The sequence below is a fragment of the Lolium perenne genome, chromosome 3 (assembly GCF_019359855.2).
Source record: "Lolium perenne isolate Kyuss_39 chromosome 3, Kyuss_2.0, whole genome shotgun sequence".
NCBI lineage: Eukaryota > Viridiplantae > Streptophyta > Magnoliopsida > Poales > Poaceae > Lolium > Lolium perenne.
The window spans coordinates 338,183,542-338,254,914 of record NC_067246.2 but is presented as its reverse complement, the minus strand read 5'-3'; the positions used below and the strand labels follow the sequence as shown (position 1 = coordinate 338,254,914).

The 71,373-nt window shown below is 46.8% G+C and overlaps 4 protein-coding genes across 4 annotated transcripts in view; 2 read left to right on the top strand and 2 right to left on the bottom strand.

Annotated features, from left to right (window-relative positions):
- The window catches only part of LOC127345956 (DEAD-box ATP-dependent RNA helicase 58, chloroplastic), a 3,216-nt gene extending 2,857 nt beyond the window's left edge, over positions 1-359 (top strand). The window contains exon 10 of the mRNA XM_051372500.2: positions 1-359. This exon is cut by the window's left edge and continues 102 nt beyond it. Within this exon, the coding sequence (XP_051228460.1) occupies positions 1-183 (183 nt within the window). The 3' untranslated portion in view covers positions 184-359.
- A 578-nt stretch (positions 360-937) lies between these two features.
- On the bottom strand, positions 938-5,486 carry LOC127345955 (transcription initiation factor IIA subunit 2-like). The gene is made up of 4 exons (XM_051372499.2): positions 5,391-5,486; positions 4,785-4,930; positions 4,641-4,691; positions 938-1,357 (listed from the first exon to the last, which is right to left on the bottom strand). The coding sequence occupies exons 2-4, from the start codon at positions 4,911-4,913 to the stop codon at positions 1,199-1,201; spliced, it is 339 nt and encodes a 112-aa protein (XP_051228459.1). The 5' UTR covers positions 4,914-4,930; positions 5,391-5,486; the 3' UTR covers positions 938-1,198.
- A 33,465-nt stretch (positions 5,487-38,951) lies between these two features.
- On the top strand, positions 38,952-39,588 carry LOC139838294 (uncharacterized). The gene is made up of 2 exons (XM_071827700.1): positions 38,952-39,053; positions 39,148-39,588. The coding sequence occupies exons 1-2, from the start codon at positions 38,952-38,954 to the stop codon at positions 39,586-39,588; spliced, it is 543 nt and encodes a 180-aa protein (XP_071683801.1).
- Positions 39,589-40,346: 758 nt separating this feature from the next.
- On the bottom strand, positions 40,347-41,431 carry LOC127345954 (glutathione S-transferase 1). The gene is made up of 3 exons (XM_051372497.2): positions 41,188-41,431; positions 41,053-41,101; positions 40,347-40,967 (listed from the first exon to the last, which is right to left on the bottom strand). The coding sequence occupies exons 1-3, from the start codon at positions 41,335-41,337 to the stop codon at positions 40,504-40,506; spliced, it is 663 nt and encodes a 220-aa protein (XP_051228457.1). The 5' UTR covers positions 41,338-41,431; the 3' UTR covers positions 40,347-40,503.
- Between the last annotated feature and the right edge of the window lie 29,942 nt (positions 41,432-71,373).

The window sequence follows — 71,373 nt, the reverse complement described above, 5'->3', positions numbered from 1 at the left end:
ACGGCGACCGACTACCTTCACCGCGCCGGAAGGACCGGGAGAGAACCGTTCTCCAAGTCGGAGTGCACCGTGACGACTCTCATAACGGAGGAGGAGCGCTTCGTGCTGCAGAGATTCCAGAACGAGCTCAAGTTCCACCCTCGACAGCTGCCCTTGGAATCCATGTTCACTTTTAGCCTGTGAGGCTCATCTGGAGACCTGATGTAAATAGTTTTCCCTCCCAGTTTTTATGTTGACTGGATCGGGCGTTCTCCGTGTACGTACTATTTAGACTTCCAGATCTACCTTGGTGAACAGGTGTATGTTTGAAACAAACACTCCTGAATCCTAGTCATTCAGACAACACTGGAAATCAGCAACAGAGGCAATATGGAGCAGAAAAACAATTTAAAGTAGCCATGAACTCAGTCTGTTTAAAGAACACTTTAGAAATGCATAAAGAGGATTCAGCTAGGGCTAGCGACCGAATCTATGGTCCAAGTGCCAGTTGCAAAGGCCGATTCTGCCAGTGATGTTGGGTGGTGCCTTTTCCACGTCCATGCTCAGGGACAGAGGGACCTGGCCGGCAGCTGTGAGAGGATCTCAAAGACGATGTCCTCCAGTGGCGGGAGAGGTTTGTTGGCCACAGCAGAGCGGCGGTGAAAATAGCCTCGTTTTGGTGCCATAGTAGTACAATACAAGTCTGGAGACTTCAAGGAGAGAGACATACATAGTAGTAGTAGTACAATACAAGTCTGGAGACTTCAATATATGATCACAATTCATTACACGATCTACGTACTGTACCTTCACAGCTTGACAACATATCCACAAATGACAACTCCTGCTGTTAATTTCAGTCATCCACAAAGTTAAAGTTGGCTTTGATCGGTTGTGCTGGAAGAAAGAACTGGGAGATAACCATTCTCCGAGTCAGAATGCAGCCTCAAGAGTCTCATTACGGAGGAGCACCCAATTCGCGTTACAAAGTTTTAACATCATGAACATGTCACATTCTACTCTTACAGTCACGTCACCAACCAGATTATGTCATCGGCACAAAAAATGTGAGATCATCAATGACAACAACTTTGAAGCCCAACAAAAGATAGCAATGAGAGGTGAAATGATTCAATAACCGGAATCCATGACTATTTGATTTGGGTGGGAGGCGCCTGGTCTAAAAGTATGGTTATAGGGCTGGACCCCTGGCAAGTAACTACTCTTGTGGAGGCACTTTAGGCTTCAGCAAATTGGAATCGCATGCCACGATCTTCAACTTGCCAATATCCTCTGAAATGTCCCCGTTCCTGAACGTCACGTCTTTCAGGTTGAAAGTCCACACGCTGTCGCAGTACCTGTAGGTGCGCAGATTGCCCTGCCAAGACAAGAGGAAGACCATCATGTAAATGCAGTCAAGTGTGGATGGAAACATGATCACAGATTTCAATGTATAATAACATCAAATATCAGCAAGAAGCATTCGGTATACCTGGCTGCTAGGTAAATGTGGTAAATACAAAACAGCTACCTCAAATGAAATAGGGAAATGAGCCCGAGATGCTACTCCTTGTAGAAGGTGATATTCTGAATGTTCATTGAAATACTAAAGAGAACTGTTTGAGTGAAGTTATTCCCATGTACAGGTAATGATTTCAGTATAAACAACGTCATACGGATGCATACCAGGTCAATAAAAAGATGAGTGTTGTTTCGTCCTGGTTTTGACTTTGGATACAGAAAAGGAGCTATTCAACTTCAGTCACTAACAGGTATGTCTTTCCACATAATATAAGTAACAATGGAACACAAAAGTATGTTGTTCTCCAGAAGTTAGCAAATTTTTCAAAGAGTAGATGTAAATGATTGCACGGAACTATCATAAGAATTTTTTTTGTAAATCATCAGTAGGTCCAAAAAAAAAAGTTAAAAACAGAACAGGAAATCCACATACTTGCATGCAAACCATGTCACGGAAAAACAGCTTACCCCTGATACTGAGCACTAAAAAGGTTTATTTGCACAGTAGTATTTCAGCATGTATTGTACACACAAGGTTTAACAAACTACTGAATCCGGAATTTGGTACTATGTGTTTACCAAGAATTCACCTAATATGCTCCTAAAGTAATATGCAGAGTAACATACTTGTAAATTATCAAGTATTCATTTCAGTACATTGTGGTAAACACAAAACAGAATTAGCTAAAACATTTTACAGAAGAAAGATGGGGCTTGAGATGCTAGTCCTGGTAGAGGGTGATGATATTCTTAAATTGGACTGAAATACTGGGGATAACTGTTTGAATGAAGCTATTGCCATATAGAAGTATTTATTTCAGTAATATACAGCATCTTCTAGATTACCAGGGCATGAAAAAATGAGTGCTGTTTCTGGAATTATTTCCTGTTTCAATGCAGAAAAGGAGCTACTCAACTTCAGTCAGTAAGGAATATGTCATTCCACGTGATATCAGTGCAACGGAAAACATAAGCGTGTTGTTCTCCAAAAGTTCGCAAAATTTCAAATAGTACCTTGGAAGTGATTGCGTGGAACTTATCATATATATAATCAACAAAAACAACCAAGCCTTTCAGTCCCAAACAAGTTGGGGTAGGCTAGAGTTGAAACCCATAAGATCTCGAAGCAAAGTCATGCTTCCTAATATTATATATCATATATATAATATTAGGAAAAAAGAATTATCCACGTAGGTCCAAATATAAGTTACAAACACGACAGTCCACGTACTTGCACGCTGATCATGTTGCGGACAGTATCTTTGATACCAAGCAATTAAATGTCAGCAAATATTTACATTTCTTTTTAAGAAAAACAAACAGATCCCCAAAGAGACATTTAACTTATCACACAATTTCATTTTTGTGTGTCTTATCTGCAGAAGGTTTAACCAACTGCCTAATTTGGCTGTTAAGCAAGTACGGAAAATTCTTCTACAAGACCAGTGTCGTGTGGTGATTTGAAGAGAACGTCATTATTTACTTCATAAGCACACAAGTACTGCGTACAAAATTTGCATCCCTACGTACAGTTACCTACAGTGTTCAGGCTTGAGATGCTAGTCCTGGAAGAGGGCGATATTCTGAATTTTCAGTGAAATATTTCAGAGAGAACTATTTGAGTAAAGCTTTTGCCAGGCAGAAGTTTTGCTTTTATTCAGTAATAAATAGCATCACCTACATATATGCCCACTCATGCAAAAAATGAGTGTTGTTTAAGGAATTATTTCCAGCTTTCAATACAGAAGAGGAGCTATTCAAGTTTACTCAGTAAAGAATCTTCACATGATATCAATACAGTAGAATGCGTTATCCATAATTATGCTGTTCTTAAAAAGAAAAAAAATAGTAGATGGAAATATTACCATTCGTCAGCAAAAAAAACATCAAATCACCACTTCATCAGTAAGTCCAAATATAAGTTAGGAAGCGGACAGCAAACGCACATACTTGCATGCAACCAGGTTACAAACAGATAGTTTATCCATGATACTAAGCAATAAAAATGTGTTCTTATGATCTTATATCACAACAGTGTTTCTGCAAGTATTCAGAAGGTTTAACCAACTGCTGAATCTGCAATAAGGTATTACCATAAGTTCACTTATTTTTGCAGAAATCTGCTTCTCAAGTAATAATGGCAAATAGTCTGTTCCATAAGTCCACAGTCGTGGGTTGTCATAGCATCAATTGAAGACACGGTACAATCAGTAGCAGTGCAGGAACTTAATTGGCATCAGAACCACTACACTGACAGGTAACTGAAAACATGTACGCAGTCGAATCTCTACAGTTAAGATGAGAAATTGAGCAACAGAAAACTAGGGAGATGAGCTGAAACATTCTGCAATAGGGAAATGAGCTTATGATGCTAGTCGTTGTAGAAGGTGATATTCTAAATCTTGACCGAAATACTAGGGAAACTGTTTGAAGCATGCAAAAAATAAATGTTGTTTCCGGAATTATTTCCTGTTTTGGATACAGCAAAAGGAGCTATTCAACGTTAGTAAGTAACAAGGAATTTGTCATTGCACATGATATCAGTACAGTGGAAAACATAAGCCTGTTGTTCTCCAAAAGTTCGCAATATTTTCAAATAGTATTCACAAATAATGGAGCGGGACTATTATATCAAGTTAAAAAAAATAATAATTATCCATGTAGGTCCAAATATAAGTTAGAAACAGGAGAGTCCACATAATTGCAAGCTGATCATGTTGCAGAGAATTAGCTTTGATACTAACCAATTAATATCAGCAAACTGTTGCATTTATAATGGAAAAAAAACAAAACAAATCCTCAAAGAGACATTAACTTAATTGTGTTTTTCCGTGTTTTGTCCGCAGAAGGTTTAACCAACCAACTAATTTGGCTACTATAAGCAAGTTCAGGTTTGTTTTTCAGAGAAGGAAATCAATCTGCTCCTAAACGGCTAATGTCCTATTGTGATCTGGAGAGAGTGACATCCCAGGTTATTTACTTCATAAGCACACAAGTACTGCATCAGTACAACTACACACAGTAGCAGGCAGGTAACAGACACGGTATATCTGCACTCTGCTAAAACATGTACCTACACTCCTACATACAGGTGATAACAAATAAGATGCATATGGTGTCGAACAGCGATGATGGCGTACCTTGAAGTGGACCGTGCTGGTGACCAGATTCTCCAGCGCCGCGCCCATGGACTAATTGAGAGCAGGAAGACCATGCACGCAAGGTCAGAACACCCGTCATCAAACAGAAGTTAGAACCTGTCTGTCTGTGAGTAAGCGTTGAACCTCGTCGAAGTGCAGGAGGACCTGGAGGGCGAGCAGGGGGTCGAGCTTGCCGCTGGAGACCATCTCGCCCAGCGCGTCCGTGAGGGCCCTGCCGATGGAGGCGCTCCGGTATATCTCCAGGGCCGCCATCCTGAGCCCCTCTTCTCCTGTGACGGTATCATCATCATCATAGTATAGTTTAGAACAGGACGCTTGGTATGTCCTCACGAAAATTTCTACCCAAGCAACACAGTTCGCCAGCATTTTCTCGAATCGCGCGACAAATTGGACAGCCCCCGCGCCGCCTCGTCGTCCCGAGACGACCGAATCCGTCATCCGCACGGCGTGAAAAAAGGAAACCCTAGGTGCTCGCCCGCCGCCGGCGCGCGCGGCCGAATCGACACGCGCAAGCGCAACCAAGACCCTCCCTGAAGCGCGAATCGAGTCGAACCCGAACCGCGGAGAGGTGGCACCTTACACGCTCGCGCGGCGCATCCCGGCCCGCCGCCGAAGCGGTGGGAGAAAAGGCTTTCCCCTGCCCGCCGCAGCAACCAAACCCACCCCCCGCCGCCGCCAAAAAATGCACACGAATCGAACCGCGGGGAGGCAGGGCAGGCAGACTCTTACCTCGCGCGAGCGCGTGCGCGCCGGCGTAGGGCTCGAGCTCGACTCCCTTGGCGGCGGACCGGTCGGACGGCGAGCGGGCGAGCGAGGCCTGGAAGGTTCGGGGAGGGGAGGGGAGAAATTCGAAATCGGGGTGGTTAAATACGGACGGGGTGGTGGAGGCTGAGCGGAGTGACGCCTCCTTGGGTTCCCATTCTGCCCCTGGACTACCCAAGTCAGCGCCTTCAATATTTATTTTAACTAAAAAAAGCTCGGGCTGTGCATCGGAAAAAAACACATTGGCAAAAGCAATTATTAACTCAGAAATAATTGCGTGAAACTATCATACAGTATACCAAATCCCTATCCCCTGCAGACATTCAGAAGAAGACAGAATTGCAGGAGGAAATGCTTGGTATCCTTGACAAGGAAGAGAGCTTCTGGAGACAGAGATCTAGAGATAATTGGTTGCTGCAGGGAGATTGCAATACAACCTACTTTCATAGAATAGCAAATGGTTGTAAGAGAAAATCTACCATCGTTTCTTTGAAAAATGGAGATTGGAGATTCTGTGATTCAAGGGGATGAAGACTTGTTACAACATGCTACAGACTTCTACAAAAATTTGTTTGGTCCAGTTGAAGACTGAGGTGTAAGACTAAGGGAAGATGTTTGGAACAGAGATGAGAAGTTGGATGACAATGACAGAGAAGCACTGGACACGAGATTTACAATGGAAGAAGTAAAAAGTGTTGTTGATCAAATGGAAAAAAATAAAGCTGCAGGTCCTGATGGAATTCCTATTGAATTCTATCAAGTGTGCTGGGAAATAATTAAGTTTGATATCATGGCTATGTTTGATGATTTATTTGATCATAAGATTGATCTGGCCAGAATCAACTATGGCATTATCACCTTGATTCCAAAAGGAGAGGAGGCAGATAGAATACTGACACGCGTACAGCACGCGACCGTTGGGAACCCCAAGTGGAAGGTGTGATGCGTACAGCAGTAAGTTTCCCTCAGTTAGAAACTAAGGTTTATCGAACCAGTAGGAGTCAAGAAGCACGTTGAAGGTTGATGGCGGCGAGATGTAGTGCGGCGCAACACCAGGGATTCCGGCGCCAACGTGGAACCTGCACAACACAAACCAAGTACTTTGCCCCAACGAAACAGTGAGGTTGTCAATCTCACCGGCTTGCTGTAACAAAGGATTAGATGTATAGTGTGGATGATGATTGTTTGCAGAAAACAGTAGAACAATTGCGATGGGTGTATTTCAGTATAAAGAATTGGACCGGGGTCCACAGTTCACTAGTGGTGTCTCTCCCATAAGATAAATAGCATGTTGGGTGAACAAATTACAGTTGGGCAATTGACAAATAGAGAGGGCATGACCATGCACATACATATTATGATGAGTATTGTGAGATTTAATTGGGCATTACGACAAAGTACATAGACCGCTATCCAGCATGCATCTATGCCTAAAAAGTCCACCTTCAGGTTACCATCCGAACCCCTTCCAGTATTAAGTTGAAAACAACAGACAATTGCATTAAGTATGGTGCGTAATGTAATCAATAACTACATCCTCGGACATAGCATCAATGTTTAATCCCTAGTGGCAACAGTACATCCATAACCTTAGAGGTTTCTGTCACTCCCCCAGATTCACGGATACATGAACCCACTATCGAGCATAAATACTCCCTCTTGGAGTTAAGAGTAAAAACTTGGCCAGAGCCTCTACTAATAACGGAGAGCATGCAAGATCATAAACAACACATAGATATAAATTGATAATCAACATAACATAGTATTCTCTATTCATCGGATCCCAACAAACACAACATATAGCATTACAGATAGATGATCTTGATCATGTTAGGCAGCTCACAAGATCCGACAATGAATCATAATGAGGAGAAGACAACCATCTAGCCACTGCTATGGACCCATAGTCCAGGGGTGAACTACTCACTCATCACTCCGGAGGCGACCATGGCGGTGTAGAGTCCTCCGGGAGATGAATCCCCTCTCCGGCAGGGTGCCGGAGGCGATCTCCTGAATCCCCCGAGATGGGATTGGCGGCGGCGGCGTCTCTGGAAGGTTTTCCGTATCGTGGCTATCAGTACTGGGGGTTTCGCGACGAAGGCTATTTGTAGGCGGAAGGGCAGGTCAGGGGGCCACACGAGGGGCCCAGGAGACATGGTGGCGCGACCAAGACCTGGGCCGCGCCGCCCTACCTCCTGGCCGCCTCGTGGCCCCACTTCGTTGACTCTTCGGTCTTCTGGAAGCTTCATGTGAAAATAGGCCCCTAGGCGTTGATTTCGTCCAATTCCGAGAATATTTCTTTATTAGGATTTCTGAAACCAAAAACAGCAGAAAACAGCAACTGGCTCTTCGGCATCTCGTTAATAGGTTAGTTCCAGAAAATGCATAAATATGACATAAAATATGCATAAAACATGTAGATATCATCAATAATGTCGCATGGAACATAAGAAATTATCGATACGTCGGAGACGTATCAGCATCCCCAAGCTTAGTTTCTGCTCGTCCCAAGCAGGTAAACGATAACAAAGATAATTTCTGGAGTGACATGCCATCATAACCTTGATCATACTATTGTAAGCATATGTAGTGAATGCAGCGATCAAAACAATGTAAATGACATGAGTAAACAACTGAATCATATAGCAAAGACTTTTCATGAATAGTACTTCAAGGCAAGCATCAATAAGTCTTGCATAAGAGTTAACTCATAAAGCAATAATTCAAAGTAGAGGTATTGAAGCAACACAAAGGAAGATTAAGTTTCAGCGGTTGCTTTCAACTTATAACATGTATATCTCATGGATATTGTCAACATAGAGTAATATAACAAGTGCAATATGCAAGTATGTAGGAATCAATGCACAGTTCACACAAGTGTTTGCTTCTTGAGGTGGATAGAGATAGGTGAACTGACTCAACGTAAAAGTTAAAGAATGGTCCTTCAAAGAGGAAAGCATCGATTGCTATATTTGTGCTAGAGCTTTGGTTTTGAAAACATATAGAGAGCATAAAAGTAAAATTTTGAGAGGTGTTTGTTGTTGTCAACGAATGGTAGTGGGCACTCTAACCCCCTTGCCAGACAAACCTTCAAAGAGCGGCTCCCATTTTATTTTTATTTTTGTGTGGCACTCCTTCCAACCTTTCTTTCACAAACCATGGCTAACCGAATCCTTCGGGTGCCTGCCAACAATCTCATACCATGAAGGAGTGCCTTTTTATTTTAGTTTTATTATGATGACACTCCTCCCCACCTTTGCTTTCTCAAGCCATGGCTAACCGAATCCTTCGGGTGCCGTCCAACAATCACATACCATGGAGGAGTGTCTATTTTTATTAATTAATTTGGGACTGGGAATCCCATTGCCAGCTCTTTTTGCAAAATTATTGGATAAGCGGATGAAGCCACTAGTCCATTGGTGAAAGTTGCCCAACAAGATTGAAAGATAAACACCACATACTTCCTCATGAGCTATAAAACATTGACACAAATCAGAGGTAATAAATTTTGAATTGTTTAAAGGTAGCACTCAAGCAATTTACTTTGGAATGACGGAGAAAAACCATGTAGTAGGTAGATATGGTGGACACAAATGGCATAGTGGTTGGCTCAAGTATTTGGATGCATGAGAAGTATTCCCTCTCGATACAAGGTTTAGGCTAGCAAGGTTTATTTGAAACAAACACAAGGATGAAGCGGTGCAGCAAAACTCACATAAAAGACATATTGTAAACATTATAAGACTCTACACCGTCTTCCTTGTTGTTCAAACTCAATACTAGAAATTATCTAGACTTTAGAGAGACCAAATATGCAAACCAAATTTTAGCAAGCTCTATGTATTTCTTCATTAATGGGTGCAAAGTATATGATGCAAGAGCTTAAACATGAGCACCAAAATTGCCAAGTATCACATTATCCAAGACATTATAGCAAATTACTACATGTATCATTTTCCAATTCCAACCATATAACAATTTAACGAAGAAGAAACTTTCGCCATGAATATTATGAGTAAAGCCTAAGGACATATTTGTCCATATGCTACAGCGGAGCGTGTCTCTCTCCCACACAAAGAATGCTAGGATCCATTTTATTCAAACAAAACAAAAAACAAAAACAAACCGACGCTCCAAGCAAAGCACATAAGATGTGACGGAATAAAAATATAGTTTCACTAGAGGAACCTGATAATGTTGTCGATGAAGAAGGGGATGCCTTGGGCATCCCCAAGCTTAGACGCTTGAGTCTTCTTGATATATGTAGGGGTGAACCACCGGGGCATCCCCAAGCTTAGAGCTTTCACTCTCCTTGATCATGTTGTATCATCTCCCTCTCTTGATCCTTGAAAACTTCCTCCACACCAAACTCAAAACAACTCATTAGATGGTTAATGCACAATCAAAATATACATGTTCAGAGGTGACATAATCATTCTTAACACTTCTGGACATTGCACAAAGCTACTGAAAGTCAATGGAATCGAAAAATCCATCGAACATATCAAAACGGGCAATGCGAAATAAAAGGCAGAATCTGTCAAAACAGAACAGTTCGTAAAGACGAATTTTATTGAGGCACCAGACTCGCTCAAATGAAAATGCTCAAATTGAATGAAAGTTGCGTACATATCTGAGGATCACTCACGTAAATTGGCATAATTTTCTGAGTTACCTACAGAGAATTTTGCCCAGATTCGTGACAGCAAAGAAATCTGTTTCTGCGCAGTAATCCAAATCTAGTATGAACCTTACTATCAACGACTTTACTTGGCACAACAAAGCACAAAACTAAGATAAGGAGAGGTTGCTACAGTAGTAAACAACTTCCAAGACACAAATATAAAACAAAGTACTGTAGTAAAAACATGGGTTGTCTCCCATAAGCGCTTTTCTTTAACACCTTTCAGCTAGGCGCGGAAAGTGTGTATCAAGTATTATCAAGAGACGAAGTGTCAACATCATAATTTGTTCTAATAATAGAATCAAAAGGTAACTTCATTCTCTTTCTAGGGAAGTGTTCCATACCTTTCTTGAGAGGAAATTGATATTTAATATTACCTTCCTTCATATCAATGATAGCACCAACAGTTCGAAGAAAAGGTCTTCCCAATATAATGGGACAAGATGCATTGCATTCAATATCCAAGACAACAAAATAAACGGGGACAAGGTTATTGTTAATGGTAATGTGAACATTATCAACTCTCCCCAAAGGTTTCTTTGTAGAATGATCAGCAAGATTAACATCCAAATAACAATTTTTCAATGGTGGCAAGTTAAGCATATTATAAATTTTCTTAGGCATAACAGAAATACTTGCACCAAGATCACATAAAGCATTACAATCAAAGTCATTGACCTTCATCTTAATTATGGGCTCCCAACCATCCTCTAGCTTCCTAGGAATAGAAGCTTCGCGTTCTAGTTTCTCTTCTCTAGCTTTTATGAGAGCATTTGTAATATGTTTTGTGAAAGCCAAGTTTATAGCACTAGCATTAGGACTCTTAGCAAGTTTTTGTAAGAACTTTATAACTTCAGAGATGTGGCAATCATCAAAATTCAAACCATTATAATCTAAAGCAATGGGATCATCATCCCCAACGTTGGAAAAAATTTCAGCAGTTTTATCACAAGCGATTTAATGAGTTTTAGCGATTTGAGCAGTTTTTCGCGCTTTGCATTTGAAGTGGAAACATTGCCAACACCAATTATTTTACCATTAATAGTAGGAGGTGCAGCAACATGTGTAGCATTAGCATTACTAGTGGTGGTAATAGTCCAAACTTTAGCTATATTATCTTCTTTTTCATTTTCTTCTCTTTCCCACCTAGCACGCAATTCGGCCATCAATCTTATATTCTCACTAATTCTAACTTGGATGGCATTTGCTGTAGTAACAATTTTATTATTATGATTCTCATGAGGCATAACTTTCGATTTCAAAAGATCAACATCAACAGCAAGACTATCGACTTTAGAAGCAAGTATATCAATTTTCCCAAGCTTTTCTTCAACAGATTTGTTAAAAGCAGTTTGTGTACTAATAAATTCTTTAAGCATGGCTTCAAGTCCAGGGGGTGTGTTCCTATTATTGTTGTAAGAATTCCCATAAGAATTACCATAGCCGTTGCCATTATTATAAGGATATGGCCTATAGTTGTTACTAGAATTGTTCCGGTAAGCATTGTTGTTGAAATTATTATTTTTAATGAAGTTTACATCAACATGTTCTTCTTGAGCAACCAATGAAGCTAACGGAACATTATTAGGATCAACATTAGTCCTATCGTTCACAAGCATAGACATAATGGCATCAATCTTATCACTCAAGGAAGAGGTTTCTTCGACAGAATTTACCTTCTTACCTTGTGGAGCTCTTTTCGTGTGCCATTCAGAGTAATTAATCATCATATTATCAAGAAGCTTTGTTGCCTCACCAAGAGTGATGGACATAAAGGTACCTCCGGCAGCTGAATCCAATAGGTTCCGCGAAGAAAAATTCAGTCCTGCATAAAAGGTTTGGATGATCATCCAAGTAGTCAGTCCATGGGTTGGGCAATTTTTAACCAAAGATTTCATTCTTTCCCATGCTTGCGCAACATGCTCAGTATCCAATTGTTTAAAATTCATTATGCTACTCCTCAAAGATATAATTTTAGTAGGGGGATAATATCTACCAATAAAAGCATCCTTGCATTTAGTCCATGAATCAATACTATTCTTAGGCAGAGATAGCAACCAATCTTTAGCTCTTGCTCTTAATGAGAAAGGAAACAATTTTAATTTTATAATGTCACCATCTACATCTTTATACTTTTGCATTTCACATAATTCAACAAAATTATTGAGTTGGGCAGCAGTATCATCAGAACTAACACCAGAAAATTGCTCTCGCATAACAAGATTCAGTAAAGCAGGTTTAATTTTAAAGAATTCTGCTGTAGTAGCAGGTGAAGCAATAGGTGTGCATAAGAAATCATTATTATTTGTGGTTGTGAAGTCACACAACTTAGTATTTTCAGGAGTAGCAACAGTAAATAAAGCAAACTAGATAAAGTAAATACAAGTAACTATTTTTTTTGTGTTTTTGATATAGCAAACAAGATAGCAAATAAAGTAAAACTAGCAACTAATTTTTGTGTATTCTGATTTAGTGCAGCAAACAAAGTAGTAAATAAAATAAAGCAAGACAAAAACAAAGTAAAGAGATTGGGATGTGGAGACTCCCCTTGCAGCGTGTCTTGATCTCCCCGGCAACGGCGCCAGAAATTTAGCTTGACACGCGTACAACACGCGACCGTTGGGAACCCCAAGTGGAAGGTGTGATGCGTACAGCAGTAAGTTTCCCTCAGTTAGAAACCAAGGTTTATTGAACCAGTAGGAGTCAAGAAGCACGTTGAAGGTTGATGGCGGCGAGATGTAGTGCGGCGCAACACCAGGGATTCCGGCGCCAACGTGGAACCTGCACAACACAAACCAAGTACTTTGCCCCAACGAAACAGTGAGGTTGTCAATCTCACCGGCTTGCTGTAACAAAGGATTAGATGTATAGTGTGGATGATGATTGTTTGCAGAAAATAGTAGAACAATTGCAGTAGATTGTATTTCAGTATAAAGAATTGGACCGGGGTCCACAGTTCACTAGTGGTGTCTCTCCCATAAGATAAATAGCATGTTGGGTGAACAAATTACAGTTGGGCAATTGACAAATAGAGAGGGCATGACCATGCACATACATATTATGATGAGTATTGTGAGATTTAATTGGGCATTACGACAAAATACATAGACCGCTATCCAGCATGCATCTATGCCTAAAAAGTCCACCTTCAGGTTATCATCCGAACCCCTTCCAGTATTAAGTTGAAAACAACAGACAATTGCATTAAGTATGGTGCGTAATGTAATCAATAACTACATCCTCGGACATAGCATCAATGTTTTATCCCTAGTGGCAACAGTACATCCATAACCTTAGAGGTTTCTGTCACTCCCAGTTCACGGAGACATGAACCCACTATCGAGCATAAATACTCCCTCTTGGAGTTAAGAGTAAAAACTTGGCCAGAGCCTCTACTAATAACGGAGAGCATGCAAGATCATAAACAACACATAGATATAAATTGATAATCAACATAACATAGTATTCTCTATTCATCGGATCCCAACAAACACAACATATAGCATTACAGATAGATGATCTTGATCATGTTAGGTAGCTCACAAGATCCGACAATGAAGCATAATGAGGAGAAGACAACCATCTAGCCACTGCTATGGACCCATAGTCCAGGGGTGAACTACTCACTCATCACTCCGGAGGCGACCATGGCGGTGTAGAGTCCTCCGGGAGATGAATCCCCTCTCCGGCAGGGTGCCGGAGGCGATCTCCTGAATCCCCCGAGATGGGATTGGCGGCGGCGGCGTCTCTGGAAGGTTTTCCGTATCGTGGCTCTCGGTACTGGGGGTTTCGCAACGAAGGCTAGTTGTAGGCGGAAGGGCAGGTCGGGGGCCACACGAGGGCCCGGAGACGGGGTGGCGCGGCCAAGACCTGGGCCGCGCCGCCCTACCTCCTGGCCGCCTCGTGGCCCCACTTCGTTGACTCTTCGGTCTTCTGGAAGCTTCGTGTGAAAATAGGCCCCTGGGCGTTGATTTCGTCCAATTCCGAGAATATTTCTTTACTAGGATTTCTGAAACCAAAAACAGCAGAAAACAGCAACTGGCTCTTCGGCATCTCGTTAATAGGTTAGTTCCAGAAAATGCATAAATATGACATAAAATATACATAAAACATGTAGATATCATCAATAATGTGGCATGGAACATAAGAAATTATCGATACGTCGGAGACGTATCAAATACAAAAATTCAGACCTATTTGTCTTTTGCAAGTTCTGTTTAAAATCTTCACCAAAACACTAACTGTCAGGGCTGCCCCAGTCATGGAGAAACTGTTGGCCCAATGTCAAACACCTTTCATCAAGGGCAGATACATCACTGATGGAGTTATGTTGCTGCAAGAAGTTCTGGGAGAGAGCAAATTCAGGAAACAACAGGGGGTAGTGCTGAAGATAGACTTTGAGAAAGCTTATGACAAAGTTAACTGAAACTTTATGTTTGACTGCTGCTCCCAGAAAGGTTTTAGTGATAACTGGTTGGTTTGGATAAAAAATGTGGTGACCAATGGTACTCTGAGTGTGAAAGTTAATGATAAAATTGGTCCTTATTTCTCTAGCCACAAAGGTGTAAGGCAAGGTGATCCATTTGCTCCTTTTCTGTTCAACATGGCTGCAAACAGTTTGTCAAAGATGGTTACCCTAGCACAGCAAAGTGGTCTCATCACAGGGCTAGCCAGTAATTTGGTGGAAAATGGCATTGCTATCCTTCAGTATGCTGATGACACTATCCTGCTCATCCAAGATAATGAAGAACAAGCTGTGAATCTGAAACTTATCCTATACATTTTTGAAACAATGTCTGGCTTGAAGATTAACTTAGATAAAATAACGTTATGATGATTCTAGAGGATGATTTGAAAGCACATAATTTTGCCTCATTGTTCAATTGTCAGCAAGGGAGTTGGCCTATAAAATATCTAGGCACTCCTGTGTGTGCCAGGAAACCATCTGTTGCTGAAATGAGTTTTCTGGGGGATAAAACTAAGAAAAAAATGGGTGGCTAGATGGGAAATACAATGTCCATTGGTGGGAGAGTGATTAAGATTGATGCATGTCTTTCAAGCATTGTTGTATATCAAATGTCAATGAGATTGCTCCATAAAACAAATATGGAACATATGGATAAGCCCATTAGAACTTTCTTTTGGGCTGGGAGTGCAGAGAAAAAGAAGTATCATTTGTGAAGTGAAAATGGATCTGTAAACCCAGGAAAAAAAAAGGTGGTTTGGGTATAAAAAAATCTTCACAAATTCAATATTAGTTTGATGTGCAAATGGTGGTGGAAATTGGAGAATGGCTTAGGTCCTTGGCAAAATTTAATGACAGCAAAGTATATGACTCGTGGTGGTGTTTATTATGCAAAGAAAAAACCTGGAGATTCTCCTCTGTGGACTGATAGGTTACAGGTCAAACAAATTTATCTGGCTGGTAGAAGGATGAATGTGGGGAATGGCAGAGATACAAGTTTCTGGTGTGACTCTTGGTGTGATCAGATACCATTAAAAGATAGGTTTCCAGCTATTTTTGATATCTGCAATGAACAGGAAATATCTGTGGCTGAGGCAGCTACCATGCACTGGAATTTCTCCTTCAGGAGATGGATGACCCTGGACCTGGCTTGGAAAATTCATAGGTTGCATCAAATTATGGCTCCCACCATCCTTACAGATGCACGGGATAGAGCCGTCTGGAAATGGACAAAGAGTTGAAAATTCTCTGTTAAGTCTGTTTATAATCATTTGTGTGGATCAGGCCTGGACAGATCCTTTAAACACCTCTGGAAAAGTAAAATTCCTTTGAAAATTAAAATCTGGCTTTGGATGATCTGGCACAATGCCATTGCTACAAAGGATAACCTGCTGAAGAGAAACTGGCAAGGAGGAGCAACTTGTCAGTTTTGCACCTATGATGAAACCATCTCTCATCTCTTCTTTTCCAGCCCAACTGCTAAGTTTGTGTGGAGTTCTGTGGGGAAGCTGATTGGGGGCCCTTCCAGACCTGGGTCTTTCACACAATTCTTCTGGTGGCTCCCTCAATTCTTGCCTGCTAGCAGAAACATGCAAATTGCAGGGTTGGCTGCAATTTGTTGGGCCATTTGGAAATTATGAAATCGTGCTTGTTTTGAGCATAAACTGATCAGTAATCCTGTGGAGTTAATCAGCTATTCTACTATTTTCATGAAATATTGGGCAGGTCTGCATAGTGAGAAGGATGCTGATGACTTACAGGCGGGTGCAGATGGTCTGTTTCGGCTTGCTAGCGCGACCAATTTTGGTGTTGATCCCTCACAAGATGTTCCTTGCCAGGTACAGCGCCCGCTGCGGATCAGAGATGCGAATCTGGAAACTGATGCTGTCGATATGGATTTGGAGGATCAAGATTGATGGCCCTTTCCTCTTTACCTGGAGTGGTTTTTAGCTCGTGTCTCGTTTTGTGCTGCTGGTCTCGTGTGATGGGGATATGCCCATAGGGGGTGGGTCGCCAGTCCCACTCGCCACAAGGACGAAGGCCCACGAAGGACCGACAGTCGCCTAACCGACTGGGCCCGAAGGCGACTGGGCCGAAGTCCCAAGGAGATGATCTGCTCGGCTGAAGATGGAGATTACTTGAAGAAGGGTGTGGTATCCCGGATTAATAGTAACTGATACGATTCGGAGTTATCCCCTTGTAACCCTAGGCCGGGGGTGGATATATAAACCCCCGGGCTAAACCCTAGAGGACACCTCATCTGAGATCCGATCTCCCCATTGTAAGCTCTTGGCTCGTGCCGACTGAGCCCCCCCATTGTAATCCTCCACTGAGCAATAAGATCTAGCAGGACGTAGGCCTTTTACTCTCCGGAGGGGCTGAACCTGGGTAAAACCTTGCGTCCCTTGCACCTCGACCCGTAGATGGTGATGTTCCCTTGCCCTCGCATCAACGAAGTGCTACCCCCTGTAGCATCTGCCGTGGTTACATCCACGACAGTGGCGCCCACCGTGGGGCATGGGACATCAAGCCTCCGAGCTACGGCGAGGCCCTACTCGCCAGTGCAGTGGCCGGTCGCTTCCGGCAGGATGATCGCCACCGGCAATTTCTTCCACATCCAGCCAAGCACCTACCGGCCCGCCTCATCACCTCTCAAGCACGCCTGGATGGTGCCGATCGGCTCCATCAACCTCTTCGTTGGGCTCACCGGTGTCAGCGACCCCACCGAGCCTCGCCCCGGTCGATCGCACGACCCCTTCGCGCCGGGACAGCTCCTCACCGCTACTCGCCCAGTCACCGGTGAGGTATACGCGGAGGCCGAGCCAGCCCTGGAGGATGACGCCGACTCGGCGGCCGTGGCGCCGACCGCCAACCCCATCGTCACCGCGTCAACCACCGACTCCATCGACACCGTCCCAGCCACCGACCCCGGTATCGCCGTGATCGACGCTGACTTCATCGACATCATCGCCACGGCATCGATCGCTGGGTCCACCGCTGTGTCCCCGACTGCCCGCTCTATCGCCACGGCGTCGTTCAAAGACTCCATCTCCTTGGTCTCTCACCCAAGCGACTTCGAGGATGGCTTCGAGGACGACTCCGTCCTCTCCCTCTTCGGCAGCGACTCCGACTCGGACTCCATCGAGGCCCCACGCTACCGCTACCCGACCGCAGTCTTCATGGCAGGAGGCGAGGAGGAGCCTCCGGTCGACGCCTTCACCACCCCCTCCCTGCAACCGCCACCGCGACCGAGATCGAGGCGCACCGGGCGGCCCTCGAAGAGCAGAGGAAAAAGGAGCTCGCCGAACGGCAGAAATTTCGTCTCGAGCAAGACGAAGTGAGAGCCGTATCTCATTATCGCCAACATCGCAATCGCCTGCGCATGGAGCGCGCCCGCGCGAACGACTTCCCCAGTGCGCGCCTTAACTTCGACGACCCAGATGGAGAAATCCGGGTCGCCCGAGTCCAGAACCCCGACATCCCGGAAGGAAGTCGGGCCGCTGTCGACAGAGCGGCACACGGAGCACCACCACCACCACCACCACCACCACCACCCAAAGTTCCTCTGGCAGAAGTTGACGCCAACGGCCTACCATTGCACTCGTCTCCAGCCGACAACGTCGCGGCCGCCCAAGCCGTCCTCGCAAGGCTCCCCGAAACGGGAGACGGCGCGATCCTCGTCCAGCACGCCAAGGCCCTGGTTGCCAAGGCATTGGAGCAACAGCACGCCGCAGCCGACTCGCAAGGGCGACTCTATTCGCGTACGTCCGCCAGTCACGCGGCGTCATCGGGTGCGGCAAATCGCGCAGTCGTCAACGCCAACAACGGTCCACCTCCAGCACCGCACGCGGCCCACTCGACCAACAACCGAATCGAGCCGCGCCCTGCGCGAGTGATGGTCGCCGCCAACGGACAGCTTGTTGATGCGCGAACTCACATCGTCAACGATCAAGAATGGCGGGCGCGAAACCGGTTAAACGACCGCTATGCCGATGAAGCCCCGCGCCAAAGCGCGTTCACTCGAGTCGGCCCCGCCTGCTTCGGGCCGATGATCAGAGGCGAGCCATACCCCGCTGGGTTCAAGGGGCCCCGCGACATCGAGAAGTACGACACACATATCGACCCCACGGTCTGGATCGATTCATACGCCATGGCAATGGGGATCCAAGGCCACTCCGAGTTGCTCGCGGAACGCTACCTGCCCCTCATGATGGACGGCGTCAATCGCCACTGGTTCAATACCCTCACCGCCAACAGCATCGATTCCCGGGAAGAAGCCCGCGCTGCATTTATCCAGCACTTTGCCAGCGCGTACACCCGGGCGACAACTATAGAAGACCTGGATCGCTGTGTCCAGGGCCCGCGCGAGTCGACTCGTCGGTGGGTGCAGCGGCGCGGCAGACATGTGGGCGACCTCCAGCGGCATCAGCACGGACACGGCAATCTATTGCTTCCGACGATGCTGCCGGTACGAACCGCTAAGCGCCAAGCTCCGTCGCGTCAGCAGAGACAACATCTCAATCTTCGAGCTCTTCGACATCGCCACCCGCTACGCTGACGAAGACCCTACAGCCGACTCGGACGACGAGTACGGCCAGCGACGCAATCGCCGCCCCGTGCACACAGAGCCCCGACGTGGCGACTACCGTTTCGCCGGCCGGTCCAGCAACGGCAAGCGTCGAGCCGACGGAGGTCACAACGAACTCGTCGCCAACGCCGACTACGAGCAGCGCGAGCCAAAATCCTTCCGGCGCGACAACCGCGCACCACGGGAGGATCGGCCTCAGCCCAAGCGCTTCGACGCCCGCAGCCTCCTAGACGCCACGTGCATCTATCACAGCAAGGAGGGCAAGCCCTCCAATCACACGACGGGAAACTGCTATTCACTGAAGCAGATAGAGAAGGCCCGCCGCACCAAGGAAAATGACGGCGGTAATCAGCACAAGGACCGCGCCAAGGACCCAGACCAGCACAAGGGGGAAGGCTTCGGTCGCAGCGCCGGCTCGCTCCACACCTTCACCGGGGTCGGCGATCGGCGGGACAGGAAGGTCCTCGCAAGAGCAGTGGCAGTACACGCGGTCATCCTCTCTGACGTACCCCGGTGGCTCAACTGGTCCGAGCAGAGCATCACCTGGAGCCGCGAAGATCACGCCCCCCGCATCGAGTACCCCGGCCGAGTGGCTCTAGTCGTCAGGCCCAAGGTTGCCGACTACTGGCTGCCGAAAACCCTGATGGATGGAGGCAGCTCTATCAACATCCTGTATTACGAAACATTCCAGCGACTCGGTTTACCAGACTCACTCCTCGAGAACACCAAGGTCACGTTCCATGGCATCGTCCCCAGGCGGAAGGCCTTCCCGATCGGCAAGGTTACGTTGCCAGTCACCTTCGGTACGCCCGTGAACTACCGCACCGAGCGGATAACATTCGAGGTGGTGAACTTCCGCAGCTCCTACCACTGTGTGCTCGGCCGGCAGGCGTTCGCCCGGTTCATGGCGGCACCCCACTACGCGTACAACATGATGAAGATGCCAGGACCTCGTGGCGTCATCACCGTCCACGGCGACCCGGAAATGGCACTGGAGTGCGAGGACGTCAGCGCCAAGCTCGCCGACGCCGTCATCACCGACGAACAAGACAACTCCGCTGAGCTCGCCAAGTACCCAGTCGACCGCAACGACCCCGCCATCCTGGAGAAACCAACCGAGCTCGACTCGTCCACAGCAGCTTTCAAGCCGGCAACTGACACTCGCCAAGTAGATCTTGTAGAGAATGATACAAGTAGGCAAATTACCATTGGGACGGGCCTGTCCGCCCAATAGGAAAGCGCGCTCATCAAGTTCCTCCGTGAGAATCGAGATATCTTTGCATGGAAACCATCTGACATGCCGGGTGTCCCGAGAGAACTTGCTGAGCACAAACTACACGTCGATCCCTCTGCACGCCCCGTTAGGCAGGCAATGCGCCCTGTAGGAGAAGAGCGGCGGCGCGCAATCGCTGAAGAAGTAAACCGACTACTCGCCGCCGGTTTCATCATTGAAATCAAACACCCCAAGTGGCTGGCAAACCCAGTCCTGGTGCTAAAGAAGAACAAGACATGGCGAATGTGTATCGATTACACCAGCCTCAATAGCGCATGCCCCAAGGACCCATTCGTCCTGCCGCGAATCGACCAGATCATCAACGCGGTCGCCGGCTCCGAGTCGCTGTGCTTCCTTGATGCTTACTCCGGGTACAACCAAATAAAGATGGCCAAGGAAGACCAAGAGAAGACAACGTTCATCACGCCCCTGGGTGCCTACTGCTACACGTCCATGACCTTCGGCCTCAAAAACGCCGGAGCGACTTATCAACGGTGCATGAACAGCTGCCTGGAAAGCCAAATCGGCCGCAACGTACACGTCTACATCGACGACGTAGTAGTCAAGTCGACTCGCCAGGCCGACCTCATCACCGACCTTGCCGAGACATTCGCCAACTTGCGGTGATACAAGATCAAGCTCAATCCGCTGAAGTGCACCTTCGGGGTCCCTTCTGGACAGTTGCTCGGCTACGTCGTCTCCAAACGAGGCATCGAGCCCAACCCGGAGAAGACACTGGCGGTCATGCGCACCAAGCAACCAACCTGCCTGGTCGACGCACAAAAACTCGCCGGCCGGGTCGCCGCCCTCAGTCGCTTCATACCCCGGCTCGGCGACAAGGCCATGCCACTCTACCGCCTGCTCAAGAAGTCAGAGTCATTCAGGTGGACGGACGAAGCGCAACGGGCTCTGGAAGAACTCCAACATGCTCTTCGGAACGCCCCTATCCTTGCGTCCCCGCTCCCAAAAGAGACTGTGCTATTATACGTCGCCGCGTCGAACCGCGCGATAAGCGCGGTCATGGTCGTCGAACGCAAGGAAGAGGGAAAAGAGCAGCTGGTACAGCGCCCGGTCTACTACATCAGCGAAGCCTTAATCGAATCCAAGCAACGGTACCCGCACTACCAAAAGCTGGTGTACGCAGTCCTCAGGGCCCAGAGGCGACTGGCCCCCTACTTCCACGAACACCCCATCAAGGTAGTCGCCTCAACGCCACTCGCCGACATCATCCGTAACCGCGACGCAACTGGCCGGATCGCCAAGTGGGCAGTCGAGCTCGGCGTCCACAACATCACCTACGAGTCGCGCCACGCCATTAAATCTCAGGCACTCGCCGACTTCCTCGCCGACTGGGAAGAGGCCCAGCAACCAAGCTCCCCCGCGGACCTCAAGCACTGGACACTGCACTTCGACGGTTCCAAGAACCTCGAGGGGGCAGGCGCGGGAGTCGTCCTCACATCGCCAAAGGGCGACACCGTGAAGTACGTCCTGCAACTCAGATTCGAGCCCTGCACCAACAACATGGCCGAGTACGAGGCGCTTCTACACGGCATGCGAGTAGCAAAAGATATGGGCGCAACGCGGCTGCGCTGCCTCGGCGATTCTGACCTGGTCGCCAGCCAGACTTCCGGCACCTGTGATGCCACCAACGCCAACATGATTGCATACAAGCGCGCCGTCGATCAAGCCGGCGCTAGCTTCGCCGGCCACGTCGTCGAATGCGTCGACAGGCGCAAGAATGAGGAAGCTGATGCGCTAGCCAGAATCGGGTCCAAGCGACTCCAACCCCTCCAGGCGTCGTCTTGAATATCCTCAGCCACCCCTCGGTGCGCGCATCCCGCGAGCTGGACATTGCTGAACCTCCTGCTCCCGACTCCACCCTAGTCGCACTCGCTTCCGACAGCGTCGACTGGACCGAGCCATACATGAGCTACCTCGAGCGCCAGATACTGCCAATGGACGAAGCCAAAGCACGAGCTATCGTACGCAGGTGCAAGTCTTTCACCATCATCAATAAAGAACTATACAAGCGCAGCGTCTCGGGAGTGTTCCAACGATGCGTCGCCACCGAAGAAGGGCGCAACATCCTGCGCGACATCCACGCAGGGGACTGCGGCCACCACGCAGGCGCGCGTTCCATAGTCGCCAAAGCTTTCTGTCACGGCTTCTATTGGCCAACAGCCCACGAAGATGCAGTCACGCTCGTCCGTTCATGCGCCGGGTGCCAAAAGTACGCAAGCCAGTCGCAGATGCCGGGGTCAGCATTGAAGACCATCCCCCTCACCTGGCCCTTCGCCGTCTGGGGCCTGGATATGGTAGGAAAGTTCAAAACGGCCCCCGGCGGATACACTCACCTCCTGGTCGCGGTGGACAAGTTCACCAAATGGGTGGAAGCAAAACCCATAAAGAAGTGCGACGGGAAGACAGCCACAGAGTTCCTACGCGAGCTCATCTATCGATATGGCTACCCTCACAGCATCATAACTGACAACGGCACCAATTTTGCCAAAGGGGAGATGGCCGACTTCTGCGAGGAGAAAGGCATCCGACTCGACCTCGCGTCAGTCGCACACCCCGAGTCGAACGGCCAGGCAGAAAGAGCGAACCAGAGCATCCTCCACGGACTCAAGCCGCGCACAGTCGTGCCCCCCGGAACGCGCAGCCGGTTGCTGGGCGAAGAGCTCCCTCGATCTTTGTGGGGCATCCGCACAACACCAAACAGATCGACCGGCTTCACGCCTTTCTTTCTGGTGTATGGCGCCGAGGCAGTTATGCCCACGGATATCGCCTACGACTCGCCTCGGGTCGTTAACTACGCCGAGGAAGACAACGAGCGAGCTCGCCAAGATGATATCGACCTCCTTGACGAGGCCAGGGACCTCGCACTCTCCAGGACCACCATCTACCAGCAAGATCTCCGCCGCTACCACAGTCGTCGCGTTCGGAGTTGCTCCTTCCAAGTTGGAGACCTCGTGCTCCGGCTAATCCAAGACAAGAAAGGCATGCACAAGCTATCCCCGCCCTGGGAAGGACCGTTCGCCGTCAGCCGCGTACTCGACAACGACTCCTACTACCTCACAGACGTCCGCAAGGACGACAAAGGCGAACTGCTCACCAGAGAGGTGGAGCGCCCCTGGAATGTCAACCTCCTCCGGCGGTTTTACACCTAAGGACAAAGTGTAACCCACATATTCAGAGGTTAATAAGAGTCGCCGATTGCATTGATCTCCAACTCCGATTGCCTCTCCATCACCCGCTAGCTATCTCCATCTCTCATCCCGGTACATACCGGCCTAGTCGCCATGACAAGCGACTCGGTACTGAGAGACCTTCGGTCGCCGCTGCTGGAAGAGTGAAGTCCACGATCGGCCAAGTAGCCGGGCTAACAAGGGCACGGCGGGGCGACTGGGCGCAACACCATGCCCGGTCGCCTACCACCCCTTACGCCGTCGGGTGAAAACGGCGACTGGAACCCACAGCAGGGTCGCATGCTCGACCAGCCCCCCGGGCCACGGCGACCGTCTCGTGCTACGCTATACAGCACACCAATGCCCTCCTCTACCTTAGGCTGGTGACTTGAATGGCCAAGTACTTAGACCAGGGACCCCGCAAAACGGACCCGCTGCTCGCCAAGGAAAAACGCCCGCAAGAACCCCCTTTGGAGTCGCCTAGCGACTGGCTCACCGAGCCACGATGAGTGGCGCGCTACATACAAACAGCGCAACTACAAGCTCACCGCTACTCCACCCATGAGGCTGCTATTCGCACTATAATGGCTACGTACTACGACTGGGGACGCCCAGCTCGACAAGGAAAACAGTCAAGTCGATAGCCTTCATCGGGGTCGCATGGCAACTGGCCTGTAGGCCATGGAGAGTCGGACCCAACTCCAAAACATCGCCGCCACAATAACATAATTCAAAAGCAACCATCGAGTTATAGTTAAGCAAAAGCTGACACTTTATTTACATCTGACACCCGCTCGCGGGAATTCGAGTTACTTCTTACACAGGGGCTCAAGAACCTACTGGGACGGCCCCGGAGCTCCCTCCACAACAGGCTCGGCGCCACCATCGCCATGACAAAACTTCGGCGTGTACAGGACGACCGGGTACGTGGACAAGGAGCCGGTGGCCGCGGCGTGGAAGAGGCGCTCCGCGGGGTAGTCTACCGGGCCGGGCTCCTTCTCCGTGTCCCCAGGCGCCGCTTGGCTGGGGATGTGAGTCTCCAAGTCAGCAGTCGCCAGCACCCGGTCGGCAAAGGGGCGCACCGCCTCCATCAAGCGCAGCACTTCGGCGACGTCGGGTCGCCGATCTCGAGGAAGCCAGCAGTGACCTCCTCCACGTCAAACCCCTCAGAGTAGTGCGCCAGCACCATGCTCAAAGCCATGGTAATGGCAACGCGGCAGGAGGAGCGGCGAAGCCAGTCAACGACGGCCGGGATGTTGGACACGGCCCTGAAGACGGACGGCGTGTCCCGCGGAATCACCTCCCGCGGACTCAAGTACTGGAGCGCCGCCAGTATCTCCCCCGCGCAGGCAATGATGCGCGCGGTCGCGGTCGACAGGCACTCTCGTGGAGTCGCCGTCTCCGTGAAGTCGCTTGTACCTACAACCAACAACAAAAGGAAGAGAAATGAGAACTCGCCCTCGACACCGGCTCGCCATGTTCGGGGACTGGCCCCCGAAGCCGACTCGCCGTGCTCGGGGACTGGCCCCCGAAGCCGACTCGCCATGCTCGGCGACTGGCCCCCGACGCCGACTCGCCGTGCCCGGAGACTGGCCCCTGACGCCGACTCGCCACGCTCAGGGGCTGGCCCCCGAAGCCGACTCACCATGCCCGGGGACTGGCCCCCGACGCCGACTTGCCACACTCGGGGACTCGCCGCCGCGGCAATCGACAATAAAACAACATGAGAGAGATGGAAACTTACTAAGAAGCTGCCGCGACATCTCGCGGACGAAAGCCTCGAAGTTGGTCTTCTCGGCCTGCACCGCCAGGACGATGCCCTCGGATGCCTCCTTCTCCGCGGCCAACTCCTTGGCGTGCTGCTGCTTCAAGGCCGCGACCTCTTCTCGCAGGGCTGCGGCGGCCCCACGCGCGGAATCCCGCGCATCCGTCGTGGCCTCCAGCTTCACCTTGTACTCGGCGATGACATCTTCCAGCTCCCGGCCCTTCTGCTCCAGGACCTTCGTCAAGTCCGCCACCTCCGCTTTCGCCTTTTTCCGGGCCTCTTCGGCCTGCTGCGCCCGGAACTCGGCTTCGCAGTAGAAGGATTCCTTGACGAACCCTTCCCGAGCCTCGGCAAGTGCCTTCGCCTGCGCCTCTGCTACAAAAAAAGGGGGACGGTGAGAACAGAAGTACAAACAAGGCGAGCGCGACTGAGAGGGGAAAGCGAGTGGGCATGACTTACTGCCCAGAGCAATGAGCTTCCGGTTCTTTTGCGCCGCCTCCTCCACGAGCGCGGTCAATCGCTTAACCTCCGCCTGCACAAAAAACAATGCCAGGGTCAATAAAAGCAGTCCAGGCAGGCAAAAAGAGACTCGACTCGCCCTTCCAGGCCAAGTCGACCCTCAGGGACTGGGGGGCGACTGGACTGCGAATACAGAAGCACTTACCACGTGCGCTTCACCGAGCGCCGTGTGGAGCTCAGTGAAGGTCAAAGAGGAAGGCGGAGGACGGCGCGACTCGGCCGCTTAAACCGCCTGCATCACCGCGTCGGTCGACGGCGCCCCGTCCGTCCGCGTCTCGGGGTCGCAGGGGTGGACTCGGTCCCTGGCAGCCTTGGACCGGCGCTCCTTCATCGGCACCGAGAGACCGCCCTCCTCGGCGGTGTCTTCTTCGACTTTGGGCGCTTTCTGGCCCTCGGTCGACCCGACGCCCGCCGACTCCTCTTCTACCATGGGAGGAGCGGCGCCCGGTCCCATCGCCGCGCCCGCCGTGCCTCCGCGACCCATGCTGGGCAAGGGGAAAACTTCGGTGGTGGGCTCGGCACGGCTGGCGCTCGCCTTCTCAGCCTGGCTCGCGGCGACGGGCTCCTCCGGAGCCGACCCCGCGCCCCCAAGGTCGGAAGGCGCCGCTTTCTTCTCCGCGGCCTTCTTCAGCTCGGCCGCCTTCTTCACCTCGGCCGCCCTCGTGGCCGCCGCCCCAATTGTAGCCGGTCTCGCCAAGACCTTCCTCTTGGACCTGCAAGGGAGTGGGGTGAGTCGTCAGCTAATCCCGCCATGAAGAGAACGAGTTCGACAAGGAGTACTTACTTCACCGTGGGGATCGCCTTTACGCCCGGGCCGGCTCGGGCTCCAGCGTCGATCGCGTCCTTTAGGGGGCGCTGAAGCTTTATGGAGCCCTCTAGGATAGTCGGGCGCAGCCGCTTGGACAGCGGCTCGGCTCCTTCCTTTGAAGGCTCCCCCTCCTTCGGGTGAGAAGTCGCCTCTTCGTCCCCTTTGCCCTCCTGCGGCTTCGGAGCGCCCTGTGATGAAGACCCGGCGCCCCTCTTCGATCCGCGCGGGAGTCGGACGAAGTCTCGCGCTTCGGAGTTCGACTCGGTGCGCTCCTCCTCGTCGTCAACCTCCTCTTCCTCGCCTTCGGTCATTTCCGGAGGCTCCTTCCCGGCGAGAGGGGGGAGATGGTCGGCGATCTTCTGCCACCGCTGCATTTGAATCAAGGAAATAAGTCAGAAAGGAGAAAGCATTACCTAGGCGTCCGGGGTCGCTGCGCAAGTCGATACCTGAGGCGCCGGATTGTCCTCGGAGAAGGGCTGCAGGCCGTCCTCAAAGGAGGTAAAGGTCGCCGTGGTGATCTTGGCGAGCGCCTTCCGGTACTCGCCCTCATCCCACTCGGTCGCCATCGACCGGGTGCAGTCGTTTTGCCCCCGGTACTCCCACATGGAGTGAGCTCGGCACCGCAGGGGGATCAGCCGACGGCCAAGCCAACCGTTGTACATGTTGGCCGCCCTCAGGCCCTTGTCCTTCAGCGCCTGGATCGCCTGGCGCATCCCCTTCACCACCTCCTCCTGCTCGCGCGGCAGCGACCGGACGTTGAGACGTCGCGGGACGCTGGGCTCGGGGTCGAACTGAGGAATGCAAACCTCGCCGGGTGGAGTGTACTCTTTGGCATAGAACCAGAAGCGGCGCCATTGCGACTGCGCCTTCTTGGGGAGCGCCATGTCGATGAAGCTCTCCCCGGACTTCACCTGGAAAGTGATCCCGCCGTTCGGGATGAGCGCCTCGCTGCTCTTGCTGGCCCGGGTCGCCCGCCCATGGAAGATCGATACCCACAGCGGGAAGTACAGCGGGCAGCCCAGGTAGCACTCGCACAGTGCTATGAACAGAGAGATCTGCTGCACGCTATGCGGCCCCAGGTCGCATATCTTGATGCCGTAGAAGGCCAGCAGCTGGCGGATGAAGTCGGAGGAGGGGAGCGCGAATCCGCGGTCCAGGAAGCTGAGGAAGAGCACGAATTCGCCCGGCCTCGGGAGCGGTTCCACCTCGTTCGCTGGCGGGACCCGCCAGCGCTCCTGCTTGAATTCGGGGATGACCCCGGAGGCGACGTACGGGAAGAGGGACTCACGCGTGACCTTGGACTTGCCCCAGGCTCTCGCCGCCATGACTGCGCTCGGGAGCTCTCGACGAGAGGAAAGCGGAATGGGAATGGAGGAAGAATGTGGCAGAGTGATAAGCCCTAACCCCCGGGTCCGACCCTTTATATCGCCGCACTCGCTCCAGATAGGCATCAAATCCGTCCGTTGATTCGCCGCGAGGTTACCGCCCCGCAATTAACGGTCAGGATCGACGGCGGGATCGGCGGAACGGGCGTTAAAGCTAGCCGTTAGCGGTCACATCGGGCCCAACGGTCAATTTCATGCAACTGGCTCGCGCCTCGGTCAACGTGAAATCTAGCCGTTGCTTCCTCCACGTGTCCGCACCCAGGACTTACGCCGACTGGCCTGCGACGACTGGCATGCGCCGACTGTCATACGACGACTGGCATACGCTGACTGTCATACGCCGACTGGCTCATCAAGTTCAGGCGAGTGAAGAATGGCGACCGGCTGATGGTTACTTGAGGAGCCCGGCGGCAATTCATCCCAGTCCGCCCCTGTGCCTCTTCGCGACCCGCGCCGGATCTACGCTTCATCACCACCGCGCTCGGGGACTACTGATGGGGATATGCCCATAGGGGGTGGGTCGCCAGTCCCACTCGCCACAAGTACGAAGGCCCACGAAGGACCGACAGTCGCCTAACCGACTGGGCCCGAAGGCGACTGGGCCGAAGTCCCGAGGAGATGATCTGCTCGGCTGAAGATGGAGATTACTTGAAGAAGGGTGTGGTATCCCGGATTAATAGTAACTGATACGATTCGGAGTTATCCCCTTGTAACCCTAGGCCGGGGGTGGATATATAAACCCCCGGGCTAAACCCTAGAGGACACCTCATCTGAGATCCGATCTCCCCATTGTAAGCTCTTGGCTCGTGCCGACTGAGCCCCCCCATTGTAATCCTCCACTGAGCAATAAGATCTAGCAGGACGTAGGCCTTTTACTCTCCGGAGGGGCTGAACCTGGGTAAAACCTTGCGTCCCTTGCACCTCGACCCGTAGATGGCGATGTTCCCTTGCCCTCGCATCAACGAAGTGCTACCCCCTGTAGCATCTGCCGTGGTTACATCCACGACATCGTGCCTTAGGGGCAGTCTTTAAAACTTCTTTGTTGTGTGTCGTTAGCATTAGGCGGCGACTGTAATAGCTTAAAACTTAGTTGTTTCTTACTTTCTCATGCCTGGGACATGATACTCTGTTTTCGTTATCCTTGGGTAATGAAATCCAACCATTCTATGGTCGTTTGGAAAAAATACAGTATACCAAATCAGGAAAAAAGAATCATCCATGTAGGTCCTGATATAAGTTACAGACAGGCACTCCCCTCATATCTGCATGCTGATGATGTTGCGGACAATATCTTTGATATAAACAAATTAAACCTCGGCAAATAGCTACATTTCTTTTTAAGAAAAGCAAACAGATCCCCAAAGAGACATTTAGCTTATCATGTGTCTTATATCGGTTTAATCGACCGCCTAATTTGGCTATTAAGCAAGTCCAGATTTTCTTTTTCAGATATGGAAAATTCAACTACAAGACCGGTGTCGTGTGGTGATTTGGAGAGAACGGCATCCCATGTTATTTACTTCGTAAGCACACAAGTACTGTGTGGCAACTTTGCATCAGTACATGCAGCTACCTACAGTGCTCAGTCTTGAGATGCTAGTCCTGACATAGGGTGATATTCTGAATTTTCGGTGAAATACTTCAAAGAGAACTATTTGAGTAAAGCTTTGGCCATGCAGAACTATTGCTTTCATTCAGTAATAAATACCGTCACCTAGATGCATGCTCATCATGCAAAAACTGAATGTTGTTTCCGGAATTATTTCGTTGCATGAACCGTGAGTACAAGCTGACTCTAGATGAGTGGTGCAATTACTTTGGCTTTGAGAATAGCATCACCGTCAATCGCTATGCATGCTTTATTATGAATCCATCACCTAGTAGATATTTTACTAGGATAAGCGTATCTAGCACACTTTCCAAGGGAAATTGTATTGAGTGCCCTGCTATCACTATTTCTACCATGTTAGTGCTAACACCTTGCAGGCATGTGGTGATTTCACAAGACTCAATGAAGAGGACATGATGATCCTCCCAAAGGCTATGTTCCCAGATAGCAACATCTGTCCAAACTTGGGCGTCCTTCTCATCCTCTACCTGAACCACCAAGCACTTGAAGCTCGGGGCCCCATATGTGGAGGGGGAATCATCACCATCTTGGCAAGAGGACTTAACATCAATGTAAGTAATTTACCAGCATTGGAATGCGCTCGCCGTCTTGGTTTTACTACTCCGAGTGCATGTGGTATAGTTAGAAAGATAGATGGTAGATATTACTTCAACATACCGGGAGTTGGTCACTTGACCCCTACCCCACTGCCTAATGGTTTATTCTCTCTCGAGGATAGGAGTTTGCATTATGATGCGCAGGTTGAGACAAATCTAGCACAACAACAGGATAAACCGAAAGGAGAAGAGGAAGTTGAACAAGAACATGCATGACCATAATAGGAGCAGCAACCACTCCACGAATTTACCACCTATCAGGACATGTACGCTCTCTAAGAAAGCATTGAGAACCTGAGCCAACCTCATCATCAACCTTCGAGACAACACCACTGATCTCAATTCCTAGTTCACTCATTGGTTCGGCCAATGGAACTTTGAGAATTATCCTCCACCATTATGAGCTCAATAAGAGGGCTTGCAAAAGCCTAAGCTTGGGATGTGTTTCTCAAGAAATTTTTTTTTTTGACGCCAAAAACAGTGGGGAAGGCCCCCACTGCGTCATTTTCATATAAGTTGCCCAAATATGGCATGGTTATTTACAAATGGTGGGCAAAAAAATAACCAAAGAAGAAGAAGAAAAGAAACAGAAAAATAAAGAAATTACAAAGTGTCTATCCAAGCTTGCATTCCTTCTTTTAAGCCAGGTTTAATCCTATGCCTAATCTCATGAACTGTTGCTTTGAATAAATTGTAACATCCCTGGCTACATCTCTGCTCATTATCAAAAATAATCCTGTTTCTGTGATTCCATATACTCCAACAGCCAGCTATCATTGCTATCTTGAAAAAAGGGTTAACCGATCTGATAGAAGTGTCCAAGATCATGTCCAGAAGTTGTAGGTCTGTGTTCCATTCTTCACCTATTTTCCACCTTATAACCTGACTGAAATCACATGAGAAAAATAGATGAACAAGAGTTTCTTCGGTGTTCTCCATACATAGCACACATTTGTTGGATTCTAAATGAAAATTCTTTCTGGATAAAAGATCTCTTGTGTTGAGTCTATCTTGCAAAAGGAGCCAGAAAAAAAACTTGTGCTTCGGCAGACATGGTGATTTCCAAATCCATTTAAATGGTTTAGGAGCAGGTGGTGCTTTAACTAAAGCCATATAAACTTTTCTGGTAGAAAATTTATCTCCTCCTACTGTAAGACTCCACTTGTCATGGGTGTTGTTGCTATCTGAGATAGATCTGATGGCAAAATGGAGCTCATTGATTTGCTGAACTGCAACCATAGAGAGTGGTAATTGAAATTGATCATATAACTCATCTAGATTGAGGTATTTCACATGTTGCAATGTAATATCTTTATTCTTTGCAAAAGAATATAGCTGAGGTAGGCTTTCATAAAGCATATTATCATTCCATTTATCAGACCAGAGCATAATAGATCTTCCTGATTGTGGCGTACAAGTGGTGAGTTGTTTAAAACTCTCAAGGTGGGATAGACAATTCTTCCACCAAAATGATCCTCTGTTTTTCCTCAAGATATTTGATAAGCCTTCATTGTAATATGCTCTCCATAACAGATTCACCCAGGGTATGTCTTGATGATTATAAAACTTGAAAAGGTTTTTGATCATGAGAGCCTTATTATGTTCTCTCAGATTTAGCACACCCAGACCACCTGATTCTTTTGTCATACATACTTTATCCCATTTGACCAAGCATTTTCCTTTAGAACCTTTATCAATATCTTTTCCATGCCATAGGAAGGTTCTGATAGATTTTTCAATATGATCCAGATGGGTGTAGTGTACTTTCAAGGCACACATGATAAAATTAGGCATGGCTGAGATAACAGATTTGATAACTACTAACCTTGAACAATGAGATAGAAGATTTGATAATCCTGCAAGTCTTCTGTCTACTTTGGTAACCATAGGTGTCAGATCTTCAATAGTAGGTTTGGTAGTTCCCATGGGTAGTCCCAGATATGTAAATGGCATAGATTCTTTCTTACATCCAAGTAGAATAGCTAATTCATTGCATCTATCTTCAGATATATTAATAGGCACCATAGAAGATTTATGATAATTAATTTTGAGACCTGTAGCATCAGTAAAATCTTTCAGAAGGCGTTTTAATTCCAAGATCTGTGCTGAAACCGCTGGCATGATAAGTAAAGTATCGTCAGCATATTGTAATATTGGATAATTTTGACCATATGATTCCTCCACTGGCAGAGAGATAATATTATTTTCCCAAGCATGGTTAATAATGATTTGGAGCAATTCAGCCGCTGCTACAAATAAAAGAGGAGACAATGGGTCACCTTGTCTTACTCCCCTCTTGCATATGATCTTTTTCCCTGGTACTCCATTAAGAACAATAGAAGTGGAAGCTGTGGTTAGGATTTTCTTGATCCAAGATATGAATTTTTCTCCAAACCCCATGTGTTTGAGCATAGTCAGAATAGCATTGTGTTCTACTAGATCAAAAGCCTTTTCGAAATCAAGCTTGATAATAATGATCTCTTTTTTGGACTTGTGACAAATATGTAGGTATTCAAATGCCCATGCTAGGCAGTCCTGTATATTTCTGCTTTTGATGAAGCCATATTGATTATTGTGGATCAAAGGGATAATCACATCTTGTACCCTGTTTGCTACTAATTTTGTCAAAATCTTTAGAGCCATAGTCACAAGAGAAATGGGTCTGAATTCTGAGGGATAAATAGGGCAATTGACTTTAGGTATTAAGGTGATATATGCAGTATTGATACTGCTAAGATCTAGATCTCCTTCATAGAATTTGTTGCACATATTGTAGAATTGGTGCTTCATAAGATTCCAGAACTTTTTCATGAAGAGGCCATTAAATCCATCTGGTCCTGGGGCCTTGTCATTTGGCATGTGCTTTATAACATTGTCTATCTCTTCATTGGAGAAAGGCATTTCCACATTGCTTAAGTCTTGGGGTATGATCATATTCTGTAGTTCAAAATTCCATGTAGTGTCCACTGACTGGCCTAGTCTTTTTTAAAGGAATTCCATAAAATAGCTGCTTTATTCTCATGATCTGCAAATTCAATGCCTTGTTCATTCTTCAGTACAGCAATAAGGTTATGCCTGAAATTTCTAGTGGCAACAGTATGAAATTTTTTTGTGTTTTCATTCCCTAATTTTGCCCATCTGATATTAGCTCTTTTTCTCCAATAGATTCTTTTTTGCTTCCAGTAGCTTGGTCAGGTGTTTCTTGATGATTTTCCTGAAATTTTTTTCCATAAGAGTAAGAATTCTCTGATCCTCAATACCATCTAGAAGGGCCAACACATAACTGCAATTATCCATAATTCTTGATAGCTTAGAAATATTTTTACTCCATTTTTTCAGAGCATATCTGAGGCTTTTGAATCTGGCTGTGATATCTTGTGCAGCATTGTGATATAAACCATTGTTGATCCATGCTTTTTCTACTTCTTCAGAGAAACCATCGAAGTCCATCCAGTAATCTTCAAATCTGAATACTTGCGCTCTAGGTATATCTGTTCCAACTTGAATCAGTATTGGAACATGGTCTGAACCCAATCTTGCCATAGGGGTAGCCAGAGTATTAGGGAAATTAACTGTCCAGTTGTGAGATGTGAAAATCCAATCCAGTTTCTCAAGGAGAGGATTATCTTGCATATTGGACCAAGTATAGTTCCTTCCTTTAAGTGGAATTTCCTCAAGGTCATGCTCATGTATAATAGAATTAAAATGAAGAATATTGCTAAGGTTGCCTCCTGGCTTTCTATCAGCAGTGTTGCGAATCATGTTAAAATCTCCCATAACAATCCAAAGATCATATAGGCTAGAGTCGAGAGTCATAAACCATTCAATGAACTCAGTTCTTCCTTCAGTATCACAGGGGGCATAAACATTAGTGACATAAAAAATATCTTATGAGATATTACAATGTAGTTTCACAGTGATTTGAAATCGTGTCTGGCTGATAATTGTGCCCGAAAAGAGTGATCCATTCCATATGGTTATAATGCCGCCCGAAAGCCCAATGGAAGGTTGATATGCGAACTGATTCAATCTTCTGGGACAGAATTTTCTGATGTATGTGCTGTCGAAGGAATCTTTTTTTGTTTCTTGAAGACAGATAATGGAAGGGTTGCTTTGGCTTATTTTATTTGCTAAATCATCACATCTTTCAATAGAGTTAACTCCTCTAATATTCCAATCCATAATATGTATTGTTCTATTCATAAAAACAGTAAATGAAGGGTTTGTCATGAATAATATCAGGTACTGACATTATTTGATCTGTCATCAACCAATCTGTGTATATAGATAAAATGATGGGCCAGATAATAGCATGAGAGTAATGTTTTCTCCACAGATGGATAGGGGAATAGATTCTTAAACACACATAAACAGGGGGATAGCCAAAAGCAAATAATGAATCAAATAGGTGATATCTAGAATGAACTGAGGTTCTTACAAAGCAAGCTGAATACTGGAAACAACTAGGTGATAAGCAAATGTGATAAACTAGGATAATGGTGCAGTATATGCCTCTGCATCTAGGCCAAGGGACAGAGATGGGTAGCTTATTCATCAGAACTATCATAGTTCAGGGCAGCAGCTGACACCTCGCCAGGAGGTATCTGACAGAATTTAGTTCCAATAGCTTGCATCGTCTCTGTAGGCAGGTCTGGTGGAGGAGCTGCCTGTTGGTCATTCACTGTAGCTTCAAATCTGCTTCCAAGGTTTAGTGGTTGCACTCCTTTGATGGATATTGCTGCACTTGCACTGGCTTTGTCCTTGTAACCCACTGTCTTGTTGGCAATCCTCCTGCTCCTTCTGACAGAACTGACATCACGAGGTGCCGCTTGTTTGCGTTTCTGTTTGTTGAAATTAGCTGGTTCAGATATCACTACAACGTCACTGTCCGAGTTGTTGGTCTGAGGGACAAGGGTTTGCTGTGTTGGCTCAACAGGCGGGATGCTTGCTGGCATAGTATTGATCTCAATCAAGCACTTCATGACTTCAACACCATTGACCTCAGATTCTTCTAGGTTGATAGTAGCTCCATTGATCTTACTGCCAGCCAGCTTCTGTAGCATCTCATGATCGACATCAGAATCCATGATCTTGCTGATAAGGTTGGTGAGATGTGTGATGGTTGAAGGAACTTGTTCTGTCTCCGGCACTGGGATGAAATTGTCATCCTGAACAGGTGTAGCAGGGTTTATATTCATCTCAGGTACCGGTGCATTGTTGACAGGTGCATTTGCTTGATCCTGTGCAGCTGGCATCTCATGCATCTGATGGTCCATGTTTAGGTCATGCCAGAATCCAGCATGCACTAAAGGCATAGGATGCGGATTGGCGCCGTTCGGTGGGATTGGATCTTCATCTCCAGCGTGCCCTCCAAGCATGGTGGTGGAGAGTAGGATCAAAGGGCAGGACCAGGTATCAGTATGTCCATCATTAGAGACATTTTTCCCTACAACAACACTAAGTGGCAGGGTATCTATATTGTGTGCTCTGAACTTGACAAGGATTCTAGCTTTGTTGGACATGTCTTTATTCCAAACCAGAAATCTACCAAAAGGAACAAAAGTGCGCATAACAGATTCAGGTTCCCAGAGCTCTTGAGGATAGTTCAAAAGCATGCACCAGACATCATGAGTTAAAATAGAACTGCGCTTGTTAATTCCATTATCCTCATTGACAAACCTAAGGACTGAATCTCCAATGAAATATGGACTACCTCCAACTGCAGCATCTCTATCTGTGACTGTGGAGAATCTAATCAGGGCTGTCCCCATAGCGCATCTAGATGTGCTCTTTACCTGAATGCCAAGATCATGAAGGTGGAGGCCAATAGTGGCCACCGCCCCCAGGAAGTCCCCATCTTCAGGCTCTGGTGTGAGCGTGGCCACCGCCCAGTCATCAGCATGCATTGGTGGTTCTCCTCCCAGGAAAACATAGCTGCGTTGAGTGCGAAGAGGGCCAGGAGGGATAGCTTGCATACCAGCAGGCACATGGGGAGTAGGATCAACTGCATAGTTCGCCATGGGTGGAGATAGAGGAGTTTCAGATACGTGGGAGGGGTTGGTCTGCCGTGATGAAGGAAACGAAGATGAGATCTGGGAGGGTTTATATGAGATATTCTGAATTCTGTTGCCGTGGGAATTCTTGATCCTATAGATCGGGGTTTTGTTGCGTCTGGATAAACAAGACTTTGCAATATGTCCATATTTGTAACAACCAAGGCATCTAATATCGTTTTTGCAATCACGAATCAGATGATTATCTGCAAGACATCTGAAACAACTTCTATGCCTCGGGCGCATATTGGGGTTTTGATCTGGCGGCCCATTATCGCATGAAGGCCTTAAAAAGAGATTAGGTTGAGAACTAGAATGACGTTGGTTTGGTTCTGGATTTGAATTCGTAAGATCCACGTTGGCACTGGACTCTCCAGCTCTAACATTCCTATCTTCAAACTGATCATAAGGAAAATCATAACGTCTAGAAGATCTCATATCTTGTCTCATCTTACCATATGAATTGGATCTGTGTGAGTCATCTTGATCTCGGGATTGTTGTAAGCGTGTTGCCTTAGATCGTACCTTAATCCATTCTTTGTCCTGTTCCGAATACCAACGCTGTTCTTCTCTTTCCCAATGTGGTCCACCATTACTCCAGAGATGGAAATAACAGACGAAGTCTTTGCAAGAATATGATCTAAGGTTGCAAATCATGAATCCGACTTCTTTGGAACAAACGTCGAAGATGTAAACTCGGTCTCTAAGGCATGCAACTCGGAAGGAATCAAAAGGGTCGCCTAAGCATGCAGATAGTGCCAGGCCAACATTGGTATTGTTCAGATTAAAATTTGCACGCCCGAAGGAGATCACCAAGGAGAATCCATGATAAGGGGATGAGGGGCACACTGATGAGCAGAAGTTTTCACGAACCTTAGATCTGAAGAGGTCTCCAGGGGTGAGATCTAGCCGTAGGGCAAGGGAGTTGGAGTCTTCAGATCGATCCATGATGGAGGGGAGGTTGAGACGTCGGCTAGGGTTGATTTACTGGGGTGGGTGGTGGTGATCGCCATTGGAGTCGCCATGGGAGAGGTGGGAGGTGGGAGTCGCCATTAGCTGTAGCGAGGCTCAACCTATTTGTGTTGAGTAAATTTGTACTCTAGCTCTTTGAAGAGCTTTGAAACACTCGTGTTGGTCTGTTCCAACACTTTTCTTTTTTATTAGTTTTTCATTTTAGTTCGTTTTCCTTTTTATTTGATTTTAGTTTCCTACTTTGTCGCCAATCTTTTACTTTTTCCTCTCAATCCTAATTCACAAAAATACAAAAAAGATTTTTCCTTTTGTCCTTGTTCTTGAAAATGCTGATTTCCATTTGCCTCTTTATTTTGATATCATTAATGAGAGAGATTTACCTAGAGTTTTGATGGAACACATCATAAGGAAGAGAAATATGAAGTCGCCTACAAGATATATGTTTTATGTATCCAACTTTAGAAGTTTGAAGTGTTTATGCTAGTCAGTAGACTTGTTAAGATATTGTATTAGTGGAAGTGATTCAAAATAATTGGAGTAGAGTTTTTATTTTTATATTTAATTAATTGTGAAAGCTCTTACTATAGTTCATTTAGTTAACCGAATTTTGCCTTGGAAATAATATTGCCAAACAAGTATAATAAGAAAAAGTCTAAAATTATGACTTGTATGATGGCCGATTATCTTAAGGGTTTAACTTTGAAGATACTTAACTCCATAGATGTTGGTATAGACTTGATAGCACCCTTGATAGGAGTTGTTATATAGAATTGAAACCTAACGGAAGCTAAGACTCATGCCAAACTGTAATGTTGTGAATCAAAGTATGATATTATTTTACGCGTGTCTACAAACTGTTGTATGATATTGCTTTATGCATGTCTACAATTTGTTTTGCATACTTTTGGAATGCAAGCAACTTGTCTTTAAAAAATATATAATCAATTCAAACTGGTTAGGTTCTCTAACAGTGCGTAAAGAGTGCCACAAAGTACTTCTTCAGTAAGACCATCTGCATCTTACTCCACGCAAGCTTCAGAAAACAAACCAAAGCAGGCATGCTAGTTCTGTTTCCTGATTTGACAGTTCTATTGCTAGATGTTTTACCTTTTTTTGGCGCACGATCTCGCTGTGGTGATATTTTTGATTAAGCTCTTCATTTTACCGACACCAGATTTCTCGAGGCAGGAATTATTGATCCGATAGGACACACTAATTCAGTTGCTTTTATAGACTATAATTTATTAGAGAATCTGGAGTTTTGTCTAGTCTCTTCTTGCTATCCATGTGATACTAACATTTAGTTGTAGAAGAGCTGAGTATTGTGTATTTATTCTCCATCAACAATGTTAATCACGTAACACCCTACTTTTCTTATTTTGAGGCTAATGGTTCACGGATATCTTCATCTAAACTGTAAATTATCAGTAGACTAAATTTTTGTAATTTTATTAATTGTTTTGGGTTCCTATTTTTGAATATTTTTTTTCTCGGTCGTGTCCGGCTGCTCCACCTTTTTCTGACACGACAGGTGGCTGCCCGGGGAACCGCTGGCGAGGTGGTTCGCGGCGCTATTCTCACTGCACTCACCTCTAGACGACCATGGCCACCCTCAGCATGGACTTGCGGCCCCACCTCACTGCGGCCGCGGAGGCGGAGCTCCCCCTCGTCCTCCAGCTCGCCCGCAGCACCGCGCTCTGCACTGCATGGACTCCCCCGCGAGGCGTATCGTATGCTCTCGCCGGCGCACCCCCGCCCCCTGACATTTCGTCCAGCATATCCTGGGCTCCCTTCGAAGGTGAAGTTGTTCGCCTACCTCGCCGAAATCGACCGCCCGAGTTCTCGCGCCAACCTCTTCTACAAGAGTTGTGCGCCCTCGGATGTGTGCGCGGCTTGCCCTTCGGTGGAGACTGGCAGAGACATGTTCTTCGACCGCCCCATGTCAGCGATGATTTGGGCCCGCTTGGATGTCCCAATCCCAGCTGGACGGTTGTCGGTTTGGGACCTTCAGGCTTCTCTCCCCCTCCAGGTGGATGTGTGGAACGCTGGCGTCACGGTGATTCTCTGGGCCATCTGGAAGGCTCGCAATGATTTGGTCTTCAATGCCAAAACATCCATGTCGAGCTCCGTGCTTAGGCGGGTGTGTGACAACCTCACCCTTTGGCGGTGGCGGTTCAAAGCTGTGGACTGGGCGCCGCTCGACTTGCTTCGGTCCTTCATCATTTCGCGCGTTAGCTGATGTGCTGGGATGATACCTCACTCCCCCCCCCCCTCGTATTTCCTCATGATGTATATATAGACCGGCTTCGTAGCCTTTTCGGGTAATGGAATAACAAACAATGGGGTTTCTCCCCATGAAAAAAAAATCTCTTTGGTGATCAAAGTTGATGAGTGCTGGTGTTCTGTCTATTCCTAGTACCTTGAGTAGTTTGTTTATCCTGGGAAGTTAGTATATGGTCTCCTTTTGGTGAACTTTGTTTGTTGTGATGTTTATTTTGTCTGAACATATAGCAGTGAAAGGTGGTAAGAGGTTTTTGGGCCATAGTGACACTTGGACTTGGAGCGTCACAGTGGGTTCCTGTTAATGCCCAGCTCGCTTCTCTTTTCCCTACCCATTTCTCGTGAAGCGTTACATAGGTTTCTGTTTTTGCGTCACAGTTGAACATTGTACTTCACTTTTTTTTTGCGATGTTTTCTTGCATTCCGGTTCAAGATGAGGGGCTGATTTTCTCCGTGCTCGGAAGGTAGCAAATTAACGACTAACGTACACGGACACCGATTGAGTTTTAATACTGTAGTAGAAAAAAATTAGGCATGATCAATACTATCCATTTATTCCACATCAAATTCACTTTGACACAGGGAAATTACTTTGTCCCGGATCTCGCATGAAGGAAATCGCGTTGTTTTGTTGCTTTTCAGTATGGTCATATATCAAAGCATAAAGGTGCAATGAATGGACTCATCACATGCAGGCACTGAAACTTGGGAGGCATATTTTTGAAGAATTTATGCTTAATATTATTGGGTTTTATTTTTGTACGATGAAAGAAAAGTAATTAAAATACATTAGAAAAGAGATAGGAGCACACTCTTTTATGGACAAAGTTTAGAGATAGATGTCCACTTATTTAAGAAAGGAAGGAGTAAACAACTAAAATTTGGTAGGCATATGCTTGCAGACCCTCTGCACCGCCGGCCTCGCCATCAGGCTCTCCCACCAGGCCTTCACCTTGGGGTACTCATCGAACAGCGACGCGTGCGGCGTCGTCATGAAGTAGAAGGTGAATGGGATGTGGTTCAGATCGGCGAAGCTGACGGAGTCTCCGGCCAAGTACGTGCTCTTCTCCAGCCGGGCCTCGTAGATCCCCAGCACACCCCTCAGCCGCTCCAGGCTCTCGTCGACGACGGTCTGATTCGTCGGCGCGGTACGCATTATGGAGGGATTGATGATGCACTCGAACACGGCGGGCGCGATGGCCGGGTAGTACTGCTGGGCCTCCACCTCCGTCCACAGGTCCACCATTGCTGATGCTTCGATGCCGCTGTTTTCTCCGAGGAGGTCGAGGTCGGCTGTCCCGTACTTGCGGATGACGTACTTGCCGATAGCGCGCGACTCTGTGAACTCACTCGTCGGTTTGTTTGTTAGAGAAGCGAGCGAACAGATTAACAGCATAACAGACAGGAATGATTGAGGGCTCACCGAACAGGACGAGATCGCCATCTTGGAACCCAGGCATCTTCGCAAACGGCTGCAAGGAAAATTAAGGTAGCATCTCTGTCAGAAATCATCACCTGATACGGTGTCAGACCGACGAATTGTCATCTGCTAGCTTACGTTTAGCTGGAGGTGTTGGGGGCGCTTGTGCTCGCCGGCGAGGTAGTCGACGGGCACGAGCTCGTACTCGGCGCCAACCTCCTCCAGGAAGAGCATCACCCGTGCGACGTTCGTCAACATCGGGTGCCCGAACACCTTCATCGGAGACATGTTTGTCCGTGAACGGGATGGATGCTCTACGTACAGGAGAGGGCAGATACTGGAGCAAGACTCTGCTCTGTAGTGTCTGTGTGTGGGAGAAGGCCTTGGATGTTGATCTCCATTTATACACAAAGCAGGGAGCACCACACCCGCAAGGAAATCCACTTGCTCCTTAAAGCATCTCTAACGTACGGGATGACGTAAACAAGTAAACGGCTCAGCAATCGTTTGGGTCCGCGCGTGGTTGAAAATGCGTCTGAGATTAAGCCCAGCATACGACCCGATGCATAGCGATCAGACCGTTCGCGAAGACGCAAATCTAACTCAAATATACGCATGCATGTTCGTGGGGGATGCGCCGAGTGTTCGCTCGAGTTTGGCGGACATTTCGTCGGGCTCGCTTGGCGGTGATCCAGACTCAATGCGTCTTCTCAGCCCTGCCAGTACTAGCACCGAGACGTCTTGTTGGCACTCTGCGCCACATTAATCGCGATGGCTCGCCTGCCGAACGGCCGCCGCCCTCCTCTGCCAACGCAGTTTTCTCAGCCGCGCCAGTACTAGCACCGAGCCGGACTTGCTAGTGTGGTAGTGCATACGATAGGATGTGTCGTCGAACACCTTGACGATCGTCTCGTCGTCCCCCTCGTAGAGGAAGGTGAGCTAGCAGCCGGGCTCGAGCGCGAGGTCGCGGGCGAACTTGTCCCACCCCGTGTGCATGTACATCTTGCCCTGCCCGTCGAACAAGACCTCAACAGTCCACTGGCAGAAGTTGCAGCTGGCCTCCCATAGCCGCAACTGGGCCAGCTCGACGCCATCGACGAACTTGTCCGGGAGCCGTTTGATGCTGAGGGGGTCGCCATCGATACGAAGGATGAACTCGAAGCAACGCTCCTCCTGCGAAGATGACGAAGGCGACGGCCACCGTGGGGTCGTAGCTGGTACACCTTGGTGGCCCCGGCCCCGGGGGCGGCCACGCCCGCGACCGCCTCGCCAGCCACCTGGACCTGCCATGGACTTCCTCGCGGGGCTGGCTGCGTCGTAGGAAGAGCTAGGTGGCGCTACGGTGGAGCTAGTGGCGGGTAGTTTTTCTATGGAGGAGTGGATGCGGAAGAAGAGCGCGTAACCTCTTTATATAGGCCGGAAGCATGCGAAGGGCGCGGAACGCGTGGCATCACCATTACTGCGTTGATGGAAATGGGCGGAGGTCGCACGGCAGGCGTGGCATCACTATTAACGTAGTGCAGACTGCCGAAGTGACGCAGCGGCGCCAGACTACCAAAACGACGCAGCAGCGCTAGTCGCAGGCGCGTCTGAGAGGACGCATCGAGCAAGGATCGCTGGTAGGCGGGCCCAACGAAACGTCCGCCAGATGCGAGCTGATACTTTGCGCGTCCGCAAAGACGCGTCCGAGGCGCATGTTTGGGCAGATTTGCATCGCCACAGATGGCCCGGTCACTATGGATCGCCCTGCTGGAGCAGAGCTCCGACGCATTTTTTGATCGTGCGGATGCAAACGGTCGCTCAACGTCGCCCCGTTGGAGATGCCCTGATCATGTCAGGATGTTTCCTCACATGAACTTGTCCTTGGAATAGCAATAGAGAATGGTTCCATCAATACCACATATATTCATAATAATAAATAGTACATAATAGAGATATACGAGCTGTCTTCAATGAGTACAAAATAAAGTTTAAAAGATACTAGTAAAACTTCAAGGTCTTCAAACTGTTTCTTCTTCCACGATACAATCTTTACTTTTCTGAAGCAAGCCAAAAATAGATAACAAACCATATATTTGTAAATATCGATGAAGGTTCTCCCATAATTTAATTTGAGTCGCATTCAAAACCGCATGCACTCGCGCAACCATCAAAGTAGTCAATTAACATTCGCAAGAGTACCAACACGAGTATGTCAGATAATAACAACCGATCAGCCATGCCGACTTTGATGGAGAGCCGAGAGTACGAATCACCATTGTCGAGGACGTAGCAACCGGGACAAAAACAACGAGGATAATCCTCCTCGCAGCAACCATGAGAAAAGATCCAAGATCGACGTGGTGAAGCAAGATCTGAACACCCATACCTAGATAATTGTAATCTTTCAACACAACTATTAATGTCGGGAAGAAGATCTTTTCATCGAACGAAAGGCCGAAGATCATTTATTGCAGACGATGCCATCTCCATTTGGGGGAAACAAACAAGAAAACGGCGACCAAAACCTTAACATAAACTGTTGAAACGACTATTTTTATTGAAAATTTCACGCATAGATTGGGTTCACCACTCATTCCGACGCTAAAAGCATCTCCACCAACTCCCCCGATAGTGGCCCCGATAGCATTTTGGGGGCCGGCATAAAAAATGGGCTCGCACTGGCACGCCCCAAAAGGTGTTGGCTAGTTTTCGAGCCCAATAGAATTGCCGGCAACCCCGTGTCGGTCCCTTCGCGTAGGGCGCAAATCGGGTCCGCTGGCGCCTCGTGACACGACAGTTTTCGCGGGTTGGGGCGCCTTGGCAGGGAGAGGACGCAACGGTTCGCATCGGAAACGACGTGGGAAGGTTGGTCGTCTGCATTAATGGCCTCCCGCGCGGAAACCGAAGCAGGGACGAGGGACGCAACTGGGCACGCGGCGTAAATGCGACGCAGAAGCTGAGGCGTGGGTAGTTCGCACCCCTATTTAAGTACGTACGACGTCCACCGCCGCGGCGCTATCCTCTCATCTCCACCACCATAGCCCCGCCATCCTCTCCTCTCCACCACCCCCGCTGCGCCATCATGTCCTCTCCACCACAACAATGACGCGGTGGCTCCATACGACGTACTCCATGCCCAGCCCCAACGCACGCACGCCGCCTGCGGCGCAACAACCACCACCGTAGCCACAGCCGCCGCAGCCCGACGCCGACGTCGACTACAACTCCGACAACTCCATCGACCCACAGTTTGAGGAGTGGCATGAGGCGTACGTTGCAGACGTAGAAGCTGAGGCGGCGGAGGAGGCGGTGCAGTGGGGCGAGCAGCCGCAGGCCCCCGCTAACCCGGAGCAGGCGGCAATCCTCGCGTCCTTGAACGCGCAGCGCTTCCTGAGGCCGAAGGAGGAGCAGCACGAGTTCATCAACGACGCGAATCTCGAGCACACCGTCGAGATATCCCACCAGCGAGCAGCCACGGATGAGGCGGGGCGCCTCCTCATGGCGGCGGAGCGACGAAATCTCATCAAGCTGAATGCTTAGCGGCACGCCGAGGTGTTCGCCCGCAAGCAAGCGGGCCTTGCTCAGAACGAGGCGTCTCACCGATGGCTGGCATCACTGAGGGGACAGCGCCGCCGGCAATCACCTGTGATGCCGGCCGCCATGCTTCACCGACAAATGCGTGAAGCAAGGGCAAGATGGTGGGCACGGAAGCAGGCAGCGAAGGGGAAGAACGACGACAAGGCAGGCCCGTCGCGCGCTCCAGCCAACGGCCAGTAGATTAGGATTAAGTTTAAATTTTATTTAAATTTAAATTCAAGTAACTTTTTGTACGAATTTCGTATGAATTTTCTTTTCTAAATGTTATTTGAAATTTAAATTTCTATTGGAGGTGCCATATGGGATGCGTCGGTGTGAAAATAACATCCCAAATAAAGAATGCTCTACTAACCTCCGATACAGCACTATCAACACTTCGCTAGTAGAGATGCTCTAACAAAATCAACGAAAAAAGAGGGAACCGGAGAGTGAAGCGGAGGCGGCGGCTTTCTTTCCTGTCTCGGATTCCAGTTGCTGTGTTTCGACAGCTACTAAAGAGGTGGCTGCTGCATGATGAGTGGACACCCGCGCGGCGAGGTTAGACAGGGACACGTTGCGTGCCCTCGTCCAATGAGTCACAAGGCCAGGGATCCTGTGTTTCCTTTGAGCCGTCGGACATGACTCCTTTCCGCGCTATTTCCCTGATATTTGACCGATATCTGGGCTGGCTGCGAGGGCGGATGGGGAAGAAAGCGGTGGTCAGCCAGTTGGGGTAGGGAAACTGCTTTGTGTTTCCTCACAAAATTTACTTGCTCTCTCACTCGGTAAAAGTGAAACCGTCTACGCCTGAACCATCAGTCTAAGATTGGTTTAGCAAGTACACTGGTAGAAAAAAAGCTTTAATCCCGGTTCGCAACTGCCATTAGTCACGATTGCGCAACCGGGACTAATTAAGCGCGACTAAAGGCCCCCCTCTTAATCGCGGTTGCTTACGAACCACGACTAAAGGTCCGTCTACGTGGACGCCAGGCGTTCGTCGGGATGGAGGACCTTTAGTCGTGGTTCGCCTGGCCAACCGCGACTAAAGGCCTCCGCAGGTTTAAGGTTTTAGCCCCCTAAATCTGGTTTCTTTTTAGTGTTTTATTTCTTTTATATTTTCTTTTGTGTTTTATTTTAATTTTGAAGAAGTTTAAGTACACATATTCTACGCTACTATATACATGCATATGAATGTACAATTTCAAACAAGTTTAAAATTAGAAAGAAGAAGAATTCAAGAGAAATATACAATATATATTCAATCTCAGGTGACCATATACAACTTCGAACAAGTTTCCATACACAATTTACGGCATCAGAAGTTCTCCGTCCTCGTGATAGTGTTCTCCTTTAGGATGGAGGACTTCCCTCATAAAAATCCTGCTAATTTCTCTTGAATTGGTCGGAAGCGAGCTTCTGGACTAAGCGTATTCCGCAAGTTATTCCTCCGCACGTTGCTATCCGATGGCTTCCGCTCAGAGATGTATCTTCGGATGAACTCACAAATATAATATCCGCATAGATTGGTCCCCGGTGGCTGAATATCCATATTAAGTAACCTTCTAAAGTCTAGCTCATGTTTGAATTCACCGACCATTTCATCTAAGAACCGTCTCCAAACTCTACAGGGCAAAAAAATTAAATGAACAAGGGAGTTATTAGTTACTTGATATTAGGAAATGAACGAAAGAGGCCGATCGATATAGAACGCAAATGATTGAAAATAATTACTTTTGCAACATATTTCTCATGTTGACCCAAAGCTTTGAATCCATATTCAGAGAGTCCATGATGATAACTCTGGAGGTGTGAAATTCAATTATTAGCAGAATCTAGTGGAACCTGCGGACACGATACATGCACAGTCATGCATAACTCATCGATTAGACATACCATGCATGAAGTAAACAAAAGATAATATGCTCAAGACAGAAACACTCACCCAAAATGGTAAGGAAATAGAATTTGAATTTTGAGTTGCTACTTTGTAAGAAAATCCCACGGGTCTTTCTTCACGTCGCGGGGGAATCTTTCTAACACATATCGATTAACGATATGTGGGTCAATGAACCCAACATCATGGATGTTCCTTTTTCTGCATTCTCCAATCTTCATTCTGCATAATAGCGTACACAACAATATAGTGCAGGCAATGAACGAGATGAGGTAGAAATAAATCACTTACAAAACGTAGCAAATGATGATAGATTTGTCGAGCTCGCGCAGATTGAACAACTGGAACAATTCACTCATATGAACTGTTACATAGTAATGTTTGAAGTGATGCTCATGTCTAACTTCCGCATAAATATATTCTTTGTCGGCCTTATTTTTTATGAAACCCTTGTACCAACGTAGAAGATTTCCCATTTGTGCTGGTAGACTCTCTTCCTGCGCAGGCTCGACGAGAGGCCCATTCGGCACATATGTAAATGCTACCTCACTCAGTGGCGCATCCTGAAGGCCTAACACTGCACGAAGAGTCATACCGAACTCGGCCGCTTTTTCTTTGGCACCCGTTACAGTCATTCCCTATTCTGCCGCAACTGCTATGATAGCGGGGTCCATTAGTTTAAAGTCCTTATCCATGTCGGCTCTGAAGGAAGATGTCATAGCATCCGAACCGGCGACTTTCACTATGAGCGGGGGGATCGATTGTTTATTCTGTTCGCCGAGCTGGGAAATTTGTTTCCCGCTTTTTTTACTTTCTTCTTTCTTCTCCTCCAAGGCTTTCTTCTCCTTTTCCGCCAAGGCTTTCTTATCCTTCAATATTTCTGCTTGCCTACGAAGTTCACGTCCATAGTCGTCAGGCATATTCTTCTCGGCTTGGGACGGTGTCGTCAAAAATGACTTAGCCCACTTCTGTTCCTTCTCAGTAAATACTGGCTTAGGCTCGGGCTCTTTTTTCGCCTTCATATCCGCCTTCCATTTCTCATACTGACCAGCCGCGGCCAAGTTGGTTTGCTATTCACTAAGTTCCCAAGGCCTTGGGAGGAGAGGCTTCAGTGATGGCTCCGGTACCTTTGTGGTCTTAGGTACATAAGGGTCCGGGTTAATAATCCAGGAGGGGGTTGCCTTACTGTCCGCCTGCTTCTGCTTCTTCGTCGGAGGTGGATTGGGGGGCGGCGTACCCACCGGAGGAGGACTGGGGGTGGCGGCTGCTTACCCGCCGGAGGTTGTGGATTGGGGGGCGGCGTCGGCTGATGTGAAGGAGGTGTAGGTGAACCACCACCACCGGAGGGGGGTGGACTTGTTAGCCTTGGCGCCTCACCTACAAACACTATGTACTTCTTTTTCCATTGAATGAACTGGCGCTTGACATCTCCAAGTCTTCTCTCCCCTTCGGGTGTAGCATAGTCAATCTCCAGGTCCTCAAACCCTTGGAATATGTCTTCCACCGTGACACGAGCATAGCCATCTCCAATGGGGTTGTTGTGGTGGAGTGCTCCAGGTAAAGAACTGCCGGTAGCTACCTTCGTGGAAATGTTCCCCGCTGGATAATGCAGATCACATTCTTTCATCTCCTTTACATCATCCACGGGATAGTGAGGCTCCGGTGCACGAATCTCGATCGTCGGTGCATTAGCACCAGGTGGGGCTTCCGTGGAAGCCACGCTGCTTCTCCGCTGCTGGCTTCCGAGATCTTCATGCGGCCCTACAATCGATCTTTCTTTTACTAGTTGATACACCATCTGCTTCACCTCATGGAGTTCCGATGCCAAGTGCCCCATTGATACGTCTCCAACGTATCTATAATTTCTGATGTTCCATGCTAGTTTTATGACAATACCTACATGTTTTGCTCACACTTTATAATGATTTTATGCATTTTCCGGGACTAACCTATTAACAAGATGCCGAGGTGCCAGTTCCTGTTTTCAGCTGTTTTTGGTTCCAGAAAAGCTGTTCGGGCAATATTCTCGGAATTCGACGAAATAAAAGCCAAACCTCCTATTTCTCCGAGGGACACACGGAGCCAGAAGGACAAGCCAGGGGGAGGCCCACGGCCTTCAGACCACAGGGGGGCGCGGCCAAGGAGGGGGGTGCGCCGCCATATGGGGTGGGCCCCCCGGGCACCCCCTCACGCCGCCCTTTCGCCTATATATTCCCTCGCGACGCGAAAACCCTACATCAACAGATCATACTCCAGAAAGACTCTCGGAGCGCCGCCGCCATCGCGAAACCTAGTTTCAGGGGTCAGAAGTTCCTGTTTCGGCACCCTACCGGGACAGGGATCGACCCCCAGAGCCTTCTCCATCGACGCCACCGCCTCCATCATGCTCCTTGAGTAGTTCCCCCATGGACTACGGGTTCTAGCAGTAGCTAGTTGGTACTCTCTCTCCCATGTACTTCAATACAATGATCTCATGAGCTGCCTTACATGATTGAGATCCATCTGATGTAATCGGTGTTGTGTTTGTTGGGATCCGATGGATTGTTACATTATGATCAGTCTATCTATAAAGTTTGTGAAGTTATTGTTGCTGCAATCTTGTTGTGTTTAATGCTTGTCACTAGTGCACGAGTGGCATGATCTTAGATTTAAGCTCTATAATTATTGCTTAGATTGTATCTACAAGTTGTTTGCACATCTCTATGTCCGGAACCCGAGGCCCCAGAGTGACAGCAACTGGGATAACTGGAGGGGATGGCTTAGATATGAGGATCACATGTTTTCACCAAGTGTTAATGCTTTGCTCCGGTGCTCTATTAAAAGGAGTATCTTAATTACCAGTAGTTTCCCTAGAGGGCCGGCTGCCACCGGCTGGTAGGACAAAAGATGTTATGCAAGTTTCTCATTGCGAGCATGTATGACTACATATGGAAAACATGCCTACATGATTAATAAACTTGATGTTCTGTCTTAATGCTATAATAATTATGTCAATTGCCCAACTGTAATTTGTTCACCCAACACTTGTTATTGGAGACTTACCACTAGTGTAGATAGCTGGAAACCCCGGTCCATCTTTCATCATCAAATACTCACTCGGTCCTATATGCCATTAGAAGTAGTATCAACTATTTTCTGGTGCCATTGCCTCTGTGTTACTGCTACTGCTGATGTGTTACTGTTACTATTTGACAAGGTATTAACTTGTCAATGCCTATGGGTTATAGGCTAGGGTTTAGTTGGAAGTAGAGGGCAAGTAGATCTCAAAGGTTTCAGCCGAAAAGTACTCGACGATTATGAAAACTAGGGTTTGAGAGACAATAATTCGATGATTTCTGCGTCCCTCGACTCCCCCTTATATAGGAGGCGGAGCCGAGGGATTCGTGTCGTACAAGTTACAGAGTCCGGGAAGGTTTCTAACTCATCCCGCAAGATTACAAATAACACTTCCTATTACAACTCTAGCTTTCCTTAATAATATCTTGGGCTTCCGAATCTTCTTATTCTTCGGGTAATGGGCCTTCAGTAAACCCCAGGTACTATCTTCGGCAGGCCCATTTGGGATGCCTATGTCAGTAGCCCCCGAGATTTTGCTTGAATCGTAGAGTCAGGAAAAATCTCCACTGTTTATTTTTATTCGACAACCTTAACTTTTTTATATTCCTTCACATAAACTTCTATATTGTGCAGGGATAATGGTAGTTGGGGCTAGTTCATCTGAGGGATCAGGTACTAGTTAACTGTTCTAGTGGCAATCCGCAAAAACCTACTTCAAGATCACGTCCCTGGACATGATCTCGGGATACTGGTGTAAACTTCGACAGGTGCCGCTTAAGGTCTTACCATTCTGTCGAGTCCCAGTAAAATTTATCGGGTACCTAACGCGTCCGTTAGGATTTTTCTTCATATCTGTTGATACGGATAAAAGTAGCAGAGCGCGGTCTTTGGCGATGCCACGCCTCACAGAACGGATCTGGGGTCTTACCTTCGCAAATTTGCGGCATTCAGAAATTGATCGCAACTTTAGCGTTCTGAGAATATATTGTCGAGTGCTTATTCGGCTGTTGGAATGGCACATTTTATTGAGTCAAAGATGACTTATATTGCTCTCCCGATGGGAGTATATGCAGAGTTATTTATAACTCGAAATATACTCTTCTGGTCTGATATCTTTCTTTTTCTTTTTCTTTCTTTCTTTTTCATGATTTCATCGGGCACGCGAACAGCGTTCCCGATGGGAGTAGCCCCCGAGGCTACAGCCAAGGACTTGTGCTTGGTTGTAGGCTCCACGCCTTATGCCGCTATATTTTTTCCTCTCCCAAAGTTTTACAATTGCTCGGGTGCGCGAACAGCGCTCCCGTTGGGAGTAGCCCCCGAGGCTATGAACAAATATTTGTATTTGGTCATAGGCTCACGCCACTTCTTTCTTGTCTGTCTTTTTCTTTTTTCCAAAGTAGCCCCCGAGCATTTGATCAAAAACTTGTATTTGATCAAAGGCTCAGCATTATTTTCTCATGTCGCCTTTTATGAAGAAGTTGAGGCGATTTTTTCCTTCTACCAAGGTGATGTTATTGCTGACGATAGCCACGATTGCCAGTCAAAAAATCGCGAGAAGTCTTCTCCCACTGGTTTGCGGGCCCAATTTATCCACTATCTTGACACATCGTGCAAGTGGGGGACACACGTCTTCCGCTTTTTCTGGCGCACGTACCGTAACTTCTCCAATGTTAAAATACTTTTTTACCCCTGCTTCCACGTGGTTATCATCTGCCACGCATTTTTTCCATCCAACGGTCCGCCGCTTCGCCGCACCTCTATATAAGATCTCCTTCTTTCTCCTCGAGCACTTCCGCTCACGCCGCACCTCTGCTCTCCTCTGCAAAAACCTCCTCCTACGCTCCTCAATCCCCTAAGCTCATCTTCTCGAAGCTGTATTCCTGCGCCATTGTTGATGCCACCGCGTCGTTTGACCAGGCACAGCACGCCGGAATCGTCAATGGCCGCCGTGGATCTGGGAACCGCGGAGTGGGAAAGGTCCAAGATTTCCACCCAGGACATCAATTTGCTGAAGAAGCTGGGGATCAGCAAGAAGCCCAACGCGCTGAGCTTCCCTAGCGAGGAAAGATACCCAACCCCTCCAATGGGGTATCGGGTAAGTTTTGTCGACCACCTCATCCGCGGTCTTTCCGCCCCCATTCATCCTTTTCTCCGCGGACTGCTCTTTATTTACGGTCTGCAACTTCACCACCTCACGCCCAATTCCATCCTTCATATCTCCATTTTCATCACCCTCTGCGAGGCCTTCCTTGGCGTCCAGCCTAACTGGGCGCTATGGAAGCGCATTTTTTTTTGTCGCCGTAATGGCTCTCCTAACATCGCCTATAATATAGGCGGTGTTGTTATTTCCGTTCGCCCCACCGTCGATTACTTCGACGTTAAACTTCCTGACTCAGTCCAGGGGTGGCGCAAGAAGTGGTTGTACATTCAGGAAGAAAACCATGGATGTGCTGAAGATAACATTCCTCCCTTCGATGGTGCCGAAAAAATCCTTCGCCGCCGCTCCTGGGACGCAGAGGCTACCGAAGAAGAAAAAATAGCGACAGAAGCCCTGATGACTCGCATCCATGAGTTGCAAAATACTCGCGGCAAAGAGTTGTCAGGTATCCAAAATCACAGCATATTTTCTTAGGACTAGAGTGCAGCCGCTTCAGGCTCGCAAATACCCTCTCTGGAAATTTGCTGGCGACAAGGACGCAGATCGGTTGTCAACGGATTTAGAGGTCAAGGACTTAGAAAAGCTTGTCCGAAAAATCTCGTCTCTCAGCAAAAAAGATCCTGTCCCTTCTTCTTGCCGTGTAAAACCATTCAGCGCCGCCAATCCACTTCCCAAGGTAACCTTTGTCGATTGATTTGTTATTGCTTTGCTATCTTTTTTGTGACTCCTTTTCTGATATCTTCTCCTGTTTTTTTTTACAGAACCATCCAAATCTTGTCTCGCTTCCTCCTCTTCCTGAAGGTGGAGAAGTCGAGGAAAGGGCCGTTGTCACTGATGACAACCAAGAGGCCCCCTCTTTTGTGAATGAACCCGTGGATTCTCTAAAATCTGCGGGATCTTCTGAAAAGGATGCTGCCTCCGAAGGCACTGCGTCAGCGCAATCTCCTCCTCCTGCTGTTTCTCCAAGGAACAAAAGGAAGAGGAATGATGTCGACGATTCCGGCACCTCCAAAGCCGAAGAAGTTGGTCCTTCACGTCAGAAGGCAACTTATGATCCATATCTTGAATCCCTCATCAGCTCGTAAGTCACTTTTATTTCCCCTTATTTTTGTACTCGATTTTTTTTGTCTATCTTGCTTTTTATGCTGTCGATTTTAAATCGCAGTGATGATGAGGAAGAAGTACCGACTCTTGATGTGGCTGCTCGAACGAGAACGTCACATACTTTAGTTGTTTCGGAGGCGCCAGTTGAGGGAGAAGAATCCTCGCCTCCTCAACAAAACGTTGGCGCCACCACTCCTCCTTCAAGCCCTCTTGTTCCTTCACCAAAAAGGACAAGGGTGGAAACAATCCCGGAGCCTACCCTTCAATTGGGTAGCTCCTCCAATTCTCTCTTGGATGATGTAAGTTCTTGGTTTTCTTGTCATTATCTATATTTCCTCTGTTTGCTTTTTCATGTCTTCATATCTTTCCCGTACCGACGTTTTCTTTCTTTGTTCTTCTTTGGCAGCCTATGATCAAAGAGCTTGTTCGCATTGGTGCCCAATTTATTGGGTACCGTGAGTATGCCAGCAAGACTGAAGGTAATATCTTTTTTGCTGACCCTTGTTTATAGCTCCTTGCTCCTATTTTGTCGCAATTTTAACGATTTTTTACTATCTTGGCAGAGAAACTTGCAGAAGCCAACAAGCTTGTCGACACTCTTGCTCAGAAACTGGAGCAAAGTGAAACGGCTCGCAAGAAAGCTGAACTTGACGCTGGCCAAGCTAAAGCAGAGGCTGAGAAGGCCAAGGCAAAAGATGCTGTTGTCGACGATCTTCAAAAGAAGCTTGATGATGCCGAAACTGCTTTAAACGAGCACAAGGCCGCACAGGCTACTCGTGAACAGGCGATCATTAAGCGCTTGAACACGCAGAATCGACGCTTCCTTGGTAACTTTGTCAATCCCTTCTGTCTTTCTTAGGCTTGCTTTTCCTTGCTTGCTGTCGACCAACATATATTTTCTGCGGCAGGTAAAACAAACCAAGAATTTGATCTAGAAAATCCCGCCGATGATCCTCTCCTTGACGCACTCTCTTATCTGGAGTTTCATGGGACCGAAGTTCGCGAAGGCATGGCGCATGCTGACGCAGGATTATCGAGTCTGTTCCCCTACTTCTTCCCGAAGAAAGAGGAGCCCAAGACTTTTCTTGCCCTTGCCAAGAACTTCAATCCACCGGAGGATCTTGGACTGAAGATGCGCCAAGAAAACATGAAGATTGTTGTCGAGAGCACCGTTGCCTTGGTCGCTGACAGCCAACAAACTGTTGACTGGATGAAAGTTGGCGACACCGAGCAGATAGAACAAACAAAATGGCGGTCGTTGATCAAGGCGGCGAAGCCCAACTCGAAGAAAATCCTGGCCTATCTCGGGATCAAGCCATCTGCAACTCCTAGCTCATCAAGGCCGGAGGTCTAGTTGAATGCCTCTTCTTTTGCTTTCTCTGTTTCTTTTGTTATTGTTGCCATATTAGCGTTGGCGACAATTATCTTAGTAGTCTGATACGTCCAAAACGTATCTACTTTCCCGAACACTTTTGCTATTGTTTTGCCTCTAATTTGTGTATTTTGGATACAACTAACACGGACTAACGCTGTTTTCAGCAGAACTGTTCTGGTGTCTCGTTTTTGTGCAGAAATCCAACTTTCGGGAAAATCCTCGGAATTTATGCAGAAGGCCCTATTTTCCAAGAATACTTACGGAGCCAGAAGGACAACTCAGGTGGAGGCCCGAGGGCCCCATACCATAGGGCGGCGCGGCCCAGGGGGGCCCGCGCGGCCATGTGGTGTGGCCCCCTCGGCCGGCCTCCGACGCCCTCCTTCGGACTACTTATTGGCCTCGACCTAAAAACGCACGAAGAGAAGGGGAAGTCGCCAGAAACCCTCCAGAACGCCGCCACATCACGAAACTCCGTCGCGGGAGCCAGAAGTCTCCGTTCTGGCACTCCGCCGGGACGGGGAATTGGAGGAGATCATCGCCATCATCACCGCCAACGCCTCTACATCAACCAGCCATGTTTCCCCCATCCATGTGTGAGTAATTCCCCCGCTGTAGGCCGAAGGGGATGGTAGGGATTGGATGAGATTGGTCATGTAATAGCATAAGATTGTTAGGGCATAGTGCCTAGTGTCCGTAATTGGTACTTTGATGATATTGTTGCAACTTGTTATGCTTAATGCTTGTCACTAGGGCCCGAGTGCCATGATCTCAGATCTGAACATGTTATTGTTTCATCAAGATATTCATTGTTTATGGTCTTACCTATAAGTTGTATACACGTGTCGCTGTCCGGAACCAATGGCCCCGAAGTGACAAGAATTGGGACAACCGGAGGGGATGGTAGTGATGTGAGGATCACATGTGTTCACGGAGTGTTAATGCTTTGCTCCGGTACTCTATTAAAAGGAGTACCTTAATATCTAGTAGTTTCCCTTGAGGCCCGGCTGCCACCGACTGGTAGGACAAAAGATGTTGTGCAAGTTTCTCATTGCGAGCACGCACGACTATATATGGAACACATGCCTATTGATTGCTTTGTACTTGGACACCGTTTTATTATTATCTGTAAATGCCCTGCTATGATTGTTACATGAGTTTCTCTCATCCATGCAACGCCCGTTCATCCGTCCCCGTGCCTACAGTATTTTAATCCTGCTGTTTACTAAAATCACTACTGCTGTCTTTGTTACTCTGATGCTGTTATTTCACTACTGCTACTGCTATAAAACTGTTACTACTGATAAACTCTTGCGAGCAAGTCTGTTTCCAGGTGCAGCTGAATTGACAACTCCGCTGTTAAGGCTTCCAAGTGTTCTTTGTCTCCCCTTGTGTCGAATCAATAAATTGGGTTTTACTTCCCTCGAAGACTGTTGCGATCCCCTATACTTGTGGGTCATCAAGACTATTTTCTGGCGCCGTTGCCGGGGAGCATAGCTTTATTTGGAAGTTCACTTGGATTGATATTGTTCGCTGCAAATTCTCCATCATGGGTAAACCTCACGATACTAAGGTCGCCATATTACCATCCACTACAAGAAAAGGTACAATTCTGAATACCTCCGCTACACTTGATTCACCATCTGTGATTGATAAACTTGTTTCACCGCCACATGCTTCACATGCGGGTACTTCTGCTGAATCTGAAAACTCTCATAATATTGATAATATTTCTGCTGTGCTTGATGATAGTGGTTCATTGGGATCCTTTCTAGATGCTACGATTGCTAGGTCTAGACAAATTGAAAATACTGAAACTCCTAATGCTACTACACCTATTAATTCACCTGAACTTGATTATTTTAGTGATGATCCTGATGAAGATTATGTGGAGCTTAATGATGATTTTATTGAAAAATGCAATGCTACTACTGATGCAAGAAAAATTAAAAAGTTGCTTGCAGAACATGCTGTTAGATATAAACTGTCTCCTGATCCTAAATTTGCCACATCTCCTATAAACATTAAGGATAAAGATTATGATTTTTCTCTTGATCTATCTCATATAGCTATTGTTGAGAAAACACCCTTTTGTGGTACTGAAAAAGAAAGTGCTGTTGAACACATGATTGAGTTATCTACTCTAAGTAGCTTGTTTTCTGATGATGTCAAGATGCGTACTTACTTTGTTGCTAAAATCTTTCCATTCTCATTAAAGGATGACGCTAAAACTTGGTATAATAGTTTGCCACCTAATTCTATTAAAAGTCCAAAAGAATTGCTTGATGTTTTCTTCCGTAAATACTTTCCTGCTAGTGCTCAACATATTGCTTTGCAGAGAATTTATAATTTTGATCAGGGAGATGGAGAGAAATTGCCTGAGGCTTGGGCGAGATTTTGCTCTCTTATTAGAGCTCGGCCTGACCATGATTTGGAAAAGCATGATTTACTTGATATATTTTATAGTGGACTAACTATTGAGTCTAGGGCATACCTGGATAGTTGTGCTGGTTGTGTTTTCGGAAAAGAACCTCCACGACGCTGAAGAATTATTGGCTAAAATAGGCCGGAATCATGATGATTGGACTACGCCTGAACCAACTCCAACGTCAATATTAAAGAAGAGGGGTTTAATTAAATTGAATGATGAAGATATGAGGGAAGCCAAGAAGTCTCTCAAGGAGAAAGGTATTAAATCTGAAGATGTGAAGAATCTTCCTCCCATAGAAGATATATGTGAGATAATTCCCCCTTCATCCATGATTGAGGTAAACTCCCTTCAACGCTTTACTAGGGAAGATATTCCGTATTCGAAACCTCCTGCACAATGCTTAGATGAGTTTGATAATTATATTGTTAAGCAAGAAAATTTTAATATGAGAGTAGAGAATCATTTAATGGAAAATTCTCGAGCTATTAGTGAATTGCATGATATTGTAGAGAGAACCTCCAATGATGTTAAGATGCTTGTTAAACATTTTCATATGGTTCAAACTCAAATTGATCAACTCACTAAAGTGCAAAATGACTTGTTAGGGAATAATTCTAAAGAAAAACATGCTTATGAAGTAACAACTAGAGGTGGTGTCTCTACCCAGGATCCTCTATATCCTGAAGGGCATCCCAAAAGAATTGAACAAGATTCTCAACGAATTGAACCTAGTGCTCATTCTAAGAAGAAAAAGAAGAAGAAACATAAAAATGTTGTAGAATCCTCCTAACTCGTTAATGATCCTAATAGTATTTCTATTTCTGATGCTGAAACTGAAAGTGGTAATGAACATGATAAAGATAATGATAAGAATGATGCTTCTGATAAAGAAGAGGTTGAAGAAGAACCTGAAAAGCATGCTAAAAATAAAAAGTACACTAAAGAAGATTTTATTGGTGAGAAACATGGTAATGAAAGAGAACCTTGGGTTCAAAAGCAAATGCCTTTTCCTGCTAAGAAACTAAAATCAAAGGAAGAAGAACACTATAATAAATTTTGCGATTGGATGAAACCTTTATTCTTGCAAATCCCTTTGACTGATGCTATTAAATTGCCACCTTATTCAAAGTATATGAAAGATATTGTTACTAACAAAAGGAAAATCCCCAATGAGGAAATTTCCACTATGCTTGCTAATTACTCTTTCAATGGCCAAGTGCCAAAGAAGTTGGGCGACCCAGGTATACCTACTATTCCTTGTTCTATTAAGAATAATAATGTTAAAACTGCTCTATGTGACTTGGGAGCCGGTGTTAGTGTTATGCCTTTTTCTCTTTATAAGAGACTTTACTTAGATAAGTTGATACCTACTGACATATCTTTGCAAATGGCTGATAAATCTACTGCTATTCCTGTTGGTATATGTGAGGATGTTCCTGTTCAAGTTACTACTAACTGCTTGATATTAACTGATTTTGTTGTGTTGGAAATGCCTGAAGATGATAATATGTCTATTATTCTTGGGAGACCTTTTCTTAACACCGCAGGGGCTGTTATTGATTGCAATAAAGGAAAGGTTACTTTCAATGTTGATGATAGGGAGCATACCGTTTATTTTCCCAAGAGGATTGAGAAAGCGTGTGGAGTTAATACTATTTCTAATGTGAGAACTATCAAAGTGGGAACTATTGATTGTCCTATATATGAGCCTAAAGAAGAATATCAAACTCTCGTGATTGGATCCATATCAATACAATTCAAGGTAACATGATTGATTTGATATTTATTTCTTCTTATGCTATGTAAAATTTATTTGGTGGCAAGACTTGATCAACCTTGTTAACAAATACTTTTTATATGCATAGAGGAGGTAAACAACATCTCTTTCTTCCTCCACTTGCTCTTAGTTGCTGTAGCACTTTTAATTTGCAAAGTTCCTTAGTTAATTGGAGATTTCAAAAATTTTCCTGGCCAGTAATAATAAACTAAATACCCAGAAATGTGCATTTTTCAAAGTTTTCAAAAATTCACAAAAATTATACCGTTGGTCCTATTTTTCGACGAGGCACCTGGGAGCACCAGAGGATGACCTGTGGGGCACCACAGGGTGCCACACCACAGGCCGGCGCGACCAAGGAGGGGGGCGCGCCACCCTGTGGTGTGGGCCCCTCCTTGCCCCACTATTTCATCTCTTTCTCCCAGCATCTTCTCTCTCCCGAAAAAACTCGAACCAGCTTCCTCTCACTCGCGTTTTTGCTCAAGAACTCCAGATTTCTCGATCTCTTTGCTCAGCCCAGATTTCTGTCTGAAATTTGGCACATTTGCTCTTCGGTATGTGACTCCTCCGCCTATCCAAATAGAATTTTGTTTGGTTGAGTATATCTTGAATATTTTGCTGATGTAGGTAACATGTTTAGTGAGTTTGCATGCTTGTTCTAAGTTGTATAAACTAGTTTTGATGCATGATTAGTACTCTAGCAAGTTCCTATAGTAGTTCCCCTTGATTATATGTCTCCAAATCAAATTTTATATCACTTGTTGAAAATTTCAGAGAAGAGATGAAGAAGTTCAACTTTGGAGAGTTGTTCAAGAGAGGAACAACCAGCACCGGGAGGCCTTCTAGGGCCGCCACCCGGCTTAGGCGATCGTACAATGAGGATATCATCGCGCCTAGCTTCGCGCCCGAAGAGGACAACGGGGCTCCTAATGCTTCATCTTTTCCATGCTATGATTTTCTGAGAAATGCAGGGATATTGGATGATTTCTTCACCCTTGTCAATAGGGCGGGCTTAACCACCTACGTGGAAGACGAAAGAGAGCAATATTATATGCTCACCAAAATTTTCGTCGAGAGCTTCAGGTTCAACAACACGCAATACGAGCCGACAGTTGCATTCAAGATCTATGGTAATCCTGTTACTATGGAATTGGAAGATTTTTGTCGTGCATTGGATATTGCCCCTGTAGGTACAGCAAGTAGGATTGATGACAACCCCCGGGACTTGTTGGAGCTCTATCGAGGGATTACCGATGATGATTGTCGCACCATTCAGCGTGGCAAGATAAGGAACATTCAACTCCCCGCCATTAAGTATTTTGCATATTACATTGCTACTAGCATTCTTGGTAGGGAGAACACTAGCAATATTTCTAGTTACCATCTTGCTTTCTTGAATATTGCACTTACTGGTCGGACATCTTATCACCTTGGTTCTCTTATTGCTCGCCGCCTGTCTAATAGGGGGCCTATTTTTGGAGGAACTATTGCATTGCGCGTTTTAACATATTTAAGACTTCCTCTTGATCCTAATGATGTGCCATTGACCCCTAGGAGACTCGATATTGTTGCTATGAAGAGTCATCATTTTGTTACCACTGATTCTACTTTAGATAATATGGTCTATAGAATGTTGTTTGCTGACGGGGATGAGAAGGAAATCCCTCTTCCCCAACCAGGTTTGTTCAGTATTGACAGGCAATCATGGTCGTGCACTAAGGAGGAGGTGGACGAACATATGAAGATACAAGACTTCCATCAGCAGCATGACTCCGAGGACGCCGAGGCCTCCCACGACTACACCGTCACGTATCCGGGTGCTTCCTCTAGCACATGCCCGGAATATGATCCATCTTCGTCGTACTACGGAGATACTACCTCATGGTCTCGATGGGAATGAACTCCACTTAGGCCAAAAGCCTAAGCTTGGGGGGAGGTATACCGGCATCACTCATTCTTTGCATATTATGATTGCTGGATACTTGTACATATTTGTTTTGTTCGTTTGAGTGGTTTTCTAATGAGAGGGAGATGATATTTGGGGAAGTGCTGCCTGAAAACAGATTCTGGACTGTTACTAGAAAAATTCGTGCGCACAGCCAGAATGTTATTTTGAGCTGCCAATTGTTGTGCAGGTTCCCCAGGTTGTTATCTAACTTTCATTAGTTTAACACTTTTCGAGCTGAGCAACGTAAGATTTTTGTAAAAATCGATTTCTGTACTGCTGTCAGGTTTTGGAAGATTTCTGCCATCTCGCTTTTCTGTGTTTCTTCTAGTTTGCTATTTCTTGTTTTTGCTTTGTTTCCTTTCCAAAACACAAAAAGACCAAAAATATTTTTGTTGTTTCTCTTCACCATTTGTTTGCTTTGGTTTCTTGCATTTGTTTCGCTTTATTTGCTATTGCTAGTTTGCTACAAGAAAACCCAAAAAGATTTTGCTTTGTTTGCTTGTTTCCTTTTGTTCTTGTTCTCAAATTCGAAAACACCAAAAATATTTGCTGTTCTTCTTTGGTTTTGTAAAGTTCTTTATGAGTTCAATGGTCTTCGGTGGCTGGAGCGTGGTTTTCATTTCATATTATCCAAGCTACACAAGTGAAAAGGGCAATAATGACGATCTACGACAATCTGATTGTGGTGAGAGGCTGGTATGAACTCTATTTGTTTTCATTTTTGTACATATACTCATCCATGTGAGCATGCTTAGTTGGTTCATGTGAGGTATATGTTATTTGAGAAAGTCTAGTAGTTCATGATCTCTCATGTTTAGCTCCAATTTATTAATATGAGTAGCATGTCATGGATGTTTGCTTGCATTGTTTTATTCATAAGTAAGTATGGCATTGTGGTATCCTCCTCTGAATAATTCATTTATATCGACTTGGCACATGCTCACGCATGCATATGACTGAACAAAAAGTCAATTAAGCCTCGATGATCTATATTGCTTCAGAGTTCTTGTATCACTTTTATGCCTCCGTTAATTTATTTTGCCGCAAGCATGATTATGACAGTTACTGCTCTCTTGATTTGTCGCTCCCTAGTCTATTGCTAGCCTTCACTTGTACTGAGCGGGAACGCTGCTCGTGCTTCCAAACACATGAAAACCAAGTTATTCTAGAGTGTCCACCATAAATACCTATGCATGGCATTTCAAACCATTCCAAGTAAATTCTCATGCGCTACCTTTAAAACCTTCAAAATGCTTCTCAATTTGTGTTCATGTTTCATAGCTCATGAGGAAGTATGTGGTGTTTAGCTTTCAACCTTGTCATTTACTTTTGACGGACTCTCATATGGACTGGTGGCACATCCGCTTATCCAATAATTTTGCAAAAAGAGCTGGCAATGGGATTCCCAGTCCCGAATTAATTAACTTAAATAGACACTCCTCCATGGTTTGTGATTGATGGACGGCACCCGAAGGATTCGGTTAGTCATGGCTTGTGTAAGCAAAGGTTGGGGGGAGTGTCATCATCATAATAAAACTAAAATAAAAAGGCACTCCTTCATGGCATGTGATTGTTGGCAGGCACCCGAAGATTCGGTTAGCTATGGTTTGTGAAAGAAAGGTTGGAAGGAGTACCACATAAATATGCAAATAATTCATGGGCGCCGCTCTTGGGAGTCCGGTTGGCGAGGTAGTTGGTGTACCCATTACCATTCGTTGACAACAACAAACACCTCTCAAAATAATTTTACTCCTGTCTTTATAAAAATGAAAAGCTCTAGCGCATGTTAATCCCTGCTTCCCTCTGCGAAGGGTCAATCTTTTACTTCTATGTTGTGTCTCCATTATTTCTTTGAGCACTATCTTGAGAGCACAACTGTCATTCTTAGTATAATATGCTTGTCTCAAAATATGATTGATTGTGGTATAACTTTGATGCTTTTATCTTTGACAATCACTACTTCTAGTCTTTCTATGAACTCCAGAGGTGCCTGGGCATTTATGTTTTGCCGATCAAATACGGGCAAGCGAGATACCACTTTATCATACTCTCTTATGAACATTGCAATCCTACTTATATACATGATTCATGATGCTTATTATTAATTGTTGGTACCTCTCCATGATTGAAATAGCTGTCGGATGATCTTATTTGCATGTATCTCATTATGAACTGCTTAAGTATTAGCCATAGCATGAGAATATATACATCATATGAGCAAATGTGTTCGTGAAAGTTCTTTTATCGCTCAATTGTTAACTGAATTGCTTGAGGACAAGCAATAAGCTAAGCTTGGGGGGAGTTGATACGTCCAAAACGTATCTACTTTCCCAAACACTTTTGCTATTGTTTTGCCTCTAATTTGTGTATTTTGGATACAACTAACATGGACTAACGCTGTTTTCAGCAGAACTGTTCTGGTGTCTCGTTTTTGTGCAGAAATCCAACTTTCGGGAAAATCCTCGGAATTTATGCAGAAGGCCCTATTTTCAAAGAATACTTACGGAGCCAGAAGGACAACTCAGGTGGAGGCCCGAGGGCCCCACACCATAGGGCGGCGCGGCCCAGGGGGGGCCCGCGCGGCCATGTGGTGTGGCCCCCTCGGCCGGCCTCCGACGCCCTCCTTCGGACTACTTATTGGCCTCGACCTAAAAACACACGAAGAGAAGGGGAAGTCGCCAGAAACCCTCCAGAACGCCGCCACATCGCGAAACTCCGTCGCGGGAGCCAGAAGTCTCCGTTCTGGCACTCCGCCGGGACGGGGAATTGGAGGAGATCATCGCCATCATCACCGCCAACGCCTCTACATCAACCAGCCATGTTTCCCCCATCCATGTGTGAGTAATTCCCCCGCTGTAGGCCGAAGGGGATGGTAGGGATTGGATGAGATTGGTCATGTAATAGCATAAGATTGTTAGGGCATAGTGCCTAGTGTCCGTAATTGGTACTTTGATGATATTGTTGCAACTTGTTATGCTTAATGCTTGTCACTAGGGCCCGAGTGCCATGATCTCAGATTTGAACATGTTATTGTTTCATCAAGATATTCATTGTTTATGGTCTTACCTATAAGTTGTATACACGTGTCGCTGTCCGGAACCAATGGCCCCGAAGTGACAAGAATTGGGACAACCGGAGGGGATGGTAGTGATGTGAGGATCACATGTGTTCACGGAGTGTTAATGCTTTGCTCCGGTACTCTATTAAAAGGAGTACCTTAATATCCAGTAGTTTCCCTTGAGGCCCGGCTGCCACCGGCTGGTAGGACAAAAGATGTTGTGCAAGTTTCTCATTGCGAGCACGCACGACTATATATGGAACACATGCCTATTGATTGCTTTGTACTTGGACACCGTTTTATTATTATCTGCAAATGCCCTGCTATGATTGTTACATGAGTTTCTCTCATCCATGCAACGCCCGTTCATCCGTCCCCGTGCCTACAATATTTTAATCCTGCTGTTTACTAAAATCACTACTGCTGTCTTTGTTACTCTGCTGCTGTTATTTCACTATTGCTACTGCTATAAAACTGTTACTACTGATAAACTCTTGCGAGCAAGTCTGTTTCCAGGTGCAGCTGAATTGACAACTCCGCTGTTAAGGCTTCCAAGTGTTCTTTGTCTCCCCTTGTGTCGAATCAATAAATTGTGTTTTACTTCCCTCGAAGACTGTTGCGATCCCCTATACTTGTGGGTCATCATAGTCCTTTTGGAGAACTCCTTCTGTAATATCTATGTAATTTTCCTGGAAATTAATGAAATTCTCCCTTGCACTATTATTGATCCTGAGACTTTCTTTTCCAGTTAATATTTGATAACTACTCGACCAATCCTTGCTCTGCTGATACTTCGCCTGCTTCTTCTTTCTCGAAGAAAGCCCTTACCGGAGATTTTTCAAGTGAACACTTGTCGCAAGATTTGCAAGAACTTCGCCAACAGCTCCAATCCATGAAGAAACAAACTCTTGCGATGATGGAACAATCTCGACAAGCGTCCGAGAGAGAAAAAATTGCTCTTCAGCAGGCAAAAGAAGCCATTGCTGCAAAAGATGCTGCTGTTGCTGAGGCTACCGAAACTTCTTCTCGCGAAAATTATATGCTTCAACTGATGACTGACGCTAGCTTGGACATGACAGGTATGTTTCCTATTCATAACCATGCTGGATGTTGTTCTTGTTGTTTTTCCTTTCCTTGATAATTTGTTTGCTGTGCCAGGCTCATTTTTGGATACTGCTGCCGAAGACCAACGTGTTGAAGCTCGATCCAATGTTTTGCTTAGACTACCTGCACAACATGGGTCTAACTTTTGGGTTACTCCTGAGCGCACCCGCCAAATTGTCAGATTCCAAGATCGCGCGGCTCAGGTCCGTGACTTCCTCGACTTCTGTACGAAGACTTTATTTTTAGTTTATGGAACCATGTTCCCTCGGAACAAGATGCCAGAGACCCTTCCAGCTTTAATGGAAAAATTTCGGGATGCTCCTCGAATCCATGGCTTTGTGCGGGCTCAACTCTCTGCTGGCGCAAGGTTTGCCATGATGATGATAAAAATTTGCTATCCAAAATTGCCCATGGATCAAATTGTTCCCACGTGCCTGGCTAAAATGTCGAAGAAGAAAAGAAATATGGCAAGATTGATGATTTGGTGACTCCTGTCGCCGAAGATATGATGGATGAGCTTCTTCGGATGGATGCTGAGTTCTTCGTGAAGGGAAGCTATGCTGAGCATAGTACTCGTCCTTCTACTGAGCGTATAACCATAGACCATGTGCTAGGTTTTCATTGAGGATTTTTGTTTCTTTTCTTGCTGTAGCTCAACCATTGATATATCTTTGTGTATTTGTACACATAATCTATATTGTAAAGATGCCAATTCTGTATTATTTCTATTTTTGATCGCTGAGCCCCCGAGCCTTTGGCTGGACTTTATACTGTTTTGCTATCTCAAAGATTTTTTCCTCTTGTCATAAGAAGATATATTTATTTTTCCCTCGGTGTGTTACAAGCCCCCGAGTGTCTTGGTGTCGAAGTTCTATATTTTTCTTGCGAGGTTTTCAGACCAAAGCAATAATATTTTGACGAGTATACTATATTTATAATTATTAGCTTCCGATGTTTATATTTGGCGAGGTATTATTGTACCAAGGCAAAATATTTCGGTAAGTCTAGTTTATCTATATTGTATGTATTTTGTAATGTGAAGGCGTTGAGCCCCCGAGCGTGTCGAGGAATAAGAAGTATATCTCCACTATCTTTATTATATTGCAGCACCGTGAGCCCGCCTCATTAAAAACCTTTCCGGCCCCACTCGGTTCCCCGAAAAGGAAAAGAGTGCGTCTGAAAACTCGCGGGCGTTTCAGTACATTGTATTTTTATAAAGGAAGACTATATTTCGACTCTAGGCGTAGAACCGCCTGAGCTGCGCCACGTTCCAGGGGTTTTTCTCAGGAGCCCCCGTCTTCTTGTCCTTGATCCTGTATGCTCCTCCTTCGATGACTTCCGTGACGACGTAAGGGCCTAGCCATGGTGATTCGAGCTTTTCAGTACTTTTTTGATTTAACCGTAAGACCAAATCTCCGACCTGGAAAGATCTTGGCCTTAACCGTCGACTGTGGTAATTTTTGAGGTCCTGCTGGTACTTGGTGACTCGTGAAAGTACTTCGTCTCGAGCTTCATCGAGTGCGTCCATATCATCCTCCCGAGCTTTTCGTGATGTTTCTTCGTCATACTCTGTTACTCTTGGAGAATCATGCTCTATTTCAATTGGTAATACCGTCTGACTCCGTGGACGAGAAAAAACGGAGTTTCTTGTGTCGCCGTATTTGGTGTTGTTCGGATGCTCCACAAAACACTTGGCAATTCCTCTGGCCAGGTATGTCAAGCTTTTTCAAGCGGTCCTAGCAGGCGCTTTTTGATGCCGTTGCAGATGATACCATTGGCTTTCTCGACTTGGCCATTGGTTTGCGGGTGCCCAACTGACGCGAAGTGCAATTTAATGCCTACTTCTGCGCAGTACTCCTTGAATTCCTTAGACGTAAAGTTTGTACCGTTATCTGTGACAATGCTATGAGGCACTCCAAACCGAAAAACGAGGCATTTCACAAACTTTATTGCCGACGCTGCATCTGGTGAATTTATTGGCTTCGCTTCTACCCATTTGGTGAATTTGTCGACAGCGACCAGCAGGTACTCATATCCTCCTGGCGAAGCTTTGTGCAACTTGCCCACCATATCAAGTCCCCATTGGGCGAAGGGCCGTGACAATGGTATTGGCATCAGTTCTGCCGCCGGAGAGTGAGGTTTGGCGGCAAATCTTTGGCACGCGTCGCAGGTTCGTACTATTTCCTTGGCGTCCTCAATTGCTGTCAACCAATAAAATCCTGCTCGAAAAACCTTGGCTGCAATAGCTCGACTACTCGCGTGGTGGCCGCATATTCCTTCGTGTACATCCTTCAGAATTATTCTTCCTTCTTCGGGTGTGACGCACCTTTGCAAAACGCCTGAAATACTTCGCTTGTACAATTCTCCTTTGACCACTGTGAAAGCTTTAGATCGTCGAATAACTCGCCTTGCCTCAACTGGATCGTCGGGTATTTCTTTCCTGAGGATATACGATATGTACGCTTGCATCCAAGGAATTTCCACCATCATCACAAGCTCTTGGTCCTCTTCATCCTCCATGGCTTCCTTGAGGGGCGCCGAAGTTTTTTCGTCTTTTGCTTTTATCTGTACTTTTTTCGGCTTCGTGGATCTCTCCGCTATTTCTTCGCAAAATACACCTGGTGGGATTGGAAGGCATTGCGACCCGATGTTTGCGAGAACGTCGGCTTCATCATTGCTCAATCTACTGATGTGATTTACCTCGCATCCATCAAACAGCTTCTCGAGCTCATTGTACACCTCTTTGTATGCTATCATGCTATCATTGACTGCATCACATTGGTTCATAACTTGCTGAGCCACCAACTGTGAGTCGCCAAAGATTTTTAGTCGAGTTGCACCGCAAGCTTTCGCCATCTTCACCCCGTGTATGAGGGCTTCATATTCTGCTTCATTGTTTGATGCGTTGGGGAACGTCATCCGGAGGACGTATTTTAACTTGTCGCCTTCAGGTGATATAAGTATCACTCCTGCGCCAGCTCCTTCTACTCTCTTGGACCCATCAAAGTTCATGGTCCAAGTTCTCGACAAATCTGGGGGTCCCGTGTTTTGCAGCTCCATCCACTCTGCAATAAAATCTGGCAAAACTTGCGACTTGATTGCCTTTCTTTTTTCATACGTGATGTCCCGAGGGGAAAGTTCTATTCCCCAAAGGGAGACACGTCCTGTAGCTTCTGGATTGTTCAGTATATGTGAAAGAGGTGCTTCATTGACTACTATTATCGGGTGTGCCGAAAAATAGTGGCGCAACTTTCTCGCCGTTGTGAGCACTCCATATGCTAGTTTCTGGTACTGCGGGTACCGCTGTTTGGAAGGCGATAAAACTTCACTGATGAAATATACCGGCCTTTGCACTCCATGGAGTTTTCCTTCTTCTTCTCTTTCGACAACTAGCACTGTGCTAACCACTTGAGGTGTGGCTGCAATGTACAACAGGAGAGGTTCCTTTTCCTTCGGCGCCACCAAGATTGGTGGTGTAGAGATTGTGCGTTTCAGATCCTCGAAAGCTCTATCGGCTTCTTCGTTCCACTGGAATTTCTCCCCTTGCTTTATCAGAGCGTAAAACGGTAACGCTTTTTCTCCCAGCCTGGCGACGAATCTGCTCAAAGCTGCGACTCGCCCAGTTAGTTGCTGTATTTCTTTCAACTTTGTTGGCTTCCTCATTGTTATGATAGCTTGTATTTTGTCGGGATTCGCTTCAATCCCTCTTGCTGAAACTAGAAAACCAAGAAGTTCTCCTGCTGGGACGCCGAAGGAGCACTTCGTCGGGTTTAGCTTGAGGCAGAATTTCTCGAGGTTGTCAAAGGTTTCCTTGAGATCCTCGATCAGTGTCGCCCCCTTTTTTGACGTTATGACGACATCGTCGATGTATACTTGCACGTTTTTTCCAATCTGTGTCGCCAAACACTTCTGCATCATCCTCTGATATGTTGCTCCCGCATTTTTCAGACCAAAGGGCATTGTTCTGTAGCAAAACACGCAGTAAGGTGTGATGAACGCTGTTTTTACTTCATCTTCTTCTTTTAATCTGATCTCGTTATAACCAGAATATGCGTCCAGGAAGGAAAGACGTTCACATCCTGTCGTGGAGTCGATAATTTGGTCGATCCTCGGGAGGGGAAAGTGATCCTTTGGACAATGTTTATTGAGACACGTAAAGTCGACGCACATGCGAAGGACCTTAGTGTTTTTCTTCGGCACCAACACTGGATTAGCTACCCATGTGGCCTCTGTATGCAGCTCCTTGATAAAACCAGCTTCTCTTAGTCGATCAATTTCTGACAGCATAGCCTTGCGGTTTGGTTCCGAAAAACGTCGCAAAGGTTGTTTGATTGGTCTCGCTAGTGGATCCAAGTTTAGGTGGTGCTCGGTAAGTTCCCTGGGTACTCCTGGCATGTCAGCTGGACACCATGCGAAGATTTTCCAGTTCTCACGGAGGAACTCGACGAGCGCGCTTTCCTATGCGAGGTCCATGTCGTTTGCGATGGACGTCGTCTTTTTCGGGTCTGTCGGGTGAATCTGCACCTCCTTAGAATTTTTCTCAGTATTGAAAGTTGATTCTTTATTTGGCCTTCCAACGTCTGGCAGCACGTCGTAGTCAGTCATACTCCTTGACGCCAAATACTCAGCTTGCATCCCGAAAGTTTCTGATATCCGATGAAAATCCTTGTCACATTTATCGGCTAAAGCAAAGCTTCCTTTGACTGTGATTGGTCCTTTGGGTCCAGGCATCCTCCACAGCAGGTACGTATAATGTGGTACTGCCATAAATCTAGCGTATGCTGGTCGTCCCAATAGTGCGTGGTACTGTGACGGAAAATCTACGACTTCAAACTCCAACTTCTCGATTCTGTAATTTTCTCGAGTCCCAAACTGAACGTCGAGATTGATCTTCCCCAGCGAATAACTTGGCTTCTCTGGTGTGATACCATGGAACCTCGTGTCCGTTGGTTTCAGGTTTGCTAGGGATATATTCATCTTCCTTAGTGTATCTGCATACATAAGGTTTAAGCTGCTGCCGCCATCTATGAACACGCGAGAGACGTCGAATCCTGCGATGACTGCTGGTAGGATAAGTGCTGACTGCCCTGGTCGAGGAACTTGCTGTGGATGATCTGCTATAGTGAAGCCAATATCTTGCCCCGACCAATTAAGGTACTCAACTGTTGGTGGAGGCATTTTTTCTGCCATGAACACTTGCCGCGAAATTACTTTCTGAGTTCTATTGGATAACCTCCCCTTCTGAATCATCGAGACCGCTCCATTAGAGTTAGGATCAACGTAGGGCGGTGGTGGAGGTGCTGCCGCTATTCTGAGCTGATGTCGATTGTCGTCCGTAATCGCGGGAGGAGGTGGCAAGTGAATCTCACTCCTGGGTTCTCGAGGATTTCTCTGTGCTGCCTGAGCATTAGCATGCCCTACCCACCTTAACATCGCCTGGAAATTGCGACAATCTTTCTGCAGATGTCCTGACTGTCTTTTCCCGTTGCTGTCGAGGAAAAAATGCATCTGACACGGCCCATTCATCATCTCTTCGGGAGACACGAAAGGCCTTGGGAACCTTGGCCCGCTATTTTGCCTATTGTTTCGAGAGTCATCTCTATTATCGCTTCACTGCTCATTGCTTCTCTGATAATCATCTCTATTGTTTCCTCAGGTGTTTGCTCGGAAACCCGCCGAAATTTGTCCTGGAGCATCATAGCTCGGGTACTGCCGAGGAAATCGTCGCCTTGGTTGATAGTTTCGACCGCGGTCTTCCTCTGGCGACCTATGCCGTTTGTTGTGAACAGCATCTTCTCCATCTGCCCATCTGTTTGCTATTTCCATTAAAGCAGATACTGTCTTTGGATATATTTCCTCGACAAAATCTCCGCGCCTAATTCCTGCGACAAACGCATCTATCGCTCTCTCGTCAGATATATTTTCTGCCGAGTTTTTGATGATGTTCCACCTTTGGATATATTTTCTCATTGGCTCATCTGGCTTTTGTCCGCACGCTCTCAACTCCTCTAACGACGCAGGTTTCTTGCACGTGGACCGGAAGTTCTTGACGAACATGTCCTCGAAGCTTTCCCAGCTGTCGATAGATCCTGGAGGAAGTTTCTTTATCCAAGATCGTGCGGCTCCACTCAAATGCACCTGGATGCTTTGCATAGCTGTTGCTCTGGTTCCTCCTGTGAGCTTCACTGTCTCTAGATAATCAACTAGCCAATCCTCTGGATCTTGAAGGCCGTCGAATTTTTTGAAATTATCAGGTAACTTGAATCCCGAAGGGACTCGAGTTTTTCGCACTCTCCTCGTGAAGCACGGCAAGCCGCACATATCCTCGTCGTTTAATTTTGGGGACTGCCGATGTTCCCTCCTGCTTTGTCGCGCTCTGTCGACCCTTGCTTGTGCTGCCGTGTCCCTTGCTCCACTTGGTCCTTCGGGAGCTGCCGCTGCTGCTGCCGCAGGTCGTGGACTATTTTGCCTTGATGTTCCTTCGGGAGGTGTTGTCACAAACGCTGTTCCCATGGCTCCAACTCCTGCCATTGCCATGTTGTACAGTGCCTCCCTTGGATCTCCTGGGGGTGGTTTGGATGCAAGGATGAAAGCTTGTGTCGCCATATACCCAGCTTCTGGTGTCTTGGGTATGATGTTCCCTCTCGTGTCTATTGACATAAAAGACATGTCGAGGTTTTGCACCAAGTGCTCTCTTTCTGCTTCAGGTACGTTTTGTAACCTTGATCTTGCTCTGTTCCGAGCTTCTCTGTGGCTATCTCCCGAAGTTCTAGATTGTCGACTCAGCTCTGCCCTTCGCCTACTCGATGCAGAGGCTGCTTCCTTTCTTCTGTTTAGCTCGGCAGCCTGTTTTTCCAATTCTC

What these genes read in the sequence shown, in the direction of transcription:
- LOC139838294 (XM_071827700.1), top strand. Translation starts at nt 38,952, where the DNA reads ATGGCCACCCTCAGCATGGACTTGCGGCCCCACCTCACTGCGGCCGCG. An exon ending in GCAGCACCGCGCTCTGCACT is followed by an intron (nt 39,054 to 39,147) that starts GCATGGACTCCC and finishes CTCCCTTCGAAG; the next exon opens with GTGAAGTTGTTCGCCTACCT.
- LOC127345955 (XM_051372499.2), bottom strand. Translation starts at nt 4,913, where the DNA reads ATGGCGGCCCTGGAGATATACCGGAGCGCCTCCATCGGCAGGGCCCTC. An exon ending in TCCTCCTGCACTTCGACGAG is followed by an intron (nt 4,692 to 4,784) that starts GTTCAACGCTTA and finishes GCTCTCAATTAG; the next exon opens with TCCATGGGCGCGGCGCTGGA. An exon ending in CCAGCACGGTCCACTTCAAG is followed by an intron (nt 1,358 to 4,640) that starts GTACGCCATCAT and finishes TTGTCTTGGCAG; the next exon opens with GGCAATCTGCGCACCTACAG.
- LOC127345954 (XM_051372497.2), bottom strand. Translation starts at nt 41,337, where the DNA reads ATGTCTCCGATGAAGGTGTTCGGGCACCCGATGTTGACGAACGTCGCA. An exon ending in CCCAACACCTCCAGCTAAAC is followed by an intron (nt 41,102 to 41,187) that starts GTAAGCTAGCAG and finishes TTTTCCTTGCAG; the next exon opens with CCGTTTGCGAAGATGCCTGG. An exon ending in TGGCGATCTCGTCCTGTTCG is followed by an intron (nt 40,968 to 41,052) that starts GTGAGCCCTCAA and finishes GTGAGTTCACAG; the next exon opens with AGTCGCGCGCTATCGGCAAG.